Source organism: Cupressus sempervirens, chromosome 2 (genome assembly GCF_028749045.1).
Source record: "Cupressus sempervirens isolate cs-2001-9-10 chromosome 2, ASM2874904v1, whole genome shotgun sequence".
Lineage (NCBI taxonomy): Eukaryota > Viridiplantae > Streptophyta > Pinopsida > Cupressales > Cupressaceae > Cupressus > Cupressus sempervirens.
Genome location: NC_143119.1, coordinates 94,963,113 through 95,035,201, shown reverse-complemented (window position 1 = coordinate 95,035,201; position 72,089 = coordinate 94,963,113).

Genomic DNA, 72,089 nt, shown 5'->3' with positions numbered 1-72,089 from the left:
TGCTTGGATGGTAGTATTTTGGCTAGGTGTTTAGGAAATGATAGGTCCTATAATGTTCAATGAAATGTATATGGATTGCGTGACAATAACAATAGTGACTGAGATACTAGTAGATGCAACTTGTGGTGTGGTATGGATTATAGACTCTATGATGAGAGATGGGTTATTTTGGGAGATGTGAGCATTGATTTGGGTAGATGTGGTAGTAGGTTCTATAAATAATTGTATCAATGGTTGAATTTCACTTCTAGGTTGTTCTACATCTATGGGTTCCAATGGTGTTGATATTTCAGAAAGGAGATGAGTGATTTCTATGATAGTGCTAGATTGTGGCATTCACCCAAAGTCAAGTCCTCCAACATTTTCTCCTTGAAAAAATACCATTGTGGTATCTTTATTCTGGTCAATAATGGCATTAAGAAATGTTGCTTCTTAGGGTGATCCATGAATACCTCTATGGAAGATGTTGTAGGTTATAAACTCATGATATTTTTAGTATTAAGTTCTGGGTCTTGAGATGTTGGGTCTTGCATGTTCTTGGTACTCTTAGGATTAACTCGTGTGCTATCTCTTCTACTATAGGGATATGGATCAATTTCCTTTTTCTTCCTTTTTTTTACTTAGATGTGTGGTTGGTGGTATGAAATGACACTATAACCTAGATGTGGGATGCAAAACATGATATGATGGTGGATGCAAGCTACAAGGTAGATTCTAAGACCTTCGAGTGATGAACATAACAACCTATGATGTACGGATTTTCTAACCACATAAGGATGGTGAACAAAGTGAAAAGATAGGCTGGTGGTGAAGGATTAGTACTAAGGATGTGGTACCTATAGAACCATGGGGATTATTGTGGTAACAAGATGTGATGTGATCTATATAGAAGTTGTAGGATGATGGTAGATAATCAAGTGTGGAGTACAACCTATATAACAAGGTGATGAGGGACACAAATGACAAGATAAAATACCTTAGATAAGTGTCTTAGGCAAGGAATAGTCATAGTGATATGATGGATTTAAGATATAAGATATGTGGCTACTAGGATGATGATATCAAATATAGGATGTGAATCAATATATAACTAGACATGAATTTTGGATATGCTTCTAAAGGATGGTTAATCTAACAATGCTTAAAAGGATAACCTATATGATGACTCTAAATAAGAACTCTAAGGAAATCAAAGTGCAAAGTGTGTGATGAATAAGATGGAACTAATTGCAATAATTGTAAGTCCTTATTTTGATAAGGGTATAATTGACTCCACATTTGGATATCAAGTTATCAAACTTGCACTCCCACTCTACTTGTAATACATTTTTAATGCCCTCTTTCTCAATTTGGTCTAGTCTAGAAATTCTTGGATTGGGTGCTGCTCTCTTGTGTTATGCTTCTATTTCTTTGTATATTGGGGATGGATTAAGCTTAAGTTTTTTGATCCTAGGTTTTGATTGGTCTAACATGAGGACTTAGTTCATTGTGTTTCTCTATAAGACAACTTTTAGATCTAGTAGGGACTACAAAAAGTATACCCTATATTAGGTTGGATGATAGGTTCTCTAAAAAAATCCTAGGGTTGTTGTGAATGGGATGGCTAACAACCTTTCAATACTCAATGATAAATATATTAGTGAAAAATAGGGCATGTGGATAAATAATCTCTCAAAAGGACAAAGCAATGATTTTGGTTAATTGATAGGTTTACTCATAAATAAATCCTAGGGTTCTTATGAAATTGTTGACAACCTTTTGGTACTCAATGATAACTTTCTCAATAACATATAGGATATGTGAACAAACAATCTCTCAAAGGGCACAACAACTTTGAGAAAGATAAGCAAGTGATCTCTTTTGGAAAAAATATTTTTTAAAATAGAACCAAGAATTGTATATGTTTTATAGATTTTTTTGCAAAGTCAAATCACAATAAAAACACTTTAGAAATAAGCCATGCCTAAGTTCAAATTGGCTGCAATAAATAAATCATAGGCATGTTAGGCAGAGCCCTCACAATTGTTTCCAAGACATGACAAATAGAAGCCCCCTTTTTGCAGAGCTGAAAGCTCTTGGAGATGAAGCCCAAGTAGGCTTATGTCTCTTTCAGGGAAAAAAATAAATATGTTAGGTTATTTTATGGAAGCCCTATATTACCTTGTACTATGAGATAAAATACTATTTATAATGGGGTAGCTACTAGAGTGGTTCTTAATGAGATCCATGGAGTCCCCCTAATCAGTTTGTACGTGTGTGACTCATTAAAGAGCCTAGTTGAACATGTTGAAATTGTAAGAAAGTTTTCCTACCTTAGACTACCATCAACATATATAGACCATGTTAGCATGGATGTTGGTGATATTCCTATGGGGGAGTATATTAGCATTTTTTGAGACATGATTTAGAGCTTATGTGTTGTATTCATGACAATGTTTGTCATTGATGTCAATGTATTGGCTATTCTATGAAGACTGATAGAGTTATAGTGGACGAATCATTTTGTGTGGCCTAAGGATTGAAGATCAACTTATGTGAACTTGATTTTATGCTCTATAGTATGTATTGATGCTATAGTTAAGAGTGTGTATGAAAATATGAAGGTTGGATAAAGTTATGAAGATTTTACTAAAGGAAGCTTTTTGACAACATTTCCAGAAAGAGGGTACTATTTTTTGATTCTATCTTCTCACAGAGATGGAATTGGCTCAAGAGAATTGAGGTAGATGTTGAAGACATGTTAGAGATGCTTTGGTTCAAAGGGCATAATCTGAAGATCATCAAGTAAAAATTTATGGAGACTGTGAGCTGACAATTTGTGTGTAATCCTTGATAAAGTGTAAAATTGCAATGTAATGTTTATTGTAATATCTTAAGATGATCCTATATCATTATTGTAAATCATGAAATCCTCAAGGCCAACTCAATAAATTGTTTTAGGACTTGGTATAAAGGAAAGATGTTTTCCTTGGTCATAGATCATTAGTGAGATCATAAGTAATGATATATGGTCATATCTTTGTAATATCTATTGTGCGAACTTGGTATGCAAGTTTTTGAAGATCATAATAGAGTTTGGTGTGGTTGAGGCATAATGAGCTAATAAGGAACTACATTTGGACAGACAACTTGTTGGTTGGATAGTTTTTGTTTCACATTGTATTATTCAGAAGGAATAATACTAAGACTATTTGGACAGTGGGTTCAATGATCTTCCTTTCAACTCGTAATAGGGTTGGCATAAATCCTAATAGGGATTCAAAGTCTCCTAACAAGAAATCATATGTACCAATTTTATTTCATTGACTCCTAATAGGATCTATCCTGTATTAAGGAAATTGTATATTAGTACTCATTTTGTGGGTACCATCCTCATCAAGGGTTTCCCTAGCTAACATATATGGTGTTATTGTGCATGGTTATCTTTATATGGTTGTTGCATCTAGTTTTTGCATTTTTCAAAATCCATAAAGATATTAAGAGTTGTTAAGTTCATAGATGATTCAAAACCCCCCCCTGCCTCGCTCTCATTTATCTTGGTAAACTTTACTTTCTAACAATTGGTATCAGAGCATTAGGTCCTTGAAGGAAAAACTTAACAAATTAAGGAGATCTATGACATATTTGAGGAATGATAGTTCAAAGTTTCATGGAGTTAACTATGACAGCTGGAAAGAAAAGATGAAGACACATTTTCTATGCATGGTTTGAGAATTTTGGTTGGTTACTATGAAGATTAAAGTTGTGATTGAAGAATACAAGCTTGAAAACCTTAACACTTGCTTATAAATAGACAATGCAAATGATTGAACATGTTATTCCTTGCACACATAAATCTACAAGAGAGACTCTTCTTGTGAGATTGAAGACATCTAAGATATGGATGAAATAAAGTGGAGAAATTCCTAGAGTGGAGATTAATTTGAGTATATAGAAAGACAAACCTATGTTGACAAGAAGTGCAAGTACAGGTGGAGACTATGCTAGTAGCAGCCAAATAAGAGATAAATAAGACAATAAGATTGAAGAAGGACTTTCCTTGATTGTGAAGAGATAACCTAAAGGTAACAAAATTCTTGTTTCTTGGACATGTAAAGAATTTTTTCATTATTCCTCTAAATGTCCTAAAAGAGAAAAGAAGTTTAAGTCCAAAAATCCCTACAAGTGAAGAATACCTAAGGATTGCTTTTATGTCAATGAGAATGGTGAATTTGATTTCAAAATGGTAGATTTCTTAAGTGATAGTGATAATGAAGATTATGATGAAATGGATTTGTTTCCACTAAAGAAGAAAAGAGCCATGCAAAAGAAGAAAAAAAAGAGAGGAACGAGAATTAGTATCACAAGTTGAAAAGAAAGAGTCTGATTGGATTATAGATAGTGGTTGTTCCCATCATATGATAGGAGATATGAATGAATTTTTTGAATTCAATAGTTATGATGGTGGAATAGTTAGAGTTGGAAATAATGCAACATGTCACATAAAAGGGAAAGGATCTATACTTGATGGAAAGACTAACACTGAAGATCTTTAGTTTGTCAATGGTTTGAAACATAACATTTTGAGTGTTGGACAACTTGTTGATAAGGGATATTGGTTGAAGTTCTTAGAGAAGACTTGTATTATTAAGGATAAGAATGACACATTGATTGGTACTAGTACAAGAACAAGAGGTGATGCATTTTAGTTGAATCCTACTAAAATGACATGTTTATTTCTAAGATGGATGACACTTGGCTATGAAATAAGAGTTTTTTTCACATCCACTTTAATAACATTGTGAAGGTTAGTACTATATTTGCAGTTAGAGACTTGCCTAAGATTGTGAAATATACTAACATGATGTGTAAAGAATGTGTGATCAAAAAATAGAAATTTTTTTTTTACCAAGCAAAAAATTTACTACTTCAATAAAATTAGAGATCATGCACACAGATTTGAGTGGTCCTACAAAGACTAGATCATTCTATGGAGAAAGGCATTTAATGATTCTTGTTAATGATTTCACTAGAATGATGTGGGTTACATTTCTTAGAGAAAAAATTGAAGATTTTGAGAAATTCAAGATATTTAAGAGTGGACTTGAGAATGAATATGGTTTGAAGATTAAATGCTTGAGATCTGAGAGAAGAGGATAATTTATTTCAAATGATTTTAAATTTTTTTGTAAAGAAAATGGTACAAAGAGACAATTTTCATCCCCTAAGACACCTAAGTAGAATGCGATAGTAGAACGAAGAAACATATTAGTGACTAAAGTAGCAAGAGAAATAATGTTGGAAAATAATGTATCATATATCTTTTGGAGAGAAGTAGTGAATACAACAATATATACTATGAATAGAGTGCAGATCAGACAAGGCACTAGTAAGACCTATTAGAATTTGTATAAAACAAATAAAAAACCAGAATCTAATGAAGGACATATATTAATAAAGAGAAAATAAATTGTCAAAATAAAAATACAAGAACAAACTCTAATGTAAATGCTCACAGGAATAATAGCATCAATATTTCCTAATATGAAATACATAAGAGCTAGCTTGTTTATATAGGCAAGAGCTAGAAGGATATTTGGACAAGATTGAGACAAGTGTCTCAACTTGGAGGAAGTAGACTCCTGGTGGAATCAACCGCCTGCCATCTACCTATAACATATAAGGGTGGTGTCCAAATTAGAATTGACCACATGTGATATCTTAGGAGTAGCTGGACTCAAAAGAATGACTCACAATATCCTCCTAATAATAATATCCTAGAATATATAATTCTTCCTAATTTATGGGCTCACCTAAGTAAACTTAATATAAAGTGAAATGGAAAATAACCATTTACTCTAACCCTCCCCTTAAGTGCAACTTAGGGAGTGATACAATGCAATATATAGCTAATGGGTCCTGGCATAAAAGCCACATTAGATACCCATGTACAACTAAAAAGCATCCTATCATAACCAAAGAAAAAGGAGAAAATCTAGTGGAATAAAACTCCTCTCCAAAAGAGAGAATAAAAGAAGCTAAACATCTCTAGAAGACGACACCTCTCTCACCCCAAGAAAAGCATGCAAGTGAATGAACTTGTTCTAAGTGAAGGGTTTGGTGAATATGTTTTTAGTCTGATAAGATGTTTGGTAGTACTAAAGGTCAAGGATCTTCTCATGAATCAACTCCCATATATAGTGCATGTGAATCTCAATGTGCTTGGTCCTTTGATGATGGATTAGATTGTGATAAATCTAAATAGCATTTTGATTGTCATAGAAGATGATTGTTGGCTTTTGCAAAGAAATTCCAAACTTAGTAAGGATGTGTTGAAACTAAATAGCCTCAGTGGCTACATTAATTGCTCCTTGATACTTAGCTTCAGTGGATGAAAGAGTAATAGCAGACTACTTCTTTCTTGACCAAGAAACTGGACCATAACCAAGAGAGAAGAAATACCCATAAGTAGAATTATGATCCTAAGAATCGCTTGCCCAATCTGAATCTATATAGCCCACCAATTCAATATTCACACTTGTTGCATAACGAATCCCATAACTATGAGTACCCTAGATGTAATGAAGAATCCTCTTAGCTACTTTCTAATGTGGCTCATGTGGATCCTACATAAACCCAAAACCATGCCCACAATATATAAAATATCAAACCTTGTATGAGTTAAGTATATAAGGCTACCAACCAATTAATAATACAAGGTAACATCAATGAAGGGTGAAGAAAAAGAAGCCTTGAGTTTGACCCCTAATGAAAATGGAGTCAATATAAACTTGTAGTTAGCCATGTGAAATCTGGAGAGCATATCAAGAGCATACTTAGGCTGGCCAATAAATATACCAAAAGGTGACTAAGAGATCTCAATCCCTAAGAAGTAATGAAGAAAGCTTAATTTAGACATTAAGAACCAATCATGAAGAGCAATTTTGACTGTGTGATGTGAGATAAGTGACTCCCTATGATCAATAAGTCATCAACATAGATGACAAGGAAGGTGAGAGTATCATCCTGCTGTAAGATGTAGACATTTGGATCAGAATGGTACAGAGTAAACCCAACAAATAGAAGGAAGGATTTCATCTTGGCATACCAAGCTCGTGGAGCTATTTTAAGGCCATAGAAGGGCTTTTGAAGGTGGCAGACAAGTGTAGGATCCTCAATGAACCCTTGTGGCTTCTCCATATAGATCTCTTCCTAAAGGTCATGATGAAGAAATGCACTCTTCACATCCATTTGAGGAACTTCTCAATGATGGGATGCATCAATGTCAAGGACAAGTCAAATAGAATTAATCTTTACAACTAGTGCAAAGGTCTCAAAGAAGTCAATTCCAAGAACTTGAGAGAATCCTTTGGCGACTAGATGAGCCTTATACTTATCAATTGACCCATCTGTTGCAAATTGTGTTCAATAGATCCACTTGCATTGAACAAGTTTTCTTCCCTTAGGAAGAGGGACTAAATCCAAAGTATGATTCATCTCTAAGGAACTAAACTCTTCTTGCATAGAAGAGTCCCACTCAGGAACACCATAAGCTTCTCAAAATGTTTATGGATCAGAAGTTGTAGAAATAAAGAGATGTGGAGTTTTCTTGAACTAAGACCTTGTTCTTCTCTCATTTGAAGGATCACCAAGCTAGTCACCTGTTGATTCTAATGTTTGTTGAGCCCAACAAGGCCCAATATCTAGAGCATTTGGAGAATATGAAGGAGAATCATTCTTTGAATGATGACTAGAGGAAGATGGATCCCCATCATCATCATTGGAAGTAAAAAAAGACTCCTCATTTAGATCAAGAGTATCTAGAACTTTAGAAGAACTATCATCATGCAGTTGTGTTGTTTCCATGGGAATGAATGATGGATAAGTGATAGAAGAAGAACTAGAGGAATCTTCCTCAAAGAGAACACTTGTCTCAATGAAAATATCATGTGTAGTGGGATGGAGAAGCCTATAGCCTTTGAAACCATATGGATACCCAACAAATATACAAGGCATGCTTTGTGGAACCATTACCTTACGTTTCTCAGTTGGAATATGCACCCATGCAAGAGACCCAAACACTTTTGAGTGCTTCACTATAGGTTTTCGAGTGGTCCAATCTTCAAAAGGAGTTACCCTCTTTACAACTTGATGAGGAACTTGATTCTAAATATAAAATGTACAATTGATGGCCTCTACCCAATACTAGGGTGCCAATGATTTGGAGTGTATCATAATATTGGTCATTTCCTTTAAAGACTTATTTTTCTTTTCTATAATTCCATTCTGTTGTGGACTATAGGGAACTATGTGTTGAAGATCAATTCCTTCTAAGATACATAATTTCTCAAACCTTTGGTTGACATATTCCCCCCCCCCCCATTATCTGTGTGCAAGACCTTGATGAACTTTCAGGTTTGTTTCTCTGCAAAAGATTTGAACTCTTGGAAATACTCAAAGACTTCAAACTTTTATTTGATAAAATAGAAAAATGCAGATCAAGAAAGATCATCAATGAATGTTAAGACATATTTATATTTGTTGAAAGAAGGATGTAGAAATGGTGCTACCAAATCACTATTTGCTAGCTCCAAAAGTTGTGTGTCTCTCCATGCTTTGCCTTTATCAAAATTTTCTTTAGGATGCTTGCAAAGAATGCATCCTTGAAAAACTCCATTAAAAAATTGAATAGAAAGCAACCCTGTAACCATATCATGTTGACTAAGTTGTTGTAAGTAGTGGTAGTTTAAGTGGCCAAACTATTGATACCATAAATGACTCACTTTATCAGAGTGAGTAATGCAAGTGAAGGTGAATTAGGAACAAAGTGAGAGAAGTGATATAATCTTGATTGATGTTCTACCTTTCCCACTGCAATTATTGACCCATTTCTCATCTCACTAATAACCATTGTAGTTGGATTAAATTCAACTCACTTTCCAAAGCTTGTGTGAGTGATCTGATAAATAGATAGAAGATTAGTTGACAAAGATGGAACACAAAGAACATCACAAAATGTCCCTTCACTCACATTGACATACCCTCTCCATGCACTTTAGTAGGAGTGTCATCACCTAAAAGAATGGATGGCATAGAACATGACTCCAATGAGGAAAAACATTCTTTTGATGAAGCCACATGGTGTGAAGCAGTTGGATCAATAATCCATGAATTTGGTTGTAAGACAATGGATATTAGGGTCTTAATCTTTCCTTTTCCTTTACTTAATTCCTTGAAAGATTCTTGGGATGAATTTTACTTGACAGAATTAGGTACTTTGATATTGTTCCTTTCAAGAAGATGGGACAAGTGATCAATTTTCTTCTTCAGGCATTTATGTTCATCATGACCAAGTTTCTTACAATAGGAACATGTTGTTCTCTGGCTTATTGCTTTTTGAAGAAGATGCATGATTTACTTCTCTTGGAACAGAAAAATTCTTTTCTTGATTATTTTTAGCTTGGTACTTTCATTTCTTTTCTTGCTCAGGAGGCCCTCTTTGTTCTCTTGTGCCTTGATTTGCAATCAAGACATGAGACTTGGATGGCTTGATCATGCCCATATGGATCAACTTATCTTGCTCCTTTGTGAGTTCATTTGCAAACTCATCAAGAGAAGGCATTGCATAGTTGTTTCCTAAGACACTTTGAGTAGCATAGAAGGTAGAAACAAACAAATAATATGTAGGACCAAGCTTGGAAAAAATACTTAGAATCAGTTGTGAATCGTTCTTCTCAATTCCACATTCTTTTAACTACAATCTTAAACATTTCAACTTAGTGAAGAAGTCTTGATTAGAATCAACTTTACATGGATTTTATCCTATTAATTCATTCTCTAATTGATGCCCTCCTAAATAATCTTTCTTTCCAAATAATCCTTCTAATGTTATCCATATGTTATTAGGAGTTGTAGATGATTCCACATGAAAGAGAAGCTTTGGAGATATAGCCATATATAAGATACCATACACTTCATCACATTTATTATGCTATTTGGGCTTTTCTACAAGTAATGTTGGTTTAATTTCAGAACCCATTATTACTCTATACAACCCTAACTTCTTAAGATAGATTGTCATTTTAGACTTCCACTCATAGTAGTTATAGGGTGTGAGTAATTGTATTGTTGATTGATCCATTTTAATGCAGAAATAAAGATGTTGTGTAGAATGAAAGCAAAGCAATGTTAGCACAAGAGAGTAATGACAGTACAAGAGAGTACACACAAGACTACACCCCCCCCTCCCCCCTCTTACTAGATCAAAATTCACCCCTCCAAGATGGAATGATTTTGTCACTTTATAATTTAGTGCATGTACAATTGCCACTTGTTTTTAAATGAAGACTTATAAATTAGGACTAAGGATTTCTATGAATCTAGAATATTACAAGTGCCAATTTTGGCCAAAGGATGAAAGTACAATTTTTGTCCAAATAAGACTGTATTTTTATAGAGTATTTATATTCTTCTTAAATGATCATGCACTTTTAAAAAAAATGGCACTCCACAATTTGTTTGTATGAGCTTGTATGATGCTCCAAATGTTGCAAAATGTAGGATTACATAGGTACAGTTATGAAAACCTACAATTTTGGATTAGCTTATACATCCAAAACTCCAGAATAATATCAACACTATATTATTTGGAGAATTATACCTCAAATAAAAAAATTTGCATCTAATTTTGAGTCCAGATGACCAAGTTATGGTCATTCAAAGTCAAACTTCCAAATAAGAAATGTACACAAAGAAGGGTAAACTAGAAAATACTATATTAAATTTGGTGGGAAAAATGGACATCATAGTAAAAAGAAATAATCTACGATGATGGTCATATACACGTCAAATTTAATATAGTAACCAGTTAGCAAAATGTTAGTCCCACATTCATAAATTTAGTGGGTCCAAACCACTTTATTAAGTGAAGCGCTCCTCCCTTTAAACAAGCAATTGGTGGCCTTTTTTCCATGTGTTGACTTTGATCTATGTTTATTGTCGATGGCTAATTTGTCATGTGGATCTGCATTGAGAAGTTGTGTTTACCAAGATTATATGTATATGTTTATTAAAAAAAAACACTTCTACCTCATTTTGCATGCCAATAGTGACAAATGGACCAGAGAGAGATCCAACGATGCAATGGTAGGGTATGTTTGGCTTGGAAATGCTATGTTTTACATGCCCTCCTCTAGATTTGAGCTCCAAGCATGTGTTTGTAATCGATGCAAATAGACTTTGATTTGGATGAAACAAAAGTTGATTTTGACTTTTTCGAACCTTCTGGATGCAATGGCATGGTCAGGATGGCTCTATGAAACCACTAGAGTGTTGTAATCAACTAATTAAGAAAAAAACACATATATACACAAGAGGGATTACTAGGTTTCATAAATCATTTTTGATTCTCCAATTTGTATAGAAATGCAAGAGAAGAGCATATGGGATTTTACAAGATCTCAAATTAAAAATAATCTACTCTTTCAAAATTTCTCTGATACCATGTTAGAATTTGTATAAAACAAGTAAAAAACTATAATCTAATGAAAGACAGATTAATCAAGAGGAAATAAATTGTCATAATTACAATACAAGAACAATCTTTGATGTAAATGCTCAAATGTGTAATAGCATCAATATTTCTTAATATGTAATACATAAGAGTTAGCCTATTTATATAGGCAAGAGCTGGGAGGATACTTGGACAAGATTGAGACAAGTGTCTCAACTTAGAGGAAGTAGAGTCTTGGTGGAATCAACCATCTACAATCTAGAAGGGTGGTGTCCAAATTGGAATCAACCACATGTGACATCTTAGGCATAGTTGGAGTCAAAATGATGACTCACAATATCCTCCTAATAATAACATCCAAGAATTAATTTATGAGCTTACTTAAGTAAACTTAATATAGGAGTGAAATGGAAAATAATCATTTACTCTAATAAGACCCCCTACGAACTTTGGGTTGAACATGCACCTATTGTGAAGTACTTTAGAATTTTTGGAAGTAAATGCTATATTAAGAGAGATGATGATATTGGAAAGTTTGACTCTAGAAGTGATGAAGGAATGTTTCTTGGCTATTCAGTGAAAACCAAAGCATATAGACATTTTAATCAAAGATCAAAGACTATTGTTGAGAGTGCTAATGTGAGAGTTGATGAAAAGTTTAAAATTCAAGAAAGGATACTTTATAATGATTCTAATGATGAAGCTAATCCAAGAAATAAAAAGTAAAATGTTGAGCACGATTTTTTTATGAAACTGACACTGATTTAAAGACTGGATTAAGAGAAGAACAAAGAGAGGAACCTAGATCAAAACCTAAAGCATAATTCAAAATTGAACAAGTTACACCTAATAGGAATGTGAAAAAGAATAATCATGTTGAACAGGTCATTGGGAGTAAGGACAAAAGAGTTATGATAAGGAACAAGGTACATGAAGAACATGTTTAATTTCTCAAGTTGAACCTAAGAATGCTGATGAAGCTTGTGAATATGATTATTGGATAAAAGGTATGAAAGAAGAATTAGATTAGATTGAAAATAACAAGACTTGGGAATTGGTTCATAGACCAAAAGATAAGAATGTTATTGGAGCTAAATGGGTATTCTAAAATAAGATGAATGAACAAGGTGAAGTTGTGAGAAAAAAATAAAGATTGGTATGTAAAGGTTATTCAAAACAAGAAGGAATTGATTTTGAAGAAAATTTTACACCTGTTGCTAGAATAGAGACACTAAGAATGTTTTTATCATATAGAGCTAACAAGAACTTTATGAAATAGATGTCAAATAATATTTTCTAAATGAAGAAGTAGAAGAAGAGGTATGCATTAAACAACTTGATGGTTTTCTCTTGACAAATAAAGATGATATGATTTGTAGATTGAAAAAAGCATTGTATGGATTGAAACAAGCACTTAGAGATTGGTATGCAAGACTGGATAGATACTTGACAAATTTGGGATTTGTGAAAGGTAACATTGATAGTAATTTCTATTTGAGGAAGAATGATAAAGGCTTACTAATTATTGTAGTATTTGTGGATGACATTATTTTTGGAGGTAATGATGAAACAAGTGAGGTATTTTTCGAAGAACTGAAGAAATAATTTGAGATGAGTATGATTGGAGAAATGAAATACTTTTTGGGATTGAAGATTATACAGAACAAAGATATCATTTTTATATCACAAACAAAGTATCTTAAAGATTTGGTAAAAATATTTGGATTGGAAATTTGTAAACTTGTTGGAACTCTTGTGGCAACTAGATATAAATTATCTAGCAAAGATGAATCCCCTAGTGTTGAACAAAAAAACTACAAATCTATGATTGGTAGATTGTTGTATTTGACACACACTAGACCTGATATAGCTAATGTAGTTGGAATTATGGAAAGATGTTTGGATAGATACTAAAGAGACACATTATGTAGTTGTAAAATGAAAATTAAGATATTTGAAAGGTACACCTGATTATGGATTATGGTATGATAGATCACATCATATTACTTTATGTGTATACACTAATGTGGACTAGGCAGGAATTGTAGATGACAAAAAGAACACCAGTGGTGGAGCATTCTTCATGGAAGGAGGATTGGTTTCTTGGTTGAGCAAGAAACAATATTGCATTTCACAGAGCACAAAAGAAGTAGAGTATATAAAAGAAGCAAACAATTGTAATCAGATTATTTGGATGAGGCAAATGTTAAAAGGAATTGGGATAGAATTCATTGAATTTGTTATCATACATTGTGATAATAAAATTATTATAAGTATGCCAAAGAATCTAGTATTACATTCAAAGACAAAGCATATATCTAATAAGTATCACTTTTTGAGAGACAAAGTTGTAGAAAAAGAGATTAGATTGGAATATGTTAGCACAAAGGATCAAATAGCAGATATATTCACAAAAGCTTTGGCTAAGGACACATTTTAGTATTTGAGAGGTATGCTTGGGGTTGTACCCCAACCTACTTAAGAGTAGTTGATACAGATATTTCATCAGTCCAGCTGGTAATAGAGCACTATTATTATCTAGACTAGATGATTGATGCTTCTCCTATTAGGAAGTATCTATTCTTGAGATGAGTCATTGAAAACTCTTGGTATTGGTATTTTATAGTGTCTTTGGAGACTAGAGATTGAACAGATTGTTTTGGAAATGATTGAACTTTGAGAGTTGACATAATGATACCTTTTTCATTGATGTAAATAGGGGAGAAATATGTACATTAAAAACATTATACTTGATCATTGAGGGAGAGATGAAGATGACTACATGAGTACATCCTTTGGGGAGAGATGTGTATTTGGTTGATGAAGAAGATTTATGAAAGATGTTGATTTATGGGGGAGATTAACACATTCCTTTTGCATGTTGATTACTTGATGATAGATGAAATTCATGAGAAGCATGAAAAGGGGAGAAAAGGTGGATGAGGATGAAGTATATTTGGTATTCTTGGAACTTAGATATTTTTCATCTATGTTTCCATCAATGTAAAAGGGAGAGATTGCTAGCATGAATGCTGATGATATTCCTATGGAGGAGTATATTAGCATTGATGGAGACATGATTCAAAGCTTATGTGTTGCATTCATGAAAGTTTTTTATTAATGTCAACATACTGACTATTTTGTGAAGATTGACATAGTTAGAAAGGAACAAGTGTTTGGCATAGTTCAAGGATTGAAGATAATCTTATGTGTGCATATCAAAAAATAGAACAATTCTCTAAGACATTTTATCCAAGAGATCTAATAAATTAGGAACATTGAATAGTGACTTAGAGATCTCTATCTATGACATGCAAGAGCTATGAGAGTGGCTCTCAAATGAACCTAGTATGCAACCCTTGCAAGGTGCACCATATAATGAGATATTCAAAGACACAAGAAATTATACTAGTATCCAAGAATCAATGATGGATGCAATGCAAATGTAAGATAAACTAAGTGAAATGCAAGCTAACGAAGAGAATTACAAAGCCTCCTACTTAAGATATGTGACCTAAGCTAGAGCATAAAGAAATATAAGCTATGTGAAAGTAAGTCATGATGCAATTATGAGAATGCAAATGAAAGAATTCTCCAAGCTCTCCAAAAACTCCAAAGTTGCCAAGAAAACCTCCACCATAACAATAGCATGAGAGTGTCAGCTTAAGAGAATGAGGAGAGAGCCTCCTTTTAAAGATAAATGGATGGTAGAGATTAAGAGGCAAAAGTGGAATAATCAAGGGTGGAGAATGTATCTTGAATGGTCCATGTGCAAAAGAATCTCACCTAAGAAAAATTAGGAGTTGAATTTAAGAGGCAAAAGATTTGTGGAGGAGAATTAAAGCTATTTTGAAAATGAATATTCTGCTCCCATAATGTTGGTGTTTTAAAACTACCAAGCAAAAACAAACTTGATACTGAGATGTAGAGGAAAAAACTCAATCTAAGGGCTAGCTACCCCCAATATTCAACTAAGAATTCTTTAGATCTAGACCCAACATTAACAAAATCACATGGATTCTCTACACTTCAAGCTCTACAATGCTTAGGTAGGTACAACTTAAGGATGAAATGACTAGATGCTTGATACTTTCTTTACAATCCACTCACTTATATTTTATTTGTTAAAAAAATTCTATCCCCTATAGCAGAAATGGTCACAATTATTCTTGAATTTTCAAATAGCTCTTGATTACAACAACTAACTATGACATATAGAGAACTAGTCCAAATAAGTGCTGACCAATAAGTTTACTTCAAATAGTAAAATAAAAGTTGATTTGATTTTAATTTTATGCTTTGTGCAACCCATGATTCTTTCAATATGCAACTAAATAAATGATCAGTGCCCTATCCATTGGTATTGAAAGTCTACCAAGTAAAAATTTGATCTAATTAATTGCCTTATAATTAATTCTATTGGTAATTAACCCTAAATCTCATTCTTATGAATATCCCTCTTATATGACTAGAAATCCTACCAACTGATTGAATCATTTACTTAATTCCTTGAATTAAAAGCTAGAGTAAATTGATATAGAACCTATCCTAGTTGCATTAAATTGCATGAACCTTTCTCATTCAATCCCAACATAACCAACACATAAAAGATAGACACACAATTTAGAAGAAATAGATGTGGCAAAACATTCATTTTGTATTAATTCTCCTTGAAAATTATACAATACTGGTATAAACTCTGAAACACTCCAAGATATGAAAACTTATCATTCAATGCTCACTTGTATTCTTAGATTTGTAGATGAATACATCACAAAATTTACACAAAGATTGACTGGATCGAATGCAAAATAGCATAATACTCAAAATTAGGTGGACTTTAGGGCTCCACACCACATCTTGGAAATCCTTTTATATGAAGGATTGCAACAAGATTCAGATGGCAGGATACTTGTCAAAAAAATATTGGAAATAAAATACAAAGATATTTTTCTTTTGCTATATGACAAACATTCTTTGTACTCCATTCAAAACTTTGGATCAAAAATTGGATGCAGATGCAAAACTAGAAGGTGGCACTTTCAACAGGTGTCTTGAGCATCTTTTTGTTGTTCGTTAAACTCCTGTCACTTTCCTTGCCTTTATCTTTGTTCCTTTTTCTTCTAATTGCATCTCTGTATTGCCTAGTCACTATCAGTGAATGGTATGGCTTTGATATCTACAATGGCATCCCAGATGGAAATTTTAGTATCCACATCTAGCCATGTGGCATCCTGAATGAAATTCATCATAATTCTTGTTCCACTTGGTGTTAGTTATAGCCTTTAACTCTCCTGTGACCTTATTCATGTATGATTCTATTCTAAACAGGAAGTCAATCATATCATAGACAACTATTACATCTATCTCATTATTATAGTAGACCACAAACCATGGATGCCTCAAAATATCCTCAAAAGAGGAAGACCATTCTTGCTATTCTTTGATCCTCCCATCAACATCTAGGATGGTAGGAATGAAATGTGGGATCCCTATAGCAATTATTTTCATTTTTCCCTGTATTAGTTGCATTTTTCCTGAGAAGAAACCATGTAGTTCTTTCACATTGTTGATCATCTTTCTGGCATTAATAATTACTACCTTAGGTAGCTCCTTATTTTGGGGCAACAAGGAAACTAAATTATCAAAAAACTAAGTATATGGTCCCCATATTGTGAACAAATGGGATAAAAGGGCTAATGCCTCTGAGCATCTCCTTGTAGTGAGATATAACTACTATGGACATTTTGGGACACAATTTGTAGAGCACCTATTTTATGCATTATCAAGCTTTGAATTGTCTTGATTTAAACTTCTTTAGCACCATCTATTTGGACTGCTTGGTCCTTTACCTCTGTGACAGGCCTGACAACATTTTTTAGGCTTCTTGTTTCTTCCTCTAGGGCAACCACTAGCTATTCCAGGACATAAGTCCTTTTCAATTCGATATATATGTTGTATGTTTGGAATAATTGTTCTTCTACCATATTCACCTTGCTCTTCCCCATCAGTGATTTTGTATTTTGCAAGTTATGAATTTGATCACTGGATATAGTAGAAACATTCCAGAACATCACATTACCTTGGGGGGATTCCTTTATCTCCATCAGGGCTAGTTTATTTCCCTCAAGAGCCAAGCTCCATATAGCCATTTTCCTATTGTCAATGTTAAACTAGAGCCTTGCAACTCCCCAACAATGTTAGTTTCTTCAAAGGAAACTGACTTGTCTTGTTTCCTGATATGATCCAACATGAAGGATGAGTTGAGCTCCCATCCAGGAAATATAGTCATACCACTTCTAGCTACTAGCTCTCTAGCTTCCTCTATTGTAAGGCTCTCACTGCTAGGATCATAATCCTTCAACCTCTGCACCAACTCTGCAATTTTCTTGGGTGAGTCACCTAGTTGTAGCTATAAGGTAAACTCATTCTTCTTAACCTTGTATAAGAAAGACTTGAATTCATCTAATTTGATGAATTCATCATCTTTCATGAATTCTTGAGCTTGTATGATTCATTCATCTAACATTTGAATCTATAATTCAACATTGTTAGGGATCTTCTCATGCTCCCTAGCTCATTTTAACAAAAAGTTGTGCCTTGTTGTATCAAAAAAATTAGATCCCCTTGGCATAATCTGTAATGCCTTTCCTTTGAATTTGCTAGGGATCTAAATAATTTTCTACTTTTTCCTCCCCTTTTCCCATGAGGAACTCTCTAGCTGGTCATCTTCAACCTCAATAGTTATAACATCCTCCTGTTGAGGGATCTAAGGTTCTGCTTTGTCTCTAATCTCAGTAGGCACCTGTGCTATTATCTACTCAAAATCATCTAGGCACTTATTATACATATCTAAGTAGGTTTACTAATGGTATAAACCCTTAAATGATGGATCAGTTGCCTTCTTCAATCTTCATTATCCTACTCCATTTTTGGGTTATGTCCCTACAAACTCCCATCTCCAAGCAGTTCATTTTACAATCCTCTTTTGAATTAGGTTTGCTTCTTGGGAGAATATATTTTCTCATTTTTCTTAAAGCATGCCTCACCAAATCATTTGGGTCATAGGTTATAGTAGAAGCTGAAGGAAGTTTGAATTCTCCCATACACTGATCAATCTCCTCTATAACATTTTTTCCTATTAGAAAATCCCTTATCTTTGTATTTCTTGCTAAAAAGGAGCCTTTCTTAAAAATAGGGCCTAGATATTCTTTGTTCATCATTAACATTTTCCAAAAGAATTCTAATTGGTCTAATCTCTCAGGGATATAGTTTGGCAATACATGAGGGGACCGTGGACACCCAAAAACCCTTATAATTGAGAAATTTTCAAATAAAAATAGACTTACCCAATCATGGCTAAGAACCTTATCCCCATTTGGGCAAGTAGATGGTCTAATTAGCATTCTTACACCCCTAGAGACTCTTTTATTTATATCTACTAACATATTTGTAATAGGGAAAACAAAGTCATTATAAAAAGCAATAGAACTAGCATAGGGATAAAACCTTTGCCAAAAGCTAGTCCACATCTGCACAAGTAGGTTCTCTCCATTATCTTCAGTGGCTTCAAATGAAATTTGGATTGATGTTCCCTATGTTCTTGTACAAGATGATATGCATCAACAATGAGTAGTGAAAGAATATGAAATTCCCAAGTTCTCCTTTCTAAGAAACCACTATCTCATCATGTATCCTATCAATGGTATACTCCACAAAATCATACCCAACATTATAATTTTGATCCTGAATATCCAAAGCAATGATATATATGTACACTAGGTAATTATTGGTACCATCAATTCCTATCACCTCATTTATCCCAAAGATGGTGTATTTGAAATAGTTTCAAAAGAATTCTAATGGCATTAGGTCTCCAACCTTCTTTGGCATCTCACCCTTCTCCAACTTTGATTTGGGAATGTGCCTCTATTGACAATTGGCTAATGGAGATATGTAATTTTTGTCATTTATGGCAACACATGATGTACATTGTTGGAAATAATCAAGACTAACAAGGTTATTGAGAGGGGAGGGGTGAATTAGTAACTCTAAAACTTTAATTCAATTTTTGCATAATAATATTTTTACCATTCATCCATCTAATCTACTGTATGCATGAAAAGATAAACATCTATAACACATGAACACACAGATTTTGGTGACCCAGAAACCTTCCAATTAGAAAGTAAAATTGGGGTGGGGATGATACCCACAAAACTTCAATACTACAGTATAAAGTTGGCCGGTTAAGGCTTACAATGATCACTTCTGATGATCTGCCCTATTAGGAGCAAATAGGATTGCTAGATCCACCTTGTTAAAGGTTTACAAACATACAATGAAGTATGCACTCTGTTAGGAGATTTACAAAAAACTGTTAAGTCTACCTGGTTAAAGGATTTAGAAAACTGATTCACCTGTTAGGATGAAGTAGTGAATCTAATTGCAATTGATTGCTGATAAGATCCTTGTGCTCTGATCACCTGATGTGATAGATATATCTTTTCTGCATCAATGTTGACCTTGCTGTATTCCTCTGTTCTACTGGTGATTTTCTTTCCCTCTTCTCAAATTGCTGCAACTTATCACACTCAACTAGGATTCCTTTTTTTTTGCATCTCATTGTTTCAAATGATATATACCATTCCAATATTTACACTAGGAAGGTCGGCCAAAACACAAGTGAACAAACATTACTGAGTTGACCAGGTGGTAGAAAAATTTGGTTCCACAAATTGACTTGGTGACCTTCTGATACTCGACATCCACTTCAATACTCTGCATCGTCATGCACTTGGTAAGAGTAGAGGTACGGTCCATACCTCGGTAACCATTAGTGACTCGGTGAATGTTGTGTCACTCGATAGAAACTGAATCCATTGATAACCTTCTTTACTTTGTAAATACTGATTCCCTTATTTACTCGGTAAACACTGATTCCTTCATTTACCTTGTTTACTCAGTAAACACTGACTCCTTCATTTACCTTGTTTTGCTCGGTAAACACTAATTCCTTCATTTACCTTGTTTACTCGGTAAACACTAATTCCTTCATTTACCTTGTTTACTCGATAAACACTGATATCTTTGATGACTCAGTGAGCATTGTCTACTTGGTAAATACTGCAAAGCTCGGTAATCACTAACTACTCAGAGAACACTATTCTGCTCGATAACTACTGTGAACTTGGTAAATACTGCTAAACTTCCCATATGCTCGATTTCCAAAGGAATGCTTGGTATCAACTGTAGATTAGGTGAGTAGCTCGGTAAACATTCACAATCAAATAAGTGTTGTGACTGATGACAAATATATCATAATTCCAACAATCTCCCCCTTTGGCATTAGTGACAAAAACACTTATGAGCCAACACTTATATACAATATCTGACATACTGACACCTGATTCTACTGAATATACATAGTTTCCTTACATATGACTCCCCCATACAATATACACAAGGTATTTACATGAGCTATATGACTTTTATTAACAGTATCTCACTTTTATCGATTTTGTACATTTATCTCACCAATAACTCTTTCTGAGTATCTCTTTCTCCCCCTTTTTGACAATAATGCCAAAGAATAAAAAGAATGTATTTACATGGAAACACCAAAATGTGAGATAAATTCTGAATGTACCTAAAGAATGAGTTGCAGAGTCTTGTCCCAATTCTCTTGTAGGATTTTGCATGTGGATAGAGCTATCTGAACTTTTGTAGAAAGTTCAATCACATGATCTGCAACGGAGAAATCGTTGTCATGGATCAATATTTTTGAATGGGCAATGTGCTTTTACATTGTGTCCATGATGGGAAGGATCATAGTCTGAATATCTAGCAATGTAGATCAGATCCATGACTCTTCTCTTAGCAATTCTGCTTGCTTTTCTAACAAAAATTTGATTCTGAGGTGATGAGATGAGGTTGAACTGGGGTCAAGCTTCAAGTTTTGTGCACTTGCCTTCAAATCCTCATCTATCTTATTCAATTGTTCTCTTATTTCGTTGGTATACTTGGTAACATCACAAAGCTTAGCAAAAAGAGATGTTACATTATTAAAAGAATTTTCAATGTTGGCCAAAACTGAGGTTAATTCAACCTGTTTTATTGCTATGTGCTGAGCAATGTGCTCAAGCACCTTATGATCAAATTTCTTCTCTGCCTTCTCTATCAATTTTTCTTGACCGGAGGTGTCCTCATTGAATTTATTTACTGCCTCTTCTAATTGTAACAAAATGTGTTGAGAAGTATCAACATCAACACCTACAGCCTCTGTTATTATATTTTTTGCTTCATTAATAATTTTAAACTCTCTATCTCTCTCATTCCTTAGTTGTTTTTGCTTTGCCTTCAGTTCAATGCGCTGACTAAGCAATCTTAGTTCATCAACTGAAGCAGTGTCTGTATCTATCTTTGGAATGACAATTTCAGTGTCCAAGTCTACATCCTCATCAATTTTCTTGCCTGTAAGTAGAAGTTTTAATGGAGTATTTGGCTTTTCTGCTGTACTAACATCTTTGCCTTTTGAAACAAAGACAATGGTTGATGAGGTTTGACTTGCTGTCAAAACTAGAATAGGACCAACTAAAGGAAGACTGAGAGAGGGGCTAAATGTATCCAAAATTGATATACTTCCCAAAATTGATGAGCATACCAGAATATATACAATTGAAGAGCTTACTGGTGCAAAAATTGGTGCTAATGTAGCTGAAGTTGACAAAATTGGAGAGAAAATTGGAAAACTTACTATACATACTATAGGAGTAATAGATACTTCTGATGTGATGACTATTGCAGTGGATGACTCGGTAATTGAAGAAGTTGCCTGCAGCTCGGTAGAAGTAGTGGAGGTATGTAGCTTGGTAGATGAAGTGGTAGACACTTCCATTGGTGATACCTGGAGCTGGGATGTGGCAGGTGTAGATGATATATCTGATGAAGTTTTAACCAAACCTACCGAAGCTGACTCCAATGTTGATGATATCACAGTTTTAGGTGGAGAGTGAGGAAGGGATGCAATAACTGCTGCTACAATTTTCACAGGGTCATCCTCTTCCTTGTCTGCCTCTTCAGCTTCTTCCTCCTTGTCTTCTTCCTCCTTATCTTCCATCAGTGCATGCAGCTCTCCTGGTGAGACTGTGACAGATGGAGTGCTATCAAGCTTCATCATCACTGTCACTGTCATCATCTTTGATTTCTACTAGGTCTACACTGGGCTTATGTAGATGATAGATGTTTTTCCACATGTTTTTAGCATCATTTACAACATGTTCAATGTCTTTAATCAAAATCAAACAAGTGTGGAATTTGATCATCATTTTACCTTCATGGTTTTTCATTTCAATTTTTACTTCTGCTCCAGTGAGACTTGGTCAGAGATTCCTTAGAGATTACTCATAAATATCTTTTACTATTTGGGTGGCTAACTCCCACCTTGGTTGCAATCTCTCCAGTAGTTCTTTTGAGATTTGAGGGGCAATCTGGTCTGGGGAGTATTTCCATTTACCCATCTTGCTGAGTACCAGTTCCTCAATCTGCATTTTCTCTGCATCAGTTCTAGTTTCAAATTTCAATGCTTTGAAATTTGTGATGCCAGCTCCTTCCAACTATTTGAGTCTTTGCTCAAATGTGGGTGCAGGCCTAACTAGTATAGGTTCCTACTTACCTTTCCTGGTTCTTCTGGTGAATACTGCAGTAGGCTTCTTTTTGGGTTTGGTAATGATTACCTTACCTTTCTTCTTTGGCTGTTCCTCTGCAGATTCTTTTTCTCCTTCTTCTTCACCTTCTTCTTCTTCTCCTCCTTCTTCTTCTTCACCTTCTTCATCTTCACCTTTTCCCTTGGTGAGCATAAGAGGACCGGTAGAGGTTTTCAATTTTGCTATTTTCCTCTTGCCCTTGCTTATGGCCTGTGGTAGCTTGATTTCAAGCTCAATTCTAGCCTTAGCTTCTTCATAGGTTCCAAAAATTGGTTGCCTTGGGTCTACTGGCTCATTTACCAGTGCCTCTATGATGTCTCTAGTTTCATCAATATTTACCTCATTAGGAAGAGGTTTTACCCATGCAACTTGGGGTCTGATTGCATGGATGTACACCTTGTCACAATCCACCATGAAACATACATCATCTTTGTAATCCTAAACAAGCTTAGGAGGAATTCTAAACCTATTATTCATCCTCTCCTTGAAGTCTTCAAAATAATTATCCATAATACTATCAAAATTTTCACCCATCTCTGCTACAAACTCATTTATTTGATACAAAACTGGAATATCTTTCCTCCATACAACTGTACCTTTTGAAGGGAAAAATTTTTGTACATAGAAAAATAAACAAACCAACAAGGAACCAAATTTACAAGAGTTGGTTTTTGAGGTCCTTATACTGTCCATGTTTTTATTAAATTGTTTAAGCAGCACATCTGCTAGGTCAAACTCCATATTTTTCTTCACAACCTTATAGGCTAAATCTACAGCCTCACAGGGCATGCTGTTCAATCTGCTGGAACTATACATCTTATATGCAATTAAATAGAGTCCAAATCTTAACTCTGCATCGGATACATTGTTAGGTTTCAATCCTCTGCCATCCCATTCGGCTAGGGTTAACCTCTGAAGTTCATCTTGACTTAGGGTTTTAGTGGTTTTTAATTTTCTTAACATTGGCAAACCAGTGATCTTATGAATCATTTTCTTCGTTATCAAGATGGGTTGCTCTAACCACAATTGACCATTATGCACATGGCTTAAAATGTATCTTATCCATTTCATTTGGAAGTTCCTTGGCAAATGTGGGATATGGGTCAAACCTTTGGTTTCCAGATGTTTGAATTTGGGTTTTAGGGTTCCGTCCACACACAACTCGACTAGGGAATTATCCATATCTAGTGTCTCTATTTCTTGAATAGTGCATTTGAAATGAGTATGAATGTCATTTATAAGAAGTACCTTTGGTGGAATTTTCGATTGAGCTCCATGAGGGTTGAGCGATTCAGCTATGGTGGGAACGAGCTTGAAGCTGGGTGCTTTCCATTCTACTCCCTTCACAAGCATTTTAGAGCCTCGTTTTGCCTTGCTACTGCTGGTGCCATTGCTGCTTGGTGAGTGAATGATTTTGTTTGACAATTTTTTTGTTGAAAAATCACTTCAAATTGTTTGAACTCTCTTTCACACTCTTGGAAACTTTTTGCTCTGTAAATTCTGATTTCACAATGAAAAATGAGATCAAACTCTACCCTTTTGATGAAAAATCTACCATTAATGTTTGGGTACAAAGGTAGCTGAGATGACCTAGGGTTTGTTAGATAGTCACCAACTTATTCGATAAACCTTGCAACTCGGTACACAAACAAAATCTTTCATATTACCGACCTGGCTCGGTTAAGTCTGAAACCAACCTTGCTCAGTAAAATGCATCACAGTGAACTATGTCTAATATCTGAAATACTGATTTTTCATTTGCACTCCTTCATTCTGGAGCTGCTTAGGATATTGCTTGAAGATGCAGTCCCTGGTCCTTCTTGATGAGTCTAATTAGAAATGGTGGAGTCACCCACTTCTCTAGTGACATAGTCATTATTTGAATTTTCTAGCTCGGTAGATTTTGGAATCCACTATTGTCTCGTCTGCTTTCGAATGTTGTCAACTCTGGCTTTCTTTTCATCTTTAATTCTTCCTATATTCATGCAATTCTTGGATATATGACCAAGTTCGATACATGTATAACATCTTATAGTAGTATCTTTCTTCCTTAGGTGATGCCTTGCACAGTTTATTCCAATGTATCCATATTCTCCACAATAGTGACATCTGCACCAAGTATTGTAGTCCCAACCAAATAATGCTTTGATAACCTGTTCTGCTGGATTGAATGATTTTGATCTACATTTAGATGCCTTGTGACCTTGTTTCTTGCATTTGTGACATTTACCCTCAAACTTTGGTTTTTCCTTGCATTCATTTGCTTTGTGACCATGTTGATTGCAATTGTAGCATTGACTATTGAATTTTCTTTTACCATTGCTCCAACATCTGTTAGATGTATGACCTAACTTTCCATAGTGATTGCAAGTAGGTTTTTGATTCTTTTGAGTACCCTATTTTGAAGATTCAGCTTCTTCATTGTATCCAAGGATTGCTTTACCTTTTTGTCTATGAAGATTCTACTCATTTTGAAAATTCAATTGATCCATATCTGCTTGAGATTTTATCATCCTTTCATTGACTTGTTTTTCAACATTTAAGTCACTTTTCAAACTTTCATTGTTTTTTCTTTCAGATCTTAGATCACTTTGCAAACTTACATTGATTTGTCTTTTAGTGATTAAATCATTTCTCAAACTTTCATTCTCAGATCTTAGAATCATAATTTCTTCATTTGCATTAGATAGTTGTCCTATAAGATCTTCATGCTGAAGGGATAGATTATTTCTTACCTCTAAGTCTTCATTTGCCTTGTTTCTCTGTTCCAAAACTTCACATAACCTGATGGATTGGACTTCTTGTTCTCCTTTGAGCTTTCTTACTTCTTCCTGCAGAGAACCATTCTTTGCTAGGAGTTCCTTGATTGCTTCATTAGCTTCATTTGAATTGTGTGATGGTAAAAGGTCTTCAATCCTTTCTTGAACATACTGATAATCATTCATTTATCTTGCAAGTTCCTTCCTTCTTTTCAGGGATTGAGAAAGATGCTCTTTTGCTTCATTGAATTGATTCATGGCCATTTCCAGATCTAGTTTTTCATTCTCAATAGATTTGTCAAGTTTGAATATCTCCATTTTCCTTGATCTTTGCTCAAGCTGTCAAACTTTTATCCTGAGAACCACAAAGCTTTGATACCAATTGTTGGAAATAATCAAGACTAACAAGGTTACTGAGAGGGGAGGGGTGAATCAGTAACTCTAAAACTTTAATTCAATTTCTTCATAATAATATTTTTACCATTCATCCATCTAATGTACTATATGCATGAAAAGATAAACATCTATAACACATGAACACAGATTTTGGTGACCCAGAAACCTTCCAATTAGAAAGTAAAACTAGGGTGGGGATGATACCCACAAAACTTCAATACTGCAGTATAAAGTTGGCCGGTTAAGGATTACAATGATCACTTCTGATGATCTTCCCTGTTAGGAACAAATAGGATTGCTAGATCCACCTTGTTAAAGGGTTTACAAACATACAATGAAGTATGCACTCTGTTAGGAGATTTACGAAAGACTGTTAAGTCTACCTGGTTAAAGGATTTAGAAAATTGATTCACTTGTTAGGATGAAGTAGTGAATCTGATTGCAATTGATTGCTGATAAGATCCTTGTGCTTTGATCACCTGATGTGAAAAATATATCTTTTTTGCATCAATGTTGACCTTGCTGTATTCCTCTGTTCTGCTGGTGATTCGCTTTCCCTCTTCTCAAATTTTTGCAACATATCACACTCAACTATGATTCCTTTTTTTTGCATCTCATTATTTCAAATGATATATACCATTCCAATATTTACACTGGGAAGGTCGGCCAAAACACAACTGAACAAACATTACTGAGTCGACCAGGTGGTAGAAAACTTTGGTTCCACAAACTGACTCGGTGACCTTCTAATACTTGGCATCCACTTCAATACTCTGCATCGTCATGCACTCAGTAAGAGTAGATGCATGGTCCATACTAATCATTCTGAGTAGCTCGAAACTCGGTAACCATTGGTGAGTCGGTGAATGTTGTGTCACTTAGAAGAAACTGAATCCATTGATAACCTTCTTTACTTGGTAAATACTGATTCCCTTGTTTACTCAGTAAACACTGATTCCTTCATTTACCTTTTTTACTCGGTAAACACTGACTCCTTCATTTACCTTATTTAACTTGGTAAACACTGATTCCTTCATTTACCTTGTTTACTCGGTAAACACTAATTCCTTCATTTACCTTGTTTACTCGGTAAACACTGATATCTTTGATGACTCGATGAGTACTGTCTGCTTGGTAAATACTGCGAAGCTCAGTAATCACTAACTACTCGGAGAACATTGTTCTGCTTGGTAACTACTGTGAACTTGGTAAATACTGCTGAACTTCCCATATGCTCAGTTTCCAAAGGTATGCTCGGTATCAACTGTAGATTAGGTGAGTAGCTCGGTAAACATTCATAATCGAATAAGTGTTGTGACTGATGACAAATATATCATAATTCCAATAGTACATGCTTATAGGAAACCTCAAAAATATAGATACTTAGCTTTTGGTAATCAGAAAATTGTCTAATTATGGAATTTGGTATACAACAGTGTATTGTTTTATTTATAACTTGTTATTGATGTCATACTATGACTAGTGAAGTTAGATGCAAATAGTGCCCATGTTGATGATGACATGTATAACCTCAGAAGTTAGTACAAACTATATAGAAAAGAGATATTCATGCTTTAAGTGAAATAAGACAACATAATTGAAGGAAAGGATTATTTTGTTTACAAAATAATTACTTGTCCAATTAGGGCCAATATTCTAGATACTTACTCTAAGTTGGAAAAGTGTATTATGGTCTTAGCTAACCTAGCGGAAATTTGTGTAAAGGCATCGTATTTATGTAAAGGACATCTTGCAAATTCAATTGTTCTATTGTGGAATTGTGTAGTTGTGATGTTCAACAATTATCCGTGAAATTTTGTGAATATGATATATGTAAAGTTTGTGAAGCTATTTCAAGATCCGAGATCAACCAAAAAATATTCTATATTCTAGAAGTTTGATTAATTGTTTGGGCAGTGAGCTCTTCTTGTAATTGGAAGTGCATGTTTAGGCAGTGGGCTCATCTTGCATCTATTGTACTACAATTCCTAATAGGGTTGGCACAACTTCTAATAGAGTTGGAATCTCCTAACAGGGACTCCTTATACTAAATTTGTTCATTGACTCCTAACAAGGTCCATCCTCTAACAAAGAACTTATATATTAGTATATTATCTAGTGGATATCATTCCCACTGGGGTTTTCCCTTGGTCAAGGTTTCCCTAGTTAACAAAATATGGTGTTATGAATTATCTTTGTGCATGGTTATTGTTACTGTTCAACATTACTTTATTAATTTTTTATGTATGGTTTAAAGTAAGTAATAATATTCAATTGGTGACTAAAGTTTGTAGATTACTGATTCACCCCCCCTCTTAGTAATCCCTATTTCTAACAATTGGTATTAGAGCACAGTTACTTTGAAGAGGCTTAATAGCTTGAGTAAGATCCCTATGAATATGGAATAGTTGATGAAGAACCTTGAAGAGGCACTTGAAAAAATTGATCTCCTTACTAAAGAAAGAGATAAGTTGAAGGACAAATATGAAGACTCCAAAGTATACATTCGACAATTGAAGGAAAAGATTGAACATCTCAAATCCAAGCCTGAATCTACTGAATCTAAAACTAGTGATGATGATTATTCAAAGCTAAAGATAGAGTACAAGATCTTGAAGCATGAATTGAAGATTATAAATCTAAAGTTGACTTTGAGGAGTGATTCTAGCAAAGTTGAATATGATTTGAAGACTGAAAATGCAGATCTGAGAGCAAGTTTGGTAAAGAAGACATCTAAATTTGAAACATTGAAAGAAGATTGTGAAGAACTTTAGAAATACAATAATATTGTGAAAGTTGAATTAACTCAGTGCAAGAAACAACTTGAGAAGCTTTATTTTAGTAGAGAAAAGCTTAATGATTCAATGTCAATACAGAGACCTATTTATGATAAGATTGGTCTTGGTTATCTATTCAACATGTCTACAAGGAAACTTGAGATTAGATCATATTTGAAAGAAAAAGATAAATCTGATGATAAGATTGAATCTAGTCAATCTTCTGATAAACTTAAAGAAGTTGGTCAAGACAAAGAAGTTGAAATTTTGGATGAACCAAAGCAAGTGGAATCTCCTAAGGAAACTAGGTATGAATTTAGAGGTAAGTGTTTTTTATGTAATGAAATAGGTCATATGAAAATAGATTGTACAAATAAGTAATTTAATCATGTTAAAGATTTTTATTGTCATAATTGTCATGGTATGGGTCATAAAGCAATTGATTGTAGAAAAATTAAGTATGATAATGATAGAAGGAATACTAGAATGTCTAGGAATATTAATCCTACAGATAGAAGAAGATCTAATGAAAGGACATCAAGAGAAGGAAGACCATTTGAGGAAAAAAGAAAAATCATGTGTTATAAGTGGAACAACTTTGGACACATTGCTCAGAATTGTCATGCACCTGATGACAAACAAAATCCTAGAAGCTAAACACCAGTATGTTAGTTATGCAAAAAATTTGGACATACAACAAAGTATTGTAGAATGGACAGAAACTTCAAAGATAGAGGGAAGCATGGAAGAAACTTTTGAAACATAAGGAATGATGGAAGAAACATTGGAAATGATAGAAAGAAGCATGAGAGGAACTCCAGAACTAAGAAAGACAATGAGGAACAAAGAAATGTAGTCAGTGAACTTTGAGAAGAACTCAATGAGGCATTTGTAAAAGGATTAGACATGTCAAAAGAAAAGTTAGAAGATGATGAGACATGAAGATCAAATTAAGTTATCGAGTTTGATTCAATTAAGTTGAATTAAGCTTGTTTGCAACACCAAAATTTCTAACTTCACTGAGAGATCAATGTATGGGTAGCAAAGTTGGGAAAAAGGTGTACTAAGATAAGTTTAGATGATACCTAAGCTCACTTGTAATTTGGAGCTTATGTAAACAAGTTATGAAGGAATTAAGAGTTACTGTTATTACAGAGAAAGTTAATTCTATAGAAGAAGATGAAAACTATGTTTTTGCTAAGAATTTCATGAAGCAAAGTTTTATGGAGGTTTGTCATATGAAAGGAGGCTATAGTAAACCTCGAGTAGTATCTAAAGATCAAATAGAAGATCTTATGTAGTTATTTGATTATAAAATGTAATGGATAGATTTTTCATGTTTGCAAAGTACACAATTAATGCAAGTTCAATTTGATTGAATAAATGGAGTACACACTTTATTTCTACTTCATTATGAATACATCCGAAGTAGAGAGCACTTAGAAGCAACTTGTCAAGGAAATTTCAAAGCAAATCCTATTTTCAAAAAGAGGTATTTTATCATTTTTCAGCAAATTTATTTGATAAAAGTTCATATTTGATAGAATCATGGATATTTCAGTAGTGCATAATGTTGAGAACAAGGACAGACCTAAGTTGAAGGTTGTTTCTATGAAACCCATAGAAGGAAACCCTAGTTCAACATTATCCATTACATCGAACAAAGTAGTATATTTGGAAGATATAGGAAGTTATCTTAATAGTAAATTTGAATATATTGGGAGTGAATACATGAACAAGGATATGGAATTAGTTTTCAATCACGACATGAATATGAAGCCCAAATTTGAACACTTGAAGGAAGTAGACTTGTTTAAGTACCATTTCTATCGTGAACTAGACACAGATGAGTGGAAAAAATAATATTAAGTAGAATACATGATGGAAAACTATGGATGCAAGATAGTGTAGTTGATATTTCAGTCGACCTTATTCATGAGGTAACTGGTCTTTGTAAACAAGGCAGTGTACCTATAAGTGAGAAAATGGTTAAGAAGAAAGTTGAGAGTTATACCAAAGTAGTGTATAATGGAAAGACCATGGTGATCAACACCATTAAGCAAGATGATGTTGTTGGAAATATAAGAGGAGTAACTGAGAGGGGAGGGGTGAATCAGTTACCACAAAAATAAATCCCAAATCCCTTAGATGTCAGTACAAAATAAACTCTACAAACCTAATATTGCTGATGCTCGACAAACACATATAAAATGTTGTAACTTAGTAAATACTAAATATGCAAATATTTAGATGTTATCTGTGATTGTCATTACTTTAAATTAAACACATGAAAGGAAATTAGCATGAACACATTTGAAACTAGGATTTAACATGGAAACCAAACTTGGAAAAAACCACCAATTTCAACTAGTTACTATTTTCACTCTTCTAAAGTGAGCCCTATTAGGAGCCAACCTTGTTAAAGGTTATAAAACACACTGTTAAGTGTGACCCTATTAAAGGATTTAATCACCCTATTAGGAGTGACCTTGTTAGAGGTCTTTGGAAAATTTAATAGAACTATCACCTTATTAGAGGATTTACAAATAGTTGTAAAGCCAACTCTATTAAGAGATTTAGATCAGTGCTACAATGGTTAAAGAGTAACAATGAGATGGTCTAATTTTTGATGCAATTGAATTGCTGATTACAGATCTCAATTCTGGCTTGTAGTTGATCCTTCCTGATTGAATATATCTTTTTAGCTCCACAAGAATATTTTGCTTATCCTTCTGATTTCCTTCCTTATTGCATCATTAGATCTTCAAAATATTCCATGCATTCACACTCTTACACACTTTCAAATTCTCAACTTGACCTTATACTTATATCTTTCATTTTGTCAAGTCAGCTCATATACAAATTAGAATAATTAATATTCATCACCTCTATTGGCTATAACCATTAGATAAATCAATTAAACTCAAATATGCGAAAATAAGAAAAAAAATTGTTAGCTGACCCTGCTTGGTAGACACTAACATAGAAACAATTTTCCTATGTTAACACAGTAAACTCGGTTAACACTGCATATTTGCAAAGTTCCTTTGGTAACCGTGTGAGCTTGGTTAACATTGGTTCCATCCAAAATTTTCTTCATTAACCAAGTGAGCTTGGTTAACATCATCTCCTATAAACTTTCCTTTGGTACTCGAGTGAACTCCATAGACACTATTTTCTGAACTAGGCAAACAAAAGAATGCTCAGTAGACACAAAAAAAATTCTTTATTGCCTGAGTGAGCTTGACATGCATTGACTAATAATGATATGAAATTTGTGTAACATCAAAGACAATACACAATTAATCAATTATATCCAATAGATGTAAGATTCCTAAGTAGAATCATTTCCTACTCCTTATGTCCAAGCTCAAAGATTGATGACTTATCAGTCGGATTCATCTATGCAGCCTACAAGATATGTGTTTAGATTCTAGTCATTAATCAATCAAATATTATTTCATGTACTTACAAGATTTCCATATTTATTAGTCATAGAGATAATGGGCAGTGATAGATGTACAATAGAGAAGATTGATGTATGCAGAAGACATCCTACAGATAAGATATTGAATATCAGAAACCTGATAATGAAGACATTTTAGAATGAAATAAGATAGAGATTCAGAATTGCACCTGTAATTGTAGATAGATTTAAAGATGACATCTATGTCATGGTTGGTACAGATTTTACCTATATTCAAGCAGTAGAACCTCAGGAAACATTTATTGATCCCTTAGGTTAAGAATTGAGTGATGATATTGCAGTTGGATATATTGATTTATTATTGAAATTAGAGAAGGATAAAGTAGAATATAGATTTAGAACCTATGATGAGATTACCTAGTCATCTCATCAGGCATCCTTAGAAAAGGCTTATCACAAGAAGATAGAGTCTATTATGAAGAAAAATTTATTAGAGGCCAGTATGACTAAGAGTGAATCATAGGTAGTCAGGAAAACCATGAAGCAGGGTATAATAAATATACAACCTTTGTCAGTATCTATTGCAAAGACATCTTTGAAACAGAGCATTCTATATGCAACAATATCTAATGTTCAGCCAAGTGAACTGAAGAGAAAATCTGAGAAATTGGTGGAAGCTGTGACCACAAATTAAAAGGGTCAAGCAACAAGCCACTGGACTAGGTAAAATGAAAAAGACATTATTGAAAATTGTTGAGTACGATGAAGAAGAACTAGAACAAGAAGTTAGACAAGTGAAGAAGGTAACAACTTCTAAGCAATCAATGACAAAAGCTTGGCAACCCTAGAAGCCAAAGATAGAAAAGATAAACTCAGCCATTGCTATTGAGGGTAACTTTGTTCAAATGAAAAAATTCTATAATTTGTATAACAACTTTGAGAAAGATCAGATTGATATGTCTATTGTGAGATATATTATAGCTAATAATCTAAAATTTAAGGATATTAAGGGCATAGTAAACTAGGAAGTCTATGATAGACTTATTAAGAAAAAGGCACCAATAAGAGAAGAAGACTTAAAACTTTAGAAGTCTATGCTAAGGACCATTTGAAAGACTGATGATGAAGAATAAATTAAGAGATTCTTGAATAATCTTGCACTTTATCTGAGAAATAAAGTGAGACCATTTTTGTTCATGGTGGGTGAGAAAGATAAATTATGAAGTGAGACTACAATAGCAATAAGTCAGATGTTGATAGAATCTAAGGCAACATCTTCACTTGCACCCAAAACCTCAGAAGTGTTAGTGAGTGGTGACACTATGTAGATAGATCAGACCAATGTTACCATTAACATTGAGGATATTAACTCATTTGAGAGTTTAGAACCACTTGAATCTCACTTTGAGGATATTGAAAAAAAACTAAGACAAATTGAAGAGGAGAAGAGGTTATTAGAAGAAGAGAAGAGGAAAGTAGAAGAGGCCAAGCAGAAATTGCTGAGGATGAGATGAAAAGAAAAGAAGAGGAAGAAAAGAAAAGAGTAGCTGATGAAGAAATAAGAAGGAAAATAGAGGAAGACAAGAAGAAAAGATTGGAAGAGGAAGAGAAGAAAGGAAAGAAAGGAAAGAGAAGAAAGAGAGGAAGAAGAGAGAAGAGTCAAAGAGGTAGCCAAGAAGAAAAGGGAGGATGACACTAAACCTTCTAGTTCATCTACTTCACTTTCACTTGCCAGCTTAGGAACTGATGATGATGATCAAAATAACTTGATCTCATCCTTATCAAAACTCATTTGGAAGAATAGAATAGTGAAGAGCCTACAAAAAACCTTAATGGAGGTTCCTGATAGATTACATAGTACTCTGGCAGTACAACACACATAAGCAGATCCAGAATAGAGGGCATGGGTAGTGCTAAAGTCATTTGATGATGAATTTAATAATTTTTTGGGTGCTTTAGAATCTAAGGCATAGATCTCACATGATGCTAACTTGTTTAACACCATTTGTCAAAATATTAAAAATGATTGGTAAATCTTGATACTTGTATTAAGGAACTTCAAAAGTGTCAAAAAGATGGTAAGATATTGTATATTAAGTGTACTCTATCATATAGGCTGACTAAAGACATTGATAATTAGATTGGAGAAAAGTTGAGTGAGCTAGATGCTTTATCTAGCCAGCTACAACATCCAACTAGTAAGATTGATGATTTTGAAAGACAAGTGGCCAGTATTCACAATGATATCAAGAAAATAGAACTTTGGAAGGAACAAATTTTGAAGAGAGTATTAGATTTCAGAGAGTCTATTGCTCTGAAAGTATCTTTTGTAGAGAAATAGTTGGAGGAATGTGTCAAGGCCAAGGACACTTATTCTAAATTTTTTTATTTAGACCTTAATGTAGTTGAGATTGCATCATATGCCTTATGTGCAATTCTCACCTTAGCTAAATCTACCAAGGAGACATGGACTAAAGGTATGGATATGTTGGAATTCCTTTTAGAATAACTGACAGGGGAGGTGAATTAGTTATTCAAGGTCCAAATGTACAAAATAAAACTTTTCACAATTCATTGAACCCATATCTTAACCATGCATGAATTCATTGTGTGTTAACCAAAACTGATATGTTACTGTAAAACTAACATGCAGAAATGTAAAGCATAAGATACACCATATCCATCAATACACTTGACATAATGATTTAACGTGGAAACCCAATTTGGGAAAAACCACTAGTAACATGCTACTCCTTTTTCACTCTTCTGAAGTGATGCCTTGTTAAAGGCCAACCCTATCAAAGGTTACAACCCACACTGTTAAATGTGACCCGGTTAAGGGATTTCAATCACCCTATTAAAGTGAGCCTTATTAGAGGACTTTAGGCCATTCACTTGGAATGCCACCTTGTTAAAGGATTTTCTAATGACTATTAAGTCAACCTTTCTCCAAAGGATTTACCCTAATCTAATACAATTATTAGAAAGTAACAATAGAGCTTTGATTTGATACAACTTACAACCTTGCTTGCAGATTATAGATCACTATTCAGTCTTCATCTCTACTTGGCTTCCAATTTTTGTAGTTTTGATAGCTTGTTCACCCTTCAAGCATTCATCCTCATTAAGCCTTCTTGCTTAGCTTGCCATTGCAGACTTCTCCTCTTGGGTCACTTGATGAAGCAAACCCTCTTCCTTCTCCTTGTCAAATTTTTGCATCCAAAACTCTCTAACCTCCAACCTTTATGACTAGATATCCCTACATATAGGGAATTATAACTCTTTTTCCTGCTCATTATCCAACTCAAAAATTAGGGTTTTTAATGGATTAGGTAGGATACAATGTATCTACCCCATATTTTGTCTTCTCTAGAAACCTCTCCTAAAATCCATTTGAATTCACCTTCGAAATGGTTTACATAAGATTTTGTGCCTCTAGCTCAACAATCTTATCTTCCTCCTAATTTAAAAGTTCTAAGAAAAAAACTTGTCAACTTTTATTTGGTGAATCTTTGATCTTTTTCATAATGTAGTAGCTCGACATTATCAATTTACTGATGCTTGGCACATACTGTATCACTCAACATCAACTAGATTTTATTGGTGCTCAACACATACTAAAAATCACTTGGCATTTACTACCTTGTTTGACACCTGCTAACTTGCTTGACATCCACTAGTTTACTCAACATCCACTAGAAATTTCTTTCACTCGACTCCAACTGACTTTTTTCTCGGCTTGCACTAACTTTGTTCGACACCTATCAACTTCATCAAGCTTAGAAAATGAACTTTGTCCAACCTTCTTCTTCTAAACTTTCTAAGAGAAGGCAATCATTTTGTAACCTTAAGTAGATCATCAATACATTATGTTATCACTATCTTAACAGATTCTTACACTTCAATACATAATCATAACTCAACCTTTCCTCTAGGTACTTCTGTTACATCTTGTTGATCAAATCCTCTTCATCAATCAACTAAGTGATAGTGCTTGAAATATATAAGCAATTGTCTTACCAACATCTAATAGGTTTGACATTAGTGACAAAACAATGATTGAAAACACAGTCTTCTTTCAACATTTTCTTACTCAAGTGATCTTTTCAATCATATATCAACAATCTCCCTCTTCAGCATTGATGGCAAACCAAACTGATCAACCAGTCAAACAAATGATGAACATCTTGTTCTATCAAACTAACTAGGTTAAACAATAAGGCAATACCAAAAAGAAATCTTGTGAAAAACACTTCTCTCTCTATTAGCAACTCCTTCTTAGGTTACAAAATATCCTTCTTATCTAATTCTCTTCTCTCATGGTTCAACAGAATATTTGATAGCTCCCTCTTTTGTTTCAATCCCTTTTTTGATTATTTTATGCTTTCTCCCTCTTTCTTTCTTTCTTTCAGTCTTCTGATTTTTTTTTGATGTACTCTCGCTTCATTGTTCCTCTTGTGCACTGATTAGTTCACTATGCTTTCTCTCAATGTACTTTCTCCCTCTGACTTTTTTTTCTTTGACCATCTTCCTCTTGATCAGTATGCACTTGATCAGTTTCTTGTACTTTCTCCCTCTTTGACAACAATGCCAAAAACATGTACTCAACACTTGGCATCTTGATATATGCAAATATAAGCTTTGGAAAGCTCTTCAATTTTCTCCCTCTGTCACCTTGCTAGTGATTTAATTTGTAATTCCAGCTCTATAATTACTTTAGGCAACTTCCTAAAGTAAGATCCATTACATCAATGTGTATGAAATGAATATCAGCTTGTTTGATGTAGTATACTCCCTCTGTCTTTTACATAGCCTTTGATAGGAGTATCACCCCTATTTTACCTCTCAGATACTCATAAACATCCTTAGGTAATGCTTTGGTGAAGATATCATCAATTCACTCCTTTGTGTTGATATATTCTATCTTCACCTCGTTGTCTTGAACCGACTCCCTCACATAATGATACTTTATTGCAATGTGCTTTGTCTTTGTATGCATGATAGGATTCTTTGATATATTTATAACACTTGTATTATCACAATAAAGTGTCATTGGTTTAGTGATTTCTTCCTTCATTCCCTTTAGTAGCTGTTTGATCCATACAATGTTTGTGCAATTAATAGCAGTAGCAACATACTCTGCTTCAGCAATAGATTGGGAAGTACAACTTTACTTTTTTCTTGTCCATTTAACAAGTCTTCTACCTAAGAAAAATGCTCCTCCACTGGTGCTCTTTCTGTCATCAATATTTTCAGCCCAATTAGCATCAGTGTAGGATTTTAGTTCAAACTTTTTATTCTTCTTATAGTATAAACCATATTCTTATGTTCCTTTCAAATATTTCATTATTATTTTTACTGCCATCAAGTGATTCTCTCTAGGATTAGCAGATAATCTAGCAACTATCCCCATAGCTAACATAATATCAAGTTTTTTATGTACTACACATTGCAATTTTCCAAGCATGGATCTGTACAATGTTGATTTACCTCAATTGATTCATCATTCTTTGATAGCTTGAGTGTTGTTACCATATGCATACTTACTGGTTTTGAATCCTCAAGTCCAAATGTCTTCAATATCTCCTTGACATATTTTAATTGAGTGATAAATACACCATACTTCATTTGATAGACTTGTAATCCCACAAAGAATTTGATCTCACCAAACATTGACATTTCAAACTCTTGCTTCATATGATTTGCAAAATCCTTACACAGAGCATCTTGTCCTCCAAATATTATGTCATCAACAAAAATTTCAAATAACAATATACCTTTTTCTTTATCTGTCTTTATGTACAAATTGTTGTTATCATATATCCTTTCAAATCCAATCTTAACAAGATAAGCATGAAATCTCTCATACCATGCTCTTGGTGCTTGTTTCAATCCATATAGGGCTTTATGCAATCTACATAGCATGTTCTTATTGTTCTTATCCACAAATCCTTCTGGCTGTTCTATGTAGACCTCTTCTTCTAATATTCCATTCAGAAATGCAAACTTGACATACATTTGGTAGACTTTGAAACCTTTGTTAGTAGCATAAGCAAGCAGAATTCTTACACCTTCCATTCTTGCAACAGAAGAAAATGTTTCACCATAGGCAATTCCTTCTTTGTACCCTTTGTAAACTAATCTTTCTTTATTTCTTGTCACTTCACCATTTTCATCTAACTTGTTCTTGAATACCTATTTTGTGCCAATCACATTCTTGTCCTCTGGTGTAGGAACTAGGCTCCAAGTCTTGTTCTTTTCTATCTGCTGAATTTCTTCTTCCATAGCCTGGTACCAATCATCATCTTCCAATGCATCTCTCAGTGTCTTAGGTTCCTTCATGCTTAGCAAACATGCTTCACCTTTCAACCTATTTATTATCATTGGCCTTGCATCTTTATCTCCAATGATTTGATCTATAGGATGGTGTCTTTTGACATATTTGGATAATCTTGGCTCAGTTCTTGTGGCTGCATTCTATCTCTCAACTTCAGTATCACTATGTGCATCTCTATCAGGTGTTTTAGTAGCTCTTTCATGTGTGCCAATCTCAGAGTTAGATTGAGAAATCTCCTTATTTTGCAACTTGGCATCTGAATGCAACTTGACATTCATAGGATGTGACTCAGGAGTTGTTGAGACTTGCTGTTGATTTGCTGTATGATTTGTAACATCTTCTTCAATAGGCACTCCTTCATAATAGTATGCAAATATCTTGTAGTCTTTTGGTTCTTTTTTAGTTTCAGCCTCATGTGCTTTTGTAAACTCATCAAAATTCACATTTGCACTTTCCACAATTTTGTTAGTGTTAGTAATTAAACACTTGTAAGCTTTACTTCTTGTGGAGTAACCAAAGAATATACCTTCTTTGCTCTTTGCATCAAACTTTCCACTTTTAACATCTTTAAGAATATAGCATTTTCTTCCAAATACCTTAAAATATTTCACATTAGGTGGATGACCATACCATAGTTCAAAAGGTGTTGAGTGAGTGCCTTTCTTTACTTGCACATGGTTCAAAGTGTATATTGCAGCACTTACAATTTCTCTCTAGTATTTTAGAGGAACATTTTTCTCCATCATGAGTGTTCTGGCATAGTCCATTATAGATCTATTTCTTCTTTCATCAATTCCATTTTGTGGAGGAGTCCTAGGTGCTGATTTCTATCTCTTAATTCCTATGTCATTGCTGAACATCTCAAATTCAAGTGAGGTGAATTCACCTCCTCTATCTAATCTTAAGCATTTCAAGCTCTTACCTATTTCTTTCTCAACTCTTGCCAAGTACCATTTAAACATTTGAAAAGTATCTTATTTTTGTTTTAGAAACATGACAATCATCATTCTAGAGTAATCATTAACAACTAGCATTATATACCTATCTCCTTTGTAGCTTTGCACTTCAATAGGTCCACACAAGTCAGTATGAACACTTTCAAGTATTTCCTTAGAGGTGTAAGCTTTACTTTTAAAGCTTAACTTTGTCATCTTGCCTAGTTGACATTGTTTACACATTATATTTTATGGTTTCTTCAACTTAGGAAAACCTCTAACTCTTTTCATGTTGCTGATACTAATTAGTTTATCAAAGTTAACATGACATCATTTGTTGTGCCAAAGCCATACATCATATAATTTTACAATAAGACAAGTAACATCTTCTATATCTAAATAGAACATATTACTCCTAGTTTGATCATCTTTTCCAATCAAGTTTCCATTTGTATCATATATCTTGGCTGATTTGTTTTCAAACTCAACTTTGCATCCCAAATTATTCAATTGTGACACACTTAACAGGTTAGAATTCAATCCTTCAACATAGTAAGCATTGTCACATGATATCTTGTTTGTAAGCTTAATATACCCTTTTCCTTTTATTAAACATGGTGCATCATTACCAAATATTACACTATTTCCATCATAACAAGTTAAGGTAATGAACTTAATTTTGTCTCCAGTCATGTGATGTGAGCATCCACTGTCAATGATCCATTTTTTCATTCTTGTTCACACAAGTCATAAGTTTGGTAGCTTCATCCTCATATGATTCATCCTTCATTGCAACATATACTACTTCATCATCATTTTCATCATAGTTATTTTTATCAACAACGTAGCATGACTTCTTGCCTTTGTCTTTGTAGTCTCTTCCATCATCTTCTCTTCTATTTTTGTGCTTCTTCCCTTCTCTGAAGTTCTTCTTCTGTGTACATCTTGCTACAATATGACCAACTTTATTGCAATTAAAACAAATGATAAGTAGCTTACCTTTTCCTTTGTGGAATTTTCTAACCAGCAATGATTCCAATTGTTCTATGTCTTCCTCATCTGTATTGTTGTCACTAGATGCATATTTTATCTTTCTTTTCTTTTTCTTTGGCTTTACCTCCTCAAAATCCTTCAGTAACAATTTTGCTTTGAAAGATGATTCAATACTTTCTAGTCCGTAGTTGTCAAAATTAGATAACTCAAAAACAATGAGTCCTCCTACCAAAACTTCAAGGGTTAGATCATTTCCTAGCATACATCTTAACTCTTGAATTGCAAACACTCTAATGGCATACACAGGCAACAATGTTCTTAAAACTTTACTTAGCACAGTATCATCATCTATTTTACCAGTAGCACCTTTTATTGCACTAACAACTTCTTTTATTCTAGCAACATATTGAGCAATGTTTTCACCTTCTTCCATTTTCATGTCATCAAACTTACCTCTTAGGCTCTCTAACTTGGCTCTTTGTACATTTTTGTCTCCTCCATAGATAGTGGTTAGGGCATCCCACATTTACTTTTCACTTTTAAGTTCTTTGATGTCATCAAACTCAACATAGCTTAGGGTAGAGGCAATCTCCAACATCGCCTGATTTTGTTCTTTCTTTTTCTTCAAGTCTTTAGTAGTTAACTAGGGCTTCTACTGGATCAACATGTTCTACTATAATGTAGGTTTGTGCATAATCTCCAAGTCCTCCAAGATGTAGCTTCATCAAACTTTGCCATAGAAAAATATTCTCTGTTCAGCTTCAATACCTCTCTTTTTGACATCCTGATCTTTATGCTTTTAGTACCTTAAAACTAATCCTCTTAAGCAACTATGCTCTGATACTAATTGTTGGAATTCCTTTTAGAATAAATAAGAGGGGCATGGGGGTGAATTAATTATTCAAGGTCCAGATGTACAAAATAAAACTTTGCACAATTCAGTGAACCCATATAACATTCTTAACCATGCATGCATTCATTGTGTGTTAACCAAAACTGATATGTTACTATAAAACTAACATGTAGAAATGTAAAGCATAAGATACAGCATATCCATCAGTAAACTTGACACAATGATTTAATGTGGAAACCCAATTTGGGGAAAATCACTAGTAAGATGCTACTCCTTTTTCACTCTTCTGAAGTGATGCCCTGTTAAAGGCCAACCCTGTCAAAGGTTACAACACACACTGTTAAATGTGACCTGGTTAAGGGATTTAAATCACCCTATTAAAAGTGAGCATTATTAGAGGACTTTAGGCCATTCACTTGGAATGCCACCCTATTAAAAGATTTTCTAATGACTGTTAAGTCAACCTTTCTCCAAAGGGTTTACCCTAATTCGATACAACTGATAGAAAGTAACAGTAGAGCTTTGATCTGATACAACTTACAACCTTTCTTGCAGCTTATAGATTAGTCCTCATCTTTGCTTGGCTTCCAACCTTTGTATTTTTGATAGCTTGTTCACCCTTCAAGCATTCATCCTTATTAAGCCTTCTTTCTTAGTTCACCATTGTAAACTTCTCCTCTTGGGTCACTTGATGAAACAAACTCTCTTCCTTCTCCTTGTTAGATTTTTGCATCCAAAACTCTCTAACCTCAAACCAACATTGCTTCATGACCAGATATCCCTACATATAGGGAATTAGAAATCTTTTTCCCGCTCATTATCCAACTCAAAAATTAGGGTTTTCGATGGATTAGATAGGATACAATGTATCTACCCCATATCTTGTCTTCTCTAGAAATTTATCCTAAAATCCATTTGAATTCACCTTCAAAATGGTTTACATAAGATTCTATGCCTCCAGCTCATCAATCTTATCTTCCTCCTGATTTACAAGTTCCAAGAAAACAAACTTGTCAACTTTTATTTGGCGAATCTTCGATCTTTTTCATAATACAAAAGCTCAACATTATCAATTTATTGATGCTTGACACATACTATATCACTCAGCATCAACTAGATTTTACTGGTGCTCGACACATAATGAAAATCACTCAACATCTACTACCTTGCTTGACACCTACTAACTTGCTCGAGATCCACTAGTTTACTTAGCATCCACTAGAAATTTCTTTCACTTGGCTCCAACTGTTTGCTCAGCTTGCACTAACTTTGCTTGACACCTTCTATCAACTTCATCAAGCTTAGAAAATGAACATTGTCCAACCTTCTTCTTCTAAATATTCTAAGTGAAGCCAATCATTTTGTAACCTTAAGTAGATCATCAATACATTATGTTATCACTGTCTTAACTGATTCTTACACTTCAATACATAATCATAACTCCTCTAGTTACTTTTGTTACATCTTGTTGATCAAATCCTCTTCATCAATCAACTAAGTGATAGTGCTTGAAACATATAAGCAATTGTCTTATCAACATATAGTAGGTTTGACATTAGTGACAAAACAATGATTGAAAACACACAGTATTCTTTCAACATTTTCTTACTCAAGTGATCTTTTCAATCATATATCAATAGGATAATCTAAGGCAAAATTTGATGACTGCATGAAGATTTTATCAGCTTAAGGTAGAAGGACAATATTTTTGATAGTAGATGGATAGTTCTTGGACAATTTTTGATATTTTGACATTTTTTTATTAATGTCAAAGGAGGAGAAGTACTTAAGAAAATTGTTAAGGGGAGAAGTACAGATGAAAATTGTTAAGGGGAGAAGTATATTGAGAAAATTGTAAATCAAGTAAAAAGGATTGTAAAGTATATTGTAAGGGGTAGCTTATGTAAAGATGGAAAAATTGTAATAGATGTAATGTGAATGTATTATTTTTGTTAAGTTTTTGTTACTTAGCCAATTATCCCTATTTTGTTGCCATCAATGCCAAAGGGGGAGATTGTTGACAATTGGATAATGGAGATATGTAATTTTTGTCATTTATGGCAACACATGATGTACGTGCTTACAAGAAACCTCAAAAATATAGATACTTAGTTGTTGGTAATTAGAAAATTGTCTTAGTATGGAATTCAATATACAACTATGTATTGTTATGTTTTTAACTTATTTTTAATGTCATATTATGACTAGAAAATTTAGATGGAGATAGTATACATGTTGATGATGACATGTATAACCTCATAAGTTAGTATGAATTGTACAAAAAAGAGATATTCATGTTTTAAGTGAAACAAGACAATATAATTGAAGGAAAGGATTATTTTGCTTACAAAATAATTACTTGTCCAACTAGGGCCGACATCCTATATGTTTAATCTAAGTTGAAAAAGTGTATTATGGTCTTAGCTAACCTAGCAACAATTTGTGTAAAGGCATGGTATTTATGCAAAGGACATCTTGAAAATTCAATTGTGCTATTGTGGAATTGTGTAGTTGTGATGTTGAGCAATTGTATGCAAACTTTTGTGAAAGTGATATATGCAAAGTTTGTGAAGCTATTTCAAGATCCAAGATCAAATTGAGAGAGATTCTATATTTTAGAAGTGTAATTACTTGTTTAAGTAGTGAGCTCTTCTTGTAATTTGAAGTGCATGCTTGGTTAGTGGGCTCATCGTGCATCTACTATACTAAAACTCCTAATAGGGTTGGCACAACTACTCCTAATAGGGTTGACATCTCCTAATAGGGACTCCTTATACTAAATTTTCTCATTGACTCCTAATAGGGTTCATCCTCTAACAAGGAACGTATATATTAGTATATTATCTAGTGGGTATCATTCCCACTAGGGTTTTCCCTTGGCTAGGGTTTCCCTAGCTAACAAAATATGGTGTTATGAGTTATCTCTGTGCACAGTTACTATTACTATTCAACATTACTTTATTACTTTGTTATGTATGGTTTAAAGTAAATAATAATATTCAGTTGATGACTAAAGTTTGTAGATTACTTATTCATCCCCCCTAGTAATCCCTATTTCGAACAACATCTTCATGACATTTCCAGTAAACAAATTCTTGGAATTCTTGAAAGTTTCATTCATCTTCTCCATGTCAATTGATTTTCAGGTCAAAAACCTCAATAAAGGTTTCCCTATCTAGTCTACACAAGATACTCATGTCCTTCTTGTGGAAAGCCTTATTTGTTGGATTCGAGGACTTGATCAATGCCTTTATCAAATCAAAATCCACTATGACTTCTAGCATTATCAATTTTTCCATATTCCTAACCCATGGGTTATAGATAGGTAATTTTGCATATCTATTATGAAGGAAATACCAGAATAGTTAATTTCCATTTGCATCTAGTATAATGGCATCCCGAAAAAAGAAATATGTATCTTTGAAAACATGTGCATTCAAAGTCTGAATGTGAGAAGAGCCTAGAAGAAAATATACCCACTCTTCTACATACATTGTGGCCAACTTTGGTTTTTCTTGTTCAACAACTTGTGAAGATTCTTCCATATCAATTTGAGTGATTATCTTCCCCTCTTCTTGTGCTATGAATTTCGCAAATTGATTCTTTACAATAAACTCTGTCAACTTTTGAAATCTCTATAAGCTTTGAAAACTCTAGGAATCTCTTGGCACTCAAATTTTAGCTCTAGACTGTACAAAAGACTATAATGCAGAATGTTGTTATATCAACTTATTAATAGAGAAAATCAATAGAGAAGCATTTATAACTATTTATGTCAATGTGCATGAAAAATCTCAATTTCTATAAAAGTTCCAAAAACTTCTTGTACTATCAGCTTTTTCCAAATTCTTTATGCACTTTTGATAGGTCATTGCTTTTAAGTCATAACGAGGGCTTTTAACAGTCACTTTTGCATTAAAACCTATCGTTACGACCCTGTGACTCCCTTTGTTTATCATTCCACAGTCATCATTTTTCTTAGCACTCAAACATCAGCGAGCAAGTGATTAAAATTGTATACCTTCTTTCATTGCTTCATGGTCTAGCTACTACACTTAGTCATTAATGTCAATAGGCATTCTACAATGACAAAATAGGTGGAGTGGGAAGGTGTGAGTGTGTTAATATTAACATTTACTTTCTAAGTTAAATTTGACAATCATCTACATGTCAAAATCTTAATATTTATTATAAATACGGTATATTTTTAAACAATTATTTAATAAATATTACATAAAATATTTGCAAAAACTATAAATTTAAGAGATAAATAGTCATTTTTAAAAATAAATAAATTTAAAAAAACTTAAGAAAGTGCAAAAAAGATAAAAATTAAGAGAGTGCAAAAAAGAATAGAAATAAAAATATTTTTAGATGTAGTATATTAAATTTTAATCATTTTTATAATGGATATCTATCAACATTTCTTTAGATAGATTTACTTAAGATATCTATACTAGTTAACTGAGTGCCTTAACATCTCTTTATTTTTAGAGTAAATAATTATTTATTCTTTTACTTAAGTTTACTTAGGTTAATACATTTATTTAATAGTTGTAGTAGATGAGTTGTTGACAACACGGGAGTTTGTTCCTATCTAAGTCATCTCCTCACCTTGATCGAAGATATTCCACCTTTTGTAGACGTATGCTTTGTTGTCAACCTTATCTTCTAGCACTTTCTAGTTTGTTCTACAAGCTTCCTTGAGGCCTTTATATTTAGTCTCTCTCATTGTAAATTCATATCATATTGTACCACAATTTCATTTCTCATTGTTGCAATATAATTTCTCTTTGTTGATTCAAGCTCTTGTTCCTTCCTTCTTTGGTTTCTCTTCGGCAGGTTATTTGCATGCAAGTGGTATTGGTGCACTATGAAGTTGGCTTTCATCAACTTCTACATGGTATCAGAGCCTCCCTACTACTTCTTGATTCGAAGGATTTTTGAAGCCGCAATTTAGAGACACAAACCCTAGTTTGTTTGTGATTTTTTCTTTAATCAGGAGGAATAACATTTTTTCAGTATTTGGAGAAAAAGGAGAAAGAGGGTTTGACATAATAGATCTGACATTTTTTGGGCTTTTTTCTTTATTTTTTGGAGGTTTGACAGTGGCGATTCAAAAAAAATAACTAAAGAGGTGATTTTCAAACATTGATATCTCCCTCATACAGACTCGTTATTTCGAGCAATTTTTTTTTGTTTTGGGGTAGAATTTTAGGATCTACACATTGGTAAATTTAAGAATTTTAAGTGAAACTATGTAAATTTTCACTTCCCCACCATTGAGGACTTATTGATGAAGTTCAAATCTTTGTGTACACTTTTGCAGGGATGTGGGAAAACCAAGACAAATGATGAGTGTATCTTTTTGATACTCTCAAAGTTGCAAGGACAATATCAGATCTTTTCTTCTACTTTCTACTCCACTATGGATGCCTTGGGTACCAAACATCAGATGCCTTCTTTTGAGACATTTTATGATTAGTTGATATGAGAATAGTCCAAGATCACTTAGGTGGATTCACTTACAGGTTCATAGTCACAGGCATTGCTTGCCAAGGATACATAGGAGCAGAAGTCGAAGTAGATATCTGATTCCTCCTCTCAACACTCTACTAGTTCATCATCTTCTAAGAAGAAGGAGAAAAAAAAGATCAAGACTCCTACTTGTTCCTATTATCAGAAGGGATCTCATGATGAGTCATGTTGTTTTCAAAAGAGATTTGATGGCTATGAGAAATAGATTGTCAATTTGCAAGCTCTCCTTCAGAAGAGCACTATTTCCTCTCCATCCTCTTCTACCTCACAAGGGTCTTATTTTTAGGCTTCTTCCTCCTCTTCAACATCTACACTAGATCTTGGAAAGGGTCATGCATTACGGGCTTCCATTGCATCCCCTTCATAGGTCCCTTGGATACTAGATTCAGGTGCTTCTCACCATACGAAATCTTCTCAAAGTGTCTTCTCTACTCTTGAGGATTCTCCCATTCCTCATATTCACATGGGGAATAACACTACCTTATCAATCTATGGGAAAGGTTTAGTTAGCATTCAAGATGGTATATTCAATGATGTATTGTATGTTCCATCTTTATCTGCAAACCTTCTCTCGATTTCTCAAATTACACGTAGTGGATCAGGGAAGATAGTTGAGTTCACTATAGATTCAATATTCATTTAGGATTGTGCTATAGGAGGTCTTATTACTACAGGGACAATTGATTCTTCCACCCGTCTCTACTCCTTCTCACACTTTTTCCCACCATCACCATTTTTAGAGCACAACTCTTCTCTTTCGCAGGAGCATCATGTGGTGTAGTCAAGATACTTGAACCTTTGTATTGTTCTTGAGATCCCTATTTTGACTTCCAAACCACATCTAAATGAGGTCTTTTCTCTTTAGTAGGATTCTTCTTCTGCTCTGCCTGATCCTCTAGCTCCATTCATCGAGCCTCCAGGTGCACCTATTGTACATTGTATAGTGGACATTCATGACAGTATCATCACACCTACCTTGGGGATTCCCTTTTAGGATCCTCATATTTCCTCCTTTGAGCATCAGCTAGGCCTTCTAGTTTTCCCTCTCATTTAGGGGTTCCCTTATTATGTTCCCTTGTTTCTTCCACATTGGAGTTGCATTGGTTCAATTCTTTCTCTAGGGGCTCCATTATTCTGGGGGGCTTTGGCATCTTTTCTATCTCTCATGGGGGGGCTAGTTGTACTTATGGCTTTGAGAGAGTCTCTTGAGCCATTTCTGGTGGAATTTGTCCTTGGAGGGTCTTTTTGAGGCCTTCCTTCCTTCCTTCCTTCATTTTTTCAACATGTTTGTACTTACCTCTTTTTGGGGGAGGGTTTTTCCCATGAGGTTTTCTGCCTTTTCCCATTTTCAGAGGTTGCATTTCTTTACATTGTTCATCGATACTTAACATGGCCTTGTTGCCGGGACCCATTTTGCATTTCATCTTAGTTTTTGTGAGCTTAAGGCATTCCCCTAAGTTGCACTTAAGGGGGGGTGTTAGAGTCAATAATTGTTTATTAATTATTTATTCTTTTACTTAAGTTTACTTAGGTTAATGAATTTATTTAATAATTGTAGTTGATGAGTTGTTGACAACATGGGAGTTTGTTCCTATCTAAGTCATACTTATCTCCTCAACTTGATCGAGGATATTCCACCTTTTGTGGACATATGTTTAGTTGTCAACCTTATCTTCTAGCACTTTCCAGCTTGTTCTACAAGCTTCCTTGAGGCCTTTATATTTTGTCTCTCTCATTTTAAATTCATATCATATATACAACAATTTTATTTCTCATTGTTGCAATATAATTTCTCTTTGTTGCTTCAAGCTCTTGTTCCTTCCTTCTTCGGTTTCTTTTCGACAGGTTATTTGCATGCAGGTGGTATTGGTGCACTATGAAGTTGGATTTGTTCTTTTACTTAAGTTTACTTAGGTTAATGCATTAATTTAATAGTTGTAGTTGATGAGTTTTTGACAACACGAGAATTCATTCCGATCTAAGTCATACTTATCTCCTCACCTTGATCGAGGATATTCCACCTTTTGTGGACATATGCGTAGTTCTCAACCTTATCCTCTAGCACTTTCTAGCTTTTTCTACAAGCTTCCTTGAGGCCTTTATGTTTGGTCTCTCTCATTGTAAATTCATATAATATTGTACAACAATTTCATTTCTCATTGTTGCAATATAATTTCTCTTTGTTGATTCAAGCTCTTGTTCCTTCCTTCTTTGGTTTCTCTTCAACAGGTTATTTGCATGCAGGTAATCTTGGCACACTGTGAAGTTGGCTTTCATCAACTTCTACATTTATTCTTGATCGCATTGTCTCTTCATAACATTAGCACTTATATTGATTTCATGCGACTGTGTGAACTCCCTTATTAATCATTAATTCATGGCTTTGCGCACCTTCCAAACCTTTAGGTTTTCATTCCTTTGACTATGATATCAAACATTATGTTATTTGACCTTAGGACTCCATTGGGTCATAACTTGGTTTATTTAACAACAACTTAGCTTTGTGACCATGAAAACAAAGGAAATTTGTATTCTTTACACCCAGTTGCACTTCAAGATCTATTCTTACTAACATTTCTTTGACATCATGATTGTGCGATCTAGCATACTCTACTCTGATCTCAATTGGTTTTCCTGGTTGCAGCTTAGATATTTATTTGGATACTTAATCATGGGACCTTTCGAATAAGAATTTCAATCTTCTTTGCCTAGTCACAACTTATCTTCTCTATTGTTTGGCTAACATCATGACTGTGTGCTTTAACATTTCTTAACCCTTTCACCTGGTCATGGTTAGAGAACTTAATATCTATTTTAACCATGTGACTTAGCGAATAAACAAACTTTGGCTTCATAAATGTATTTTTCTTGGTCACATTCCATTTTTCTTCCCATGTGACTGGGAAATTTTTTAAGTTTTTAACTTAGTCGCTCTTTTGCAATCAAACCTTCTAACCTTTAATTAGCCTTGTGACCATGCAATTAAAAGTTCTTTATGAGCTCCCAACATTTTTGCAAAGTCATAGTTATCCTTCAAACTTTACCTTTTGATGCTTTGACCATGTGCACATAAACATTTTCCCAGTCGTTGTTATACTTCATTACATCCTTCTTACTCAGGCAATCATGCACTGAGGCTTGATTACTTGTTTTGCTTAGTCACGATATAGAGATGACTTTAGCATTTATCCTCCATGACTTAGTAATCAAAAGAACTTTAATGGCTTTATTGAGTCACACCCTTTGATGCCACATTCTGATGCAAAGCCTTGACTGTGTGATCAACTTTGGTTGTCAGGTCGCACACTTAATTTTTTCACAAGCTTTCATTAAATGCCAAAGTATCAAGACAAAAATATAACCTTTTGAAATATTTTAAAATTTAAAAGGCTCAAAAAAGGTGTGAACCTTAAAATAAGGGTTTTTTGCCTATGGTAAACAATTTTAAGAGATTTCAAGGAAACCCTAAGTGCTAGGGCTGGGTCATTTTATCAGATTTTAGGGTTTTAACTAGAGGATTGAGAACATTGCAACAAAATCCTATTTACTTTCTTCAATTCAACACATTTTATCATTACAAAGTTAGAATTTAGGCAAAGTAAAAATGATGGTCAACCCATATAAAAGCATGCTCCTTATCTAAGACAAAAATCCCTTTTCTTTTATTTTTAAAATAGGAATAGTGTTTTTCATGTGCATACTTAGGATAACTAGGATTTTAGGAACTTTATTTAATTAAAAGGGGACAAGTTCTTTCAATTAAATAAAATACTTAGGATAAAGTGGTCAAAACATAAGTTATAATTGAATAAATAGCAAAATAATGATTTGATACAAAATAAGCAATAAATAAATTAAGCAAAAATGTTAGAAATGGGCTCATAGTAGAGATGACCATTTTTGGGTGATTACAATGTACACTTGAGGTTATGTTGTACAATATGTCTAGATGCTACAGTTAAGAGCGTGTATAGAAATATGAAGACTGGACAAAGTTATGAAGATTTTAGTGAAGGCAGTTTTCAAATGACTATTGTGAAAAGTTGGTACTGTTGTTTTGATTCTATGTTCTCATAGAGATGGAACTAGATTAAGTCAATTCAGTTAGAGGTTGAAGATATATTAGAGATGCTTTGGTTAAGAGGGCATAATTTGAACATCATCAAGTGAAAAGTTATGAAGACTATGAGTTGACAGTTTGTGTGTAATCTTGGATAAAATATGAAATTCTAATGTAGCATATATTGTAATATCTTAATATGATCCTATATTATTATTGTAAATTGGGAAAGCCTCAAGGCCAACTCAATAACTTGTTTTAGGACTTGGTATAAAAGAAAAATGTTTTCCTTGGTTGTAAATCATCAATGAGATCATAAGTAATGATATGTGGTCATATCTTTGTAATATCTATTATGCAAGCTTGGTATGAAAATTTGTGAAGATCAGGGCAGAGTTTGGTGTGGTTGAGGCATAATGAGCTAAGAAGGAGTTGTATTTGGAAAGACAATTTTTTGGTTGGATAGTTGTTGTTTCACATTGTATTATTTTGAAGGAATAGTACCAAGGCTATTTGGACAATGTGTGTAGTACTCTTCCTTTCAACTTCTTACAGGGTTGGAATCTCCTAATAGGGACTCATATATATTGATTGTATTTCATTGACTCTTAATTTAGGGTATATCATCTAACAAGGAATTTTTATATTAGTATATCATTTTATGGGTACCATCCCCACTAGGGTTTTCGCTCTGATCAAGGGATTCCGTAGTTAACATATCTAGTGTTATTATGCATGGTTATCTTTTTATGGTTGTTTCCTCTATTGTTTACATATTTCAAAATTAATAAAGATATTAAGATTCATTTTAAGTGTATAACTAATTCACACTCTCCCTCTCATTTATCTTGGTGGACTTTACTTTCTACTAGCCCATGCCTAGGAGGATAAACAAAGGATTACCTTAGTAATTTTTATATACTGGCTAGAGGGATTCTATTGATTTGAGATCACTTTCCAATAGGGATGTATATTTCCCAAAGGATAGAACTCTCTAGAAACACTCCTAGAGTTCTTATAGATGATCTTAGTAACAACTTTTACTACACACATCACTTAATTGATTGGATTCTAAAATGCAAGAAAGAAAATGAACTCACAAAAGTGTTGTAGAGAAACATTCCTAGAAACACACCAATCAATTGTTCTTTCCATATTGAATTTTTAAAGTTTTCTATCTAAAAGAGAAGATGCGCATGATTAGGATACAATGTTCATTCTCCAAAGTAAAATGTGTATGTTCTTAATAAATTGATGATAAACTTAATTAATTAAATGTGAAAGCCTGAATGACAAGGGAATAAGAACACTTTTCCTCTAACATTCAAGAATTGTGCATTCATTTTAAGCTCAAAATGAAGTGTGTAATTTGTAATGTTCTTTAAAACCTTATGCATTCAAGATGGTGTGACTCTTTTAAAGCCCCAAACAAAATATTTTTTTCCTTGTTCATTTTCCCTTAGTCATTCAAGACAGTGTGAGATGAGAGCATACATTTGTTCATTTTATAGTTACCAAATGAAGTATGAGTTTAGCTTATGACACCAGCAAAAAATACCTTGCACAATGAAGAAACATGTCAAAAATTATAATAGCATGTTCTTGAAGGTCAAAAATGTGTTCTCACATTCGCAAATTTGCATTCCCATGACTTTAGGAATTGTATTAGAAAATGGTAAAATAAAATAGTGGAAAGTAAAATAGATACTCATGGACAATTTTACCATAGAGCGTTCCTATAGAGGCTCATTCTTACAGGCAGAGTATAGAAAGCCCATAGGGTAACTAGCGTTCCTGTGAGGGTATGATTGTGAAGTACTTTAAGAATTCATGAAGATGAGAAGAATCACTTGTTTATTAAATTAAATTTTGGATCTTCATTCCCTCGAGCATGAGATTACATTCTCACATGTTCATATAGGCATTCCTTTAGTCATGAAATTATGGATTAGACAAATTTTTCTCTATTGTTGTGTGATTTCTGATTGTTATACTAGTGTTATCCAAACTACTTCCTATGAATTCAACCTGAAAAATAGGAAAACACACTTGCAACAACACTCAACACAAAATGTTAAATTTATTGATTCTTTTAGAAAAAAAAAGTATTGACATAAGATAAAGGAATGACCCATGATGTGGGGTCCCACCTATTGGAAATATTCAAGACTATGCTAAGTTACTAAGAGGGGAGGGGTGAATAAATAACTTCTAAAACTTTCCCAGTTTCAATTTTAATCCAAGAAATCAATTAACACTTTAGTCATCACATTTGATCTAATTGCATGCATGAGAAACTGAAAACATGAAAGCATCCATAACACTTGAACACAAAAATTTGTTGACCTAGAAACCTTCCAAATAGAAAGTAAAACTGGGGTGGGGATGATACCCACAAAATTTAGTATTATAACATAAAGTTGGCCTGTTAAGGCCTACATTGATCACTTTTGATGATCTGCCTTGTTAGGAGCAAATAGGACTACTAGGTCCACCTTAGGAGAGGATTTGCAAACACACAATGAAGTATGCACTCAGTAAAGAGATTTATAAAAGACTGTTAGGTCTACCTTGTTAAAGGATTTTGACTGGTTCACTTGTTAGGATGAAGTATAGATCTTTGATTTGCAACTGAGTTTGCTGATAGAGATTCCTTAGTGTATTGATCACCTTTATGTGATATATTTGTCATTATTGCTCCTTATATTGTTATAGCCTTCATAATTCTTTATCTGCTGCTATCATAACTTGAACTTTTCGCATCCACATAACAATACATATGCTCACACATTCACATTCACTCTCTTACTTACATTTTTTCTTTCACTTTTTTTTTAATTGGATATGATACAATACATTATATATATACCAATCCAAATTACAAAATTACAATGTCAACTATGACACAATTCGACACAAATAATACAAAGTTAGCCCACATGAAGATACTTAGGTTCTGAAGACTGACTCAGTGAGGTTCTGATACTCAGCATCCACTATCACTACTCGGCATCGTCACACTCTTGGTAGATGTAGAAGCTCATTCCATACTGATCACCTTCAAGAAGTCTTGAACTTGGTTTGCATTGGTGGCTCGATAGATATTGTGCAACTTGGAAAACACTGAATCACTTGGTTGTCATAAAGTAGCTCAATTAACACTAGCTTCGCATCACCTAAACTACAAACTCAGTAGACATTGTAATGCTCAGTAACCATTGATAAACTCAGTGAATACTAAAATACATGATTTAAATTGCTAGACTTCACACTGATTGAATCTACTCGGTAACCACTGGGGTTAGTCCAAAAGACTCAAGAGCAACTGTAGAACTCGGTGGCTACTGATTACATGGCAAACACTCTAGACTATCAAATGAACTTGGTAGCTATAAAAAATCTAAATAAGTGTGTGTCACTAATAAAAAACTTGACTAATATGTCAACAATCTCCCCCTTTGGCATTAGTGACAAAAACACTTATTAGCCCAAAACTGAATACCTTGTATTCATCACCATGTGATACTAGTTTGATATATTTTTGAGATTTTTCAAAATTGATCTTTATAAGGTATATATAGAGTATATCTTCACCATATCCTATTTCTCCCCCATACTATGTGTTCCACTATGTACTTGTAACTTTTCTCCCATATAATAACATATCTCCCCCTGTAACTTTTCTCCCCCTTTTTGACAGTAATGCCAAAGATTTATTCAACATATTTACATGGAGACACCAAAATGAGATAAGAATTCAGAGTGTACCTTGAGGGTGATTGCCAAGGTTTTATCCCAGTTTTCTTGTAAGACCTTGCATGTATGAATTACAATTTGCACTCCTGCTGATAGTTCAATCATGTGATCCACAACAGAGAAGTTGTTATCATGGATCAGAGTCTTTGAATATACAATGTGTTATTAGCTTTTTCTTTCTTCCTATCTTCAATTTTACTAGTATTCATACAATTCTTGGCAAGATGACTAAGTTTTGTACAAATGAAACATCTTTTAGTGGTATCTCTTTTCCTCATATGATATTTAACACAATTCATACTAATGTGTCCAAATTCTCCACAGTAATGACATCTACACCAGGTATTGTAGTCCCAACCAAATATTGCTTTCATGATTTGTTTTGCAGGATTCAATGTCTTTGTTTTGCATTCTAATGCCTTGTGTCCATGTTTCTTATATTTATGATAAGTGCCTTTAAATCTTGGTTTCTCTTTGAATTCATTAGCCTTGTGACCATGCTGATTGTAATTGTAGCATTTTCCATTGAATTATGCTTTTCCATTACCCCAACATTTGTTTGATGTATGACCTATCTTACCACAATGATTGCAAGTAGGTCTTTGATTCTTTTGAGCACCTTGTTTGGAGGATTCACTTTCTTCTTTGTATCCAATATTTTCTTTTTCTTTTTGCCTATGGAGGTTTTTCTCATTCAGTTGATCCATGTCTGCTTGAGATTTCATCATTCTTTCATTGATTTGCTTCTTACTGTTTAGGTCATTTCTCAAACTTTCATTGATTTGTCTTTTAGATCTCAGCTCATTTTTTATTCTTTCATTTTCAAATCTTAGGCTCATGATTTCCTAATTTGCATTGGAAAGCTGATCAATAAGGTCTGCTTGCTAAAGGGATTGGTTTTGGATTTCATTATTCCTTCCATCCATTTCTTCTTTTGTCTTGTTTCTCTATTCTAAGACTTCACATAATCTTATTGACTAAATTTCTTGTTCTCTTTTCAACTTTCTTACTTCTTCTTGCAAGGAACCATTCTTCTCTAAGAGTTATTTGATTGCATCATTTGCTTCATCTAAACTACTTGAAGGGTGAAAGTCTTCAATTTAAAGATGATCATTCATTTGATTTGTGAATTCCTTTCTTCTTTTCATGGATTGGGAAAGTTGCTCCTTAGCTTTCTTGAGTTGGGCAATGGCCATTTCCAAATCTAACTTTTCATTGTCAATAGCTTTGTCAAGTATAAATACCTCTATATCCTTGATCTTTTCTCAAGTTATTAAACTTTCTTCCGAGAACCACAAAGCTCTGATACTAATTATTGGAAATATTCAAGACTATGCTAAGTTATTGAGAGGGGAGGGGTGAATTAGTAACTTCTAAAACTTTACCAATTTCAATTTTAATCCAATAAATCAATTAGCACTTAAGTCATCATATTTGATCTAATTGCATGCATGAGAAACTAAAAACATGAAAGAATTCATAACACTTGAACACAAAGATTTGGTGACCCAGATACCTTCCAAATAGAAATTAAAACTGGGGTGGGGATGTTACCCACAAACTTTAGTACTACAACATAAAGTTGGCATGTTAAGGCTTACATTGATCACTTCTAATGATCTGCCCTATTAGGAGCAAATATGACTGCTAGGTCCACCTTATGAGAGGATTTAAAAACACATAATGAAGTATGCACTTGGTAAAGAGATTTATAAAAGACTGTTAGGTCTACCTTGTTAAAAGATTTTAATTGGTTCATCTGTTAGGATGAAGCAGTAGATCTTTGATTTGCAACTAAGTATTCTAATAGAGATTTTTTAGTGTACTGATCACCTTTCTATGATAGATTTGTCATTTTTTCTCGTTATATTGTTATGGCCTTTATAATTATTTATCTGCTACTATCATAACTTGAGCTTTTGGCATCCACATAACAATACATATGCTCACACATTTGCATTCACTATCTTACTTACATTTTCTCTTTCTCTTTTTAAAAAAAATATTAGATATGATACAATACATTATATATATACCAATCCAAATTACAAAATTACAAATTTGACCATGACACAAGTTAACACAAATAATACAAAGTTGGCCCAGATGAAGATACTCAGGTTATGAATATTGACTCGGTGAGGTTCTGATACTCGACATCCATTTTTACTACTCGACATCATCATGCTCTTGGTAGATGTACAAGCTCCAAGTAGTCTTGAACTCAGTCTGCACTAGTGAATCAGTAGATATTGTGCAACTCAGCAAACACTAAATCACTTGGTTGTCATAAAGTAGCTTGGTTAACACTAGCTTCACATCACTTGAATTGTGAACTAGGTAGACATTGCAATGCTTAGTAACTATTGATAAACTCAATGAATACAAAAATAAACGGTTTAAACTGCTAGACTTCACACTGACTAAATCTGCTTGGTAACGACTGGGATTAGTCCAAAAGACTCATAGCAACTATAGAACTCAGTGGCTACTAAATTACATGGAAAACATTGTAGACTGTTAAATGAACTCGGTAGCTATACAAAATTTGAATATGTGTGTGTCACTAATAAAAAACTTGACTGATATGTCAACACCACCAAGTGTGCCAAAATATATGCAAGAGAAACTAGTGTGCTACAAATACAAAGAATAGACCAAGCATTCACAAACTAGTATCAAAGCAACCAAATAGACTGACAAAAAAAATTCAACACAAAGAATGAAAACCTTGTATCTTTGTAGCTTCCTTAATACATAGATGTGGTCATGATCATAGATGTGTGCTCAATGGGTTCTCAAGCTTCAATAATGGATGTATTAAATGGATGAATGTATGAAATTTGAGTATGGTAATAAAACTTTGATAGTGTTTAGCTCTTAAAATGGTATAATAAGTTTACTCATAAAGTGGATGATTTCTGAAGGATTGAGGGTTCAATTTATATGAAATTGGGTGAGGAGGAGATAAGAATTCTTAATGTACAATAAACTAAGTGATGTGTGAGATAGGTTTCATTTCACTGGGATAGGTGTAGAAGTTAGACTTCTATGTTTAGTGGTGGAATAGGGAGATGTGGAAGAGAGTGGACTTGGGCTCTAAGTTAGGGTGAATAAATTGTGCATTGATTTATGCAAGTGATCTAGAGAGGGATTTTAGACATGGATAAGGGGGTGATGTGTTTCAGTTAAGGTGGGTGAGGTGGCTCAGTTGATTGGATGATGTAGTTGGTGAGTGGATTTGTTAGAAAAATATTGGTGGAGGATTTTGATTAAATAAATAAATAATTTAATTAAAAGGGGAATTATTGGTGCATGGGTTGAGTTTGGCTAATTGTTGGTTTAGAGGGTGAGTTTGTGATTGAAGGATTTAATTAATTAAATCAAGTAAGTAGATGGGGAATTTTGGATTTAAATAAATTATTTATGCATTTATTTAATTTAATAGAGGAAAGGGGAATCTAGTTAATAAATTAGACTATTGGTTGTCATTTGATTTATTAATTGAACTATAATTAATTAATTAGGAATACCATCAAAAAAATTTAATAGTTAATGAAAATATGCCTTAGTAGATGACTAAATATGTATGATTGTCTATCTATGTGATCAAATTTAGGTGTCTACATTTCTCACAAAAGAAGATCATCTAATCTCCCAATGTAAAAGGGATTTAGCTTTAGAAATTGATATGAAGGATTTGGGTATCCTACATTACTTCTTTGGATTAGAATTTTCACAACATCTAGATGAAATTGTTCTTAATCAGGGAAAGTATACTACTGACATTTTGAACAGGTGTCTAATGATGGAGTGTAGACCCATGTCTACACCCATGGAAACAAATTTGTACAAATTAAAGGAAGCGACAATTAACTCAAAATTTATAGATCCCACTCCCTACAAATAGATAATTGGATCCTTGATGTATTTGGTCAACACAAGACCTAATATTTATTATGTAGTAAATTACCTAAGCCAATTTATGTGTGAACCAAAGGAGATACATCTTGTTGCAACAAAACATATTATGAGATATCTTTGATTTCCAATTGGATGTCTTAGATATAAACATGTAGACCTAGATCTACATGGATACACTAAATTAGATTGGGTTGGAAGTATGGTTGATAGAAAGAGCACATCAAGATGTCATTTTAGTTTAGGACCAACAATAATCTAATGGATAAATAGAAAATAATTGTTAGTTGCACAAATCTCTACATAATTTGAGTACATTACAGCTTCCATGGGAGCAAGAGAAGTAGTGTGGATTAAGAAATTTATTGTAGGGCTATTTGGTTAGCCTTTGAATACTACTATTATCCATTATGATAATCAAAGTTGCATCAAAATTTTAGTGAATCTAATATTTCATGATATATCTAAACACATTGAGATTCCTTATCATTATGTTAGAGACTGTTGGAAATATTCCAGACTATGCTAAGTTACTGAGAGGGGAGGGGTGAATCAGTAACTTCTAAAAATTTAATAGTTTCAATTCTTAATCCAATAAATCATTTAGCACTTAATTCATCACATCTAATCTAATTGCACGTATGAGACACTAAAAACATGAAAGCATCCATAACACTTGAATACAAAAATTTGGTGACCCTAGAAACCTTTCAAATAGAAAGTATCACTAGGGTGGGGATGATGCTTGCAAACTTTAGTACTGCAACATATATTTTGCCTGTTAAGGCTTACATTGATCACTTCTGATGATCTACCCTATTAGGAGCAAATAGGACTACTAGGTTCACCTTGTGAGAGGATTTACAAACATACAATGAAGTATGCACTCGATAAAGAGATTTATAAAAGATTGTTAGGTCTACCTTGTTAGAGGAATTTGACTAGTTCACTTGTTAGGATGAAGTAGTAGATCTCTAATTTGCAATTGAGTTTGCTGATAGAGATTCCTTAGTAAACTGATCACCTTTCTATGATAGATATGTCTCTGCTGGTCCTTATACTGATATGGCCTTTATAATTCTTTATCTGTTGCTATCATAACTTTGAACTTTTTGCATCCACATTGCATTTTCATTCTTTCTCTTACATTCATTGGATAATACAATACATTAAATATATATACCAATCCAAATTAAAAAATTACAAAGTCAGCCATGATACAAGTTAACACAGGTATTGAAAAGTCAACTCACATGAAGATACTTGAGTTCTGAAGGATGATTCAGTGAGGTTCTGATAATCGACATCCATTGTTACTACTTGGCATTGTCATGCTCTTGATAGATGTAGAAGCTTGGTCCATACTGATCACTTTCAAGTAGTCTTAAACTTGGTCTAAATTGGTGACTTGATAGATATTGTGCAACTCAGTAAACAATATTGAATCACTTGGTTACCATGAAGTAGCTTAGTTAACATTGGCTTCACGTCACATGAACTGAAAACTCAATAACCACTGATAAACTTGGTATTCACTGAAATGCTCAATTTGAACTGCTACTTCACACTAATTGAATCTACTTGGTAACCACTAAGATTAGTCCAAAAGACTTGGTAGAAATTGTAGAACTTGGTGGCTACTGAATTACATGGCAAGCACTGTAAACTATTCAATGAGCTTGATAGCTATACATAATTTGAATAAGTGTGTGTCACTAATAAAAAACTTGACTGATATGTCAACAATCTCCCCTTTGGGATTAGTGACAAAAACACTTATTAGCTCAAAACTAAATACCTTATATTCATAACCATGTGATAGCAGCTCGGTATATTTTTGAGATTTTTCAAAATTGATCATTGTAAGGTATATACATAGTAGTTCACCATCATAGCATATTTCTCCCCCCATACTATGTGTTCCTTTATGTACATGTAACTTTTCTCTTATATACATATGACATTTCTCCAATATAACTTTTCTCCATATCATAACATATCTCCCCTTGTAACTTTTCTCCCATATCTCATCTCTTCCTTTTTGATAGTAATGCCAAAGATTTATTCTAACATATTTACATGGAGACACCAAAATTAGATAAGAATGTAGAGTGTACCTTGAGGGTGATTGCCAAGGTTTTATCCCAATTTTCTTGCAAGACCTTGCATGTATGAATTGCAATTTGCACTTCTGCTAATAGTTCAATCGTGATCCGCAATAGAGAAGTTGTTATCATGGATTAGAGTCTTTGAATATACAATGTGTTTCTACATAGCATCCATGACTGGAAGGATCATATTTTGTATATCAACCAATGTTGAATGGATCCTTGCTTCTTCTCTTAACAATTCAGTTTGCAAGTCTAACAAAAATTTGATCTTTTTGTAATGTGCAAAGCTTGAACTGGGGTCAAGTTGTAGCTGTTGAGCACTTGCTTTAATATCTATATCAATTTTGGACAATTTGTCCTTTACTTCTTTTGTATACTCAGTGATATCACATAGTTTCCCAAAAATTGATGACACATTTGAATAGGATGCCTCAAGATTGACCAAGATTGTTGAAAGCTCAACTTGATAAATGGTTATTTGTTGAGCAATGTGCTCCAACACTTTATTATTGAATTTCTTTTCAGCCTTTTCAGTTATCTTATCTTGACCTTCAGTGTCCTCATTGAATTTTTGGATTACCTCTCCGAGCTGAAATAAAATAGGTTGAGAAGAATCAACCTCAATTCCAATTGCCTCGGTCAAGATATTCTTGGCATCCTCTCTTAATCTTTGCTGCATGGCCTTTTTTTGGAGGAGTTTACTAAATATGTGCATTTGGTTTGTAGAAAGATTGTAGATATCCAATTTGGGAATTATTATTTCCTTATCCAAATCTATATCTTCTTCTATCTCCTTTCCTTTCCCCAAAAATTTTGTACTCAGTTGAGCCTTAGGCTCAACTATCCTTGCACTTATTGCCTTTGTACTCAGAATGGAAACAATAGTGGACATACTTGGGCTTGCAGTAAAAATTGATATAGTATTGATTGATGGAATGCTTACAAATGTACTTGAAGAATCCAAAATTGTAGAATCCAAAACTGAAGTAGACAAAATTGGAGAGCTTACCACAAATGTACTCAAAACTATAGAAGTCAAAATTAGAGGAGTGAAGACTAAAGAACTCAACTTGGTAGATGAAGGAGTCTATAGCTCAGTTGATGAAGTGGAAGTCACTTCTATCAATGATATGCTAAGCTGAGTTAGTGCAAAGAGTAATTGGACATTTGATGTATTAGTAGTAGTCACAACCAAACTTGTTGAAGTTGTCTCCATACTTGATGTAGTCAATGGTTTTCTTGGGGAGTGAGGAAGTGAGGCAATGACTACAACAACTATCTTGACTGGGTCAGTCTCCTCATCATCTTGCTTTTCTTCCTCAGTTGCTTCTGCACCTTGATCCTCTTACTCTTCTTCATTATCAAAATGTGTCACTTCTTCAACATTTTCCTCCTCATCTTTCTCCTTATCTTCTTCTTCATCAACATCCTTTACTTCAATTGGAAATTCACTTTGTTTATGAAGATGATAAAAAAATTCCAAGTGTTTGTAGCATTTTTAACAACATTCTCTATGTCCTTAATCAAACCTAAACATGTATTAAACCTTAGAGTCAATTTTTCTTCATTTTTCTTTAATGACTCTTTCACCTTAACATCTGATATGATCAGTAGTAACTACCTCAAGGTTTCTACATATATGTCTTTGACTATTTGCATGGGAAAATCCCATATTGGCTTGATCTTCTCTAGCAATTCACTAGAGACTTGAGAAGCAATCTAGTCTGGTGAGTACTTCCAGTTACCAATTTTGCTCAGCACCAATTCTTTGACTTGCTTTTGCTCTGCCTCAGTCCTAGTCTCATATTTCAAAGATTTGAAATTTTTTATTCTAGCTCCTTCCAATTGCTTCAAATTTTCCTCAAAGGTGGGTGGAGATTTTCTAAATACAATGTCACTTCCTTTCTTCTGTGACCTCCTTGTGAAGGCTGCAATGAATGATTTTGTAGGGTTGGTGAGGATCACCTTGCCCTTTTTCTTCAGAGGTTATTCTTCTTGCTCAGATTCTTCCTCATCCTCTTCCTATTCTTCATCCTCACCTTTTCCCTTAGCTAAAAAGAGAGGTGCACTTGATTTTAGTTTGGCTATCCTTCTCTTCCCTTTGTTAACCACCTGAGGGAGCTTTATCTCTAGCTCAATTCTTGCCTTAGCTTATTCATAAGTACCAAAATAAGGGGCCTTAGGATCAATAGGTTCATTGACAAGGGCTTTAATGGTATCTTTGGTCTCATCAATATTCACCTCATAGCCAAGAAGTTTGACCCACACCACTCTAGGCTTAACTGCTTGGATATATACCCTATCATAGTCCACCATGAAGCACACATCATCCTTGTAGTCTTAAACTAACTTCTTTGGATTTTTGAACCTATTGTTCATTTTATCTTTGAACACATCGAAGTAGTTGTCCATGATGCTGCCATATTCTGACCCATTTTCGCAATATATTCATTTATTTGGTAAAGTACATGCACATATTTTCTCCAGACTATAGTGCCTTTGGAGGGGAAGAACTATTGGACTTAAACGAATAGATAGGTTAACAATGAACCAAATTTTCACGAGTTGTTCTTAGAAGTTCTAGTACTTTCCATGTTCTTATTGAATTGCCTCAAAAACAAGTTGGCAAGGTCATAAGATAGGTTGTTCTTCACCACTTTAAATACCAAATCCATGGCTTCACATGATACACTATTAAGACAACTTGAACTATATATCTTATGAGCAATAACATGAATTCTAAACTTCAACTCTGCATCAGTAACACTGCTTATTTTCATACCTCTACCATCCCACTTGGCTAGGATTTTCTTTTCCAACTCTGCTCTACCTAGGGTTTTAGTTGTTTTGACTTTGGCAAGCATGGGAAGGCCAGTGATTTGATGAGTCATCTTCTTCATTATCAGAATTGGCTGCTCTAACCACAGTTGTTTGTTATGCACCCAACTAAGGATATACCTAATCCATTTTATTCAAAAATTTTGGGGCATATGGGGAATATGTGTTAATCCTTTTGCTTCCAAATGTTGATGCTCGAGTTTCAGGGTTCCATCAACACATAACTGACCTAGGGCATTATCCATCTCCAGAGTACCAATTTCATGAATTGCACATTTAAACTAAGTTCAAATGTCATTAACAAGCAGTACCTTAGGAGGGATTTGGGATTGAGCTCCTCTTGGGTCTAGGGCTTCAGCAACCATGGGTGCAAGCTTGAAATCTTGCACTTTCCATTCAACTCCTCAAACCAACATGTCAGAACCTTTCTTGACCTTTCTGCTATTGGATGCCATTTTCACTCGATAGCTTGAGAGAACTTTGAATATTTTTTTTGCAGGAAATTCGCTCAAGTCGCTTGATCACACAGAAAATAGCTCTTCACAATAGCACTCAAAAATTCATAGTAAGAAATGAATTTGATTCCATGCCTTTTGTTAAAACTTCACCATTAATACTCATTACAGAGGTAGATTAGTTTGACATTATGCTAATAGTTTGTCATCCACTACTTTCCATTGATCACTCAATGAAATCTCCATGATTCAGTAACCATAACTGTCTTTGTTACTCCCAACCTTGCTCGGTAGAGTTTGTAACCTAACCTCACTTGGTAGAGAAGGTAACTTGGTAATAACTGATACCAGTCTTTCTCAGTGATCCCTTTATATTTTGTATATGGATTTGGATCTTTGTCACTTTTCAACTAGAACTATTTTGGATGTTATCTTTGATAGCCTGGTTCCAGTTCTTCCTTGAGAAATTAATTAGGAATGGTAGAGTCACCCAATTCTTGAGTGACTTGACCATCATTTCTTGGACTAGTATCCTTGATAGACTTAGGAATCCATTGCTATCTCATCTGCTTTCGGATGTTATCAGCTTTTGCTTTCTTCTCATCTTCAATTTTACTAGTATTCATACAATTCTTGGCAAGATGACTGAGTTTTGTACAAATGAAACATCTTTTAGTGGTATCTCTTTTCCTCATATGATGTTTAACACAATTCATAACAATGTGTCCTAATTCTCCACAGTAATGACATCTACACTAGGTATTGTAGTCCCAACCAAATATTGCTTTCGCAATTTGTTCTACAGGATTTAATGTTTTGTTTTGCATTTTGATGTTGATGCAAAGAGCACAAAAGAAGTGTGTTATATGGGCCTTCCAAAAAAATCTAAAATTATATATATGGATTCACATTTATAATCTTTTCCAACCAGTCAAATGAATGCAAGAATGTTTCATCTTTTAAGAACAATTTCTTAAAACCCTTAATCAGTCATTAATAACTTCCATAAATTAAAGAATGAAACCAATCCCTTTTGTGAGACTCAATAAAAATGAGTCACCAACATCTTCTCCAAGTTGTATCCAGATCCAAGAAAGGAAATAAAAGTTATTACAATTTCCTCAAAGTTGTTCATATTATGACAAAATCTGACCAATCTTCACCAAAACAGCCATAACTTCTTCCAAACATAATGAAAATAAGTAAAACCAAAACCAAATTAAAGATAACTAATATAAAATTTTGAAAATATAAGTTTTAGATTGTATCATTCACAATGAATTCAAATCAACCAAAATATTAGAAAAATTGCAAGAAACAATAACTAGAAAACTAAAATATACAACATTAAAATAAGTTTTCTTTCATCCCAAATCCTTCCTCCAACTTCTCCAACTTAAAATTTCATTTTTTGGAGACCAAATATATATAATTTTGAAGCACATTAAACTCTCCAACCAACCTATAACTACCCATTAACACCTTTAAACTAACTTTTAAAAAGTTGTCACCAAGTTGTAAAAGTTGTTATTACAATTTTGGCAACTTTTGAACAACTTTTACAATTATTATCCAAATGACTTGAAACTTTCCCTAAACCCTTAAAATATTATAAATATGAATTTAAGGCTCTAATTAAACTATTTTCACTCTATTTTTATACATTTGAGTGGTTTTACCATACTTGACATTTTCCAAGACCTTGTAGGTCACTATGATTTTACCTTACAAAATAATTTGAATGAACTCCAATAGGTCCTTACATAAAATTGAAACCATATTAAAGATAATTTAAAATGTTAATTTATCCATGAGACATAAAATAAATAGTTGCTCCTGCACCATACTCTCCAACTTTGAAATTTTTCCAAGTCCTCTTGGAAATGAGGTTTTAAAGATCTCTTCATCTTCACTTTTGGTCTTTCAATTATTTTGCTTGAGAATATGAACTTGTTAAGGAAAATTTTATGTCCTCTCCAATCTGATTTATTCATCACCTACATTGAAATGAGTATAAAAAAAAAATCATGGGCAAAAATCAATTGATTAATATCAAAATCAATCCCAAAATTTGCATCTTTCTTCTCAAAGCTTCTTGACAACTCTTCCCTTTTACCATCATTGTCATCATAAATCTGATCACTCTCTAATTTTTGTTCAATATTATCCTTGATATCTGAAAATACTTCAACATAATCATTTTCAGTAATGTCCATCTTCATGGAGTCTTCGATTGGTTCAACTTCCATATTAGATTCAATCAACTCCTCCTCTTTTGTTTCTTCTATACTTGTTTCTCTTTTCTCTTCCTTAAGTTCATTCTCTTTTTCAACTTCTCCAACCTCTGGAAAAAGTAAATTCTTCATCTCCTTCACCATTTTCAATTCACTTCTCTAGGATTTTAAGAAGTGCCTCTAACTTTTTTGTATGCTCCTTTTCTTCTTTTTCCAATCTTTCTATCTTCTCTTGTCTTTTCTTTTTTTCTTCCTTCTTCTTCTTTTGTGAATCCATACCCTGAAAATTACCATGCATCAATTTCATAAATAAATCCATTTTCAAGAAAGTATCTTTTACCTTTCTTTTTCTTGTCTTTGATACCTCTCCTTAGGCCTTTCTCCTCATTTCTCTCTTGGACTAGTCTCTTGGTATCTAGGTTCTCTCTCTTCAACCTGTGTAAGACAAACAAACAACCACAAAATACCTTTCGCCTAGACCTTTCAGGCTCTGATACCACTTGATGAAGAGAGAAAAATAGAAGTGTGCTATATGGGCCTTCAAAAAAACTCTAAAATTATATATATGGATTCACATTTATAATCTTTTCCAACCAGTCAAATGAATGCAAGAATGTTGCATCTTTTAAGAACAATTTCTCAACTAGGGTAGAATTTAAAACCCTTAATCAGTCATTAATAACTTTCATAAATGAAAGAATAAAAAAAATCCCTTTTTTGAGACTCAATAATAGTGAGTTACCAATATTTTCTCCAAGTTATATCCAAATCCAAGAAAGGAAATAAAAGTTATTGCAATTTCCTCAAAGTTACTCATATTATGATAGAATCTGACTAGTCTTCACTAAAATAACCATAACTTCTTCTAAAATTAATGAAAATAAGCCAAACCAAAACCAAATGAAATCTAACTCATATATATTTCTAAAAATATAAGTTTCAGGTCTGTATCATTCACAATAAGTTCACATAAACCAAAAAATTAGAGAAATTTCAGGAAAAAATATTCAGAAAATTAAAATATACAACATTAAAATAAGTTTTCTTCCATTACAAATCCTTCCTCCAACTTCTCCAACTTAAAATTTAATATTTTGGAGACCAAATATATATAATTTTTAAGCACATTAAACTCTTCAACCAACCTATAACTACCCATTAACACCTTTAAACCAACTTTTGAAAAGTTGTCACCAAGTTGTAAAAGTTGTCATTACAATTTTGGTAACTTTTGAACAACTTTTACAATTATTATCCAAATGACTTGAAACTTTCCCTAAACCCTTAAAATACAAAAAATATGAATTTAAGACTCCAATTAAACTATTTCCACTCTATTTATATACATTTGAGTGGTTTTACCATACTTGGCATTTTTCAAAATGGCTTTTCTAGCCTTACAAAATAATTTGAATGAACTCCAATAGATTCTTACATAACATTGAAACCATATTAAATATAATTAAAAAAAATTAATTTATCCATGATACATAAAATAAATAGGTGCTCCTGCACCAAATGCCTTGTGTCCATTTTCTTACATTTATGACAGTTGCCTTCAAATCTTGGTTTCTCTTTGCATTCATTAGCCCTATGACCATGCTAATTGCAATTGTAGCATTTTTCATTGAATTTTGATCTTCTATTACTCCAAAATTTATTTGATGTATGACCTATCTTATGACAGTGATTGCAAGTAGGTCTTTGATTCTTGTGAGCACCTTTTTTGGAGGATTCACCTTCTTCTTTGTATCCAATTCATGCGTTTCCCTTTTTCATATGGAGGTTTTTCTCATTTAGTTGATCCATGTTTTCTTGAGATTTCATCATTCTTTCATTGATTTTCTTCTCAGTTTTTAGGCCATTTCTCAAACTTTTATTTTCAAATCGTAGGCTCATAATTTCCTCATTTGCATTGGAGAGTTGATCAATAAGGTCTGCTTGCTAAAGGGATTGGTTCTGGATTTCATTATTTCTTCCATCCATCTCTTCTTTTATCTTGTTTCTTTGTTCCAAAACTTCCCATAACCTTACTGATTGAATTTCTTGTTCTCTTTTCAACTTTCTTACTTATTCTTATAGGGAACCATTCTTCTCTAGGAGTTCTTTGATTGCATCATTTGCTTCATCTGAGCTACTTGAAGGGTGAAAGTCTTCAATTATTTCTTCAATGTAAAGATGATCATTCATTTGATTTGCAAGTTCCTTTCTTCTTTTCAGGGATTGAGAAAGTTGCTCCTTAGCTTTCTTGAGTTGGGCAATGGCCATTTCCAAATCCAACTTTTCATTGTCAATAGCTTTGTCAAGTCTGAATATCTCCATATCCTTGATCTTTGCTCAAGCTATTAAAATTTCTCTTGAGAACCACAAATCTGTGATACCAATTGTTGGAAATATGCAAGACTATGCTAAGTTACTGAGAGGGGAGGGGTGAATCAGTAACTTCTAAAAATTTAACAATTTCAATTCTTAATCCAATAAATTATTCAGCACTTAATTCATCACATCTTATCTAATTGCATGTATGAGAAACTAAAAACATGAAAGCATCCATAACACTTGAACACAAAGATTTGGTGACCCAGAAACCTTCCAAATAGAAAGCAAAATTGGGGTGGGGATGATACCCAAAAACTTTTGTACTGTAGCATAAAGTTGGCCTATTAAGGCTTACATTGATCACTTCTGATGATATGCTCTGTTAGCAGCAAATAGGACTGCTAGGTCTACCTTGTGAGAAGATTTACAAACATATAATGAAGTATGCACTCAGTAAAGAGATTTATAAAAGACCTTTAGGTCTACCTTGTTAGAAGATTTTGACTGGTTCACCTATTAGGATGAATTAGTAGATCTCTAATTTGCAACTGAGTTTGCTGATAGAGATTCCTTAGTGTACTGATCACCTTTCTATGATAGATATGTCTTAGTTTCTCTTTATACTGATATGGCCTTTATAATTCTTTATCTGCTACTATCATAACTTTGAAATTTTTGCATCCACATTGCATTTTCATTCTTTCTCTTACATTAATTGGATATAATACCAATCAAAATTACAAAATTATAAAGTCGGCCATGATAAAAGTTAACACAAGTATTACAAATTTGGCCCACATGAAGATACTCAGGTTCTAAAGACTAACTTGGTGAGGTTTTGATACTCAGCATCCATTATCACTACTTTGCATCATCATACTTTTGATAGATGTAGAAGCTTGATCCATACTGATCACTTTCAAGTAGTCTTGAACTCAATTTGCACTAGTGACTCGATAGATATTGTGCAACTTGGTAAACATTGAATCACTTGGTTACCATGAAGTAACTTAGTTAACATTGGCTTCACATCACATGAATTGCAAACTCAATAAGCATTGATAAACTTGGTATACACTAAAATGCTTGGTTTGAACTGCTAGACTTCACACTAACTGAATTTTCTCGGTAACCACTGAGATTAGTCCAAAAGACTTGGTAGCAATTGTAGAACTCAGTGGCTATTGAATTACATGGCAAGCATTGTAAACTATTCAATGAGCTTGGTAGCTATGCAAAATTTAAATAAGTGTGTGTCACTAGTAAGAAACTTGACTGATATGTCAACAAGAAACATGGTAGAAAGGAATGTGATTCGGTTCGAGTATATTAGTACAAGTAATCAAACAATGAACATTCTTTCCAAGTCACTTTCTAGGGTAAAAGTTGAACACTTTTAGTATAAACTTGGTATGGTTAAAAATGTAAATCAAAATTGACATTGTGTCTCAATTATTCTTTATTTATAGTAATATCTAGAGATATTTAATATGTAAACTCTTTTTTGTTGTGTGTGTGACTCCATGACTTTATCACTCCCTGTGAGCAATATAGAAAGGCGACAACTTTTCAGTAATGAATACTCATGTCTGATTGCAATTGTAAGTTGACAAATTTACAATGATCTACTTCTCTATTATGAAAAATATCATGTGACTTTATATCCATTGGCATGTCATGATAATTAATAATCTCTTAGACATTATGTTATATATCATGAGACTTGATATCATTTGGTAAATCATAATGATCTCTAAGAAATTATCATGATGGATAATATATATGTGGAAATGTCATGGTCAAATATTTATATGCTAGACATCATGAGACATGATGTGAGTGTACATACCATAATGGTTTTTTTAGTTCTGGAGAATATCATGTGACTTGATATTCTTCCTTATACCATATCTCTTGATATCACAGTAAGGTGATATCTCTCTTTTTCATAATAAATGGATTTATTGTGTAGGAGACTTGAATAGATTTTATCTTCCCTAGCTAAGAGGGAGTGTTGATAATAACAACTTCGGTCAGATAAACATGAGTGATAATTATATTAATAGAATGATCTATGGTTATGTTATATACATGTATCTATACCAATATACATTGAGTATATTGATATATATACATTCATAATTAAATATCATATCATAAATCATTATTTTGATTGTATGATCTAATTAAATTATAATTCATGTTAATCAACTTGATGAATGATTATCACTATTGTTATTCTTCCAAGTATAAATTTGTATTCATCAATCTACATTAAGTCGATATTGAATATTATCATTGATATTTAATGAGTATCGATTTAATTGAAATGGAGCACCAGTTACTTCCATCGAGAATGTGTGTCAATAAAGATATTTGCATTAACTATATATTTGTTTATATCTATTTGTATTTTTCATATTACTGATAATTATCAGCTCAATTATTTTAATTAAAATATTGATTATGAGTCAATATATGGACATATTGGTGGAAAGACATGTCTCCACATATGTGGAGACATTTAACTTCACACACACACATATACACACATATATAATTGAAATCATATCAATGAATGGCAAGTACAAAAATACATTAGCACAAGTCATTTGGAGATCTCTCTCTCATACTTTGAAATATTTGTGATTCAATTTCAGTAATACTTTAAGTATTATCAATGCTTAATTTATCAACACTTCTTATGAAATGTCATTGCCTCATTATTCTAGAAATAACCTATAAATAATTATAAGTTAGTAAGATCATCATTTAAGAAACAATAAAAATAAAATATATCTATATTCCCATCTAACAATAAATCAAATCCACTTTAATAAGTTTGAAGATTGGGACTCCTAGTCACTAGTTCTAAATTTCTACATACTTAAATCATAACACATAGGATTTGATATGCATATATAGAAAGGAATGTATGCATATGTTGGATACATATGCACATTTTTTCACCAATGATTCACATGTTTTAATTAGTTTTGTATATTTGTAAGACAAACTTATTTTTCTATTTTCATTTCTACATTTCTATTTGGTTTTTCATATTCCAGCTTCTAGATTTCTACTAACCTATTATTCATGATAAATTTTCACCTAAGTAATTCATGAAGCTTGAATTTTGATTGATGAAGGCCCACCAACCTACTAAAAAAAATTTACCTTACCA